This window comes from Nelumbo lutea, chromosome 5 (assembly GCF_056320005.1).
Source record: "Nelumbo lutea isolate HS-2025 chromosome 5, American lotus-T2T, whole genome shotgun sequence".
Lineage (NCBI taxonomy): Eukaryota > Viridiplantae > Streptophyta > Magnoliopsida > Proteales > Nelumbonaceae > Nelumbo > Nelumbo lutea.
Window position 1 is genome coordinate 5,605,503 of NC_142688.1, and position 72,089 is coordinate 5,677,591.

The 72,089-nt window shown below is 36.8% G+C and overlaps 2 protein-coding genes and 1 long non-coding RNA gene across 24 annotated transcripts; 1 reads left to right on the plus strand and 2 right to left on the minus strand.

The window, feature by feature from the left end:
- Nucleotides 1–1,786: 1,786 nt before the first annotated feature.
- On the minus strand, nucleotides 1,787–17,915 carry LOC148850006 (zinc ion binding protein). Of its 22 annotated transcripts, none has more exons than XR_016099012.1 (11): nucleotides 17,602–17,837; nucleotides 17,111–17,182; nucleotides 15,932–16,026; nucleotides 4,860–4,935; nucleotides 4,710–4,784; nucleotides 4,450–4,564; nucleotides 4,299–4,356; nucleotides 4,140–4,211; nucleotides 2,466–2,608; nucleotides 2,261–2,384; nucleotides 1,787–2,092 (listed from the first exon to the last, which is right to left on the minus strand). XR_016099012.1 is itself a non-coding variant. In XM_088943608.1 (11 exons), exons 1-11 carry the CDS (start codon nucleotides 17,740–17,742, stop codon nucleotides 2,017–2,019), a joined length of 1,011 nt encoding a protein of 336 aa, XP_088799734.1. In that variant the 5' UTR covers nucleotides 17,743–17,915; the 3' UTR covers nucleotides 1,787–2,016. The 22 variants fall into 22 exon arrangements, 21 of the variants coding, with proteins under 21 accessions (XP_088799734.1, XP_088799733.1, XP_088799735.1 ...); XM_088943608.1 differs by having other exon boundaries at nucleotides 2,466–2,596; nucleotides 15,932–16,002; nucleotides 17,602–17,915; XM_088943607.1 differs by having other exon boundaries at nucleotides 2,466–2,596.
- Nucleotides 17,916–23,778: 5,863 nt separating this feature from the next.
- On the minus strand, nucleotides 23,779–24,909 carry LOC148850007 (uncharacterized). Its single transcript, XR_016099886.1, has 2 exons — nucleotides 24,284–24,909; nucleotides 23,779–24,088 (listed from the first exon to the last, which is right to left on the minus strand). It is a non-coding gene; the product is annotated as an uncharacterized LOC148850007 (long non-coding RNA).
- A 25,053-nt stretch (nucleotides 24,910–49,962) lies between these two features.
- On the plus strand, nucleotides 49,963–62,348 carry LOC148850008 (homeobox protein knotted-1-like 2). The gene is made up of 5 exons (XM_088946409.1): nucleotides 49,963–51,210; nucleotides 51,331–51,453; nucleotides 51,655–51,790; nucleotides 58,820–59,070; nucleotides 61,928–62,348. The coding sequence occupies exons 1-5, from the start codon at nucleotides 50,809–50,811 to the stop codon at nucleotides 62,129–62,131; spliced, it is 1,116 nt and encodes a 371-aa protein (XP_088802535.1). The 5' UTR covers nucleotides 49,963–50,808; the 3' UTR covers nucleotides 62,132–62,348.
- Nucleotides 62,349–72,089: the final 9,741 nt, after the last annotated feature.

The window sequence follows — 72,089 nt, forward strand, 5'->3', positions numbered from 1 at the left end:
TATAAGGAAAATCTTATTCCAACATATATCCTCACTCACTCAAATCAAAGAAAGGGTCCTTGGAATGTATATACTTCTCAAAACAAATCAAGTGTTTCTTTTCTTCCAAAACCCATTGAAATTTGTATCCTTTGCATTGGTTGAACTTTTGGGTTTGGCATTTATACTCAAACCTGTACCGAGACAGATCATACTACCAGCCCAGTCCATGAAATCGATAAAATAGAAGAAAACGAAACCAAATGAGGGAGAAATTTATTTGAAAAGTAAGTTACAGAGGAAAAATTGCTTCTACAAGACTATGACAATCACCCGTATCAGAGGAGAGATCGAGTTTGAATTTGTTAGGCAGATTCTTCATTTACGAGTGAGGCCCACATCCAAACTGTGGGGAACAGTCAATAGTGTAATGGCAGTGACAGCGAAATAAAGGGAGTGCAAAAGAGTTGATCATTTAGCCCAACCCTACTTGACATTACGCACCCTGTGTATCGTCTTTTTCGTCCAGTTAACACCTATTGTCCCAATCAACAATATCGTTCAATTGATTGAGTCTCTTGGTCGAATCCCGATTTTCTCCTCACAGCATGTTGTAGCCGTGCATTAGGCTCAGTTTGGAAGGAATACAGCCTTACAAGCATCTCCTCATGAATGAAAACAATCCTAGGGAAAAGGGCAATGTTGCAAGAAGCCCTTGAAAGAGAGAACAAGGTCATCTGCCTAAGACTAGGAAGATTCCAGATTTACTCATAGAATCTTCCTCCAAACCCACCTCATAGCATGTTACAGCTGCATATGGAGAACATCTCTTGTACTTGTTTGTTTTCATTGATGTTGGATGGACACGGGACCTTTCACAATACATCAACTAAAATATGACCTTGCAGGAGAAAGTAGGATTTAAGAATAGATGATATCACAAAACTAATTGGTTCAGCACACCAACTCCACACAGCATATTGCTGCCATACATTGGAAACATCTCCCATGAATGACAACATATAAGTACGTACGGGAGATGTTCTCAATGTGTGGCTACAATGTACTGCGGGGCTGGTATGGGGAGCCAATCTGGACTCATGATATCAAAATTAACAACCTATTCCCTTGGGTGAGGTTGCGAGAGTTTGAATCTAGTCTCTACAGCCATTGCAGCCATGTATTGGGAGCAGATCTGGACTTGAGGTGAGGCAGGGTGTAATGTAGCTTGTGTTGGTACAAAATGCATAGTAACATTAACAACCTACTCTTGGGTGCTTTCCTTGGCAATAAGCAATTCAAGATTTGTAGAAAAATAAATTGAGAGTAATTTCCCCTTTTAAGCTGAATTTGAATTCTTCACACGAGTTTTTCATTTGCATGTGTAACTGAGATTGCATTGCAAACAAACCAGGCCTTGGATTCAAATTTCCTGAGTTCATATCTGCTCCCAACACTGTCCCAAGAAGCCATTAACATCACCCTATGAATGACAAGGGAGATGTTCCCATTGGGAACATAAGCCATTAACTTCCCAATGTGTGGTTGTTGGGTCAGGAGCGTTTTAGTTGGTAACATAAGAAGAGAGAGTATTGGGTCAATGGGCAATACGATAGACAAGGGTGGTCGCCCATTCCACCCAGGCCATGCTGCATGTTGCCATGTTGGTAGGTTTCGAAAGGGATAATCGAAATTCACAAACTCAAATATGTATAATAATGAGCCCACTTTAATTTGAATAGGAACAGTACATTTTACTTGATTGGATAAATTAAGCAACGAAAAAGTGTGACGTCTTTAGACAAGATTTTGCTAGCAAGAAATTAACCGAGTTGCAATTTACTTCTAGTTGAAAATTTGAAATTGGGCTCCAAACTATGTTAATGTTACCCAGACAAGGCAAGGACACAGATACTGATACAGTATATTGGATACAAAATTTACACTAAAAGTATTCAACATATCCCGGCATAATTACTGTCATAGGTCTAGGAGGTTCCACAACACAATAAACCTTATGCCATACCATATATACTACTAGTCTTTGGTGTTAACTTTGACTGCAACTGGCTCTGAACAGTATGGGCAATTCCCGAACAACACATTAAATGATCTGCACGATGAGCATCCCAAGAAAAATAAGGGACAGGATACATGGAGTACAACAGGAGCACGGCTACAAGATAGCCAACTACATGAGCCCTCACCCCAAAAAATAGAAAGATTTTGAAGCACACAAACCAATTCAAACCCAAATAGGACACACTGGAAGATAACATACTGTCGTGTTGTTGTGATGGAACGCAGCCAATCTGCAAGACACACGCTATGGAATGCCTTACAGCATTTTATATTTTCACAAGCATAGTCGGGACCACTTCCACTCCTAGCTCCAAGCTCATCATCTTTTTTCACCAGCAAACAACCATTGATAAATAAAGTATTTTAATTGGTTGAAATTTCTATAGCAGGTTTTCCAGCCTTACCAACTGGAAGATACTGAGCATAGCATATCCCACATTCAACTTGTTTATCATCCTTTTGGACATCTTGAGGTCCTGGTAGTGGCATTTCCAATGTACTTGCAAGATTTTCATTGAATGGTTTGTCCTTCATCCTACATCAAGAACTGTTTCATGATTTTGGTGGATATTAGCAGAAAAGAAGGAAAATGTATTAAACAAGGAAAATAGGAAATGCCTAAACACAAACAATCGTTTGAAGCTTCTACCAAGCTGGTAATGCCAGGCATAGATGTAGATCACAACTTCTAACTTCGTGGATAGACTAGTTCATCTATTGATCTATAAAACCTCAGGCAAGCTACAGCACTCAGTCAAACCAGCCTTTAATAAAACATCTGAAGAATGAAATAGATGTATTCATCCTCAATATTCCTTTCAGCAACAATAAATAGGAATAAAGCAAAAAACAAAGAAAAGGTTGTTTAATGTGGTCAATGGTATTTTAAAAGTGCATGTGGCTTACACCTTGAGGTATGCATCGGAAAGTACATTGAAGCTCAAATGAAGGACCCAAAAATATAACCCACATTCCTCAAACCTTGATATGCCTTGTGCGTTATGTGTGAATTTATATGTATATTTGTTCTTGTCTCCATGTTTCAAACTATCAATATGCCTGATAAAAAAAAATTGTGTACTGCACAATTCAGAGGGGCAATACACTTGGAAAAAAAAAATATCTAGCTTTTGAAAATTGAGCCAGGACATCTTTAGGAGGGGTATTACTATTCAAAAGTGGTCAGATGTCCTAGTTTTCAAGATTTAGCATATTGGTAACTCTGAAATCTGGTACAATATGCCTGATACACCCAGTATCATATTGATACTTTGAATCATTCTTGTCTCTATGCTTCAACATATTAAAAACCATATTTCCTAAATAAGCATATTTAAACCCATTCTGAGGTATAATTTAACATTCATAGATTTTTAACATTGATTAGTGGATTAAAAGAATTTGACAGCATTCTTTTTTTTTCCTGAAGTTCATGATGTTCTTATAGTCCTCGTATGTGTGAGCAGTTATTCATTTATATGCTTTTCCTATATAACAATATACTTCTCTAGTGCATATTTCTATGTTTTTCCCCATCTTAGTTTCATAATTTTCTTAGAAATTGGTTACCCATCGATAATTTCCCATGGTTCCTACTTGTAGGAACATACCTTCCTGAGATTCAGGCTCAGTTTGGTAGGAGTACAAATACAAATATGTATTGTGCAAAAATACATACAAAATACAAGGTTTTGCACTCTACAAATTTGTATTTTTGTACTCCTTCCAAACTGAGACTCAAAGTCATACTGTCCAGGTTTCAGCATTGTTGGTTTTAAACTCATAGTCATGGATTACATTCTGATTCTACATATCCAAATCAATTATAACAGATTTTTATAAATCATGGGAGTTGAGGAATTCAATGATTGAGGCAATATCAGATATTTCATAGCCTTATGTATTCCTAAAAATGATATTATCAAATAAACCAAACAGAACTGCATGCTCATGTATCTGTTAAAGGCCAGTACTTCCTATCCATAGCATTTGCATGCAAGTAAATAAACCATGCAATTATTAGCACAAGACAATTATTAAAGATTTATGAAAGACAGAAAGAGGGACTTATATTATACCATCTTTTGCTATTTCTCCTCCATTTCTTTATCATGGAATCTACCACCAAATGTGGACCCAAAAAGCGACATCTACCAAAAAAAAAAAAAATCAAGATCCCATATGAACAATTAGAAAGTGCCAGCAGCACTGTTAGTCATATCCAGGTGAATTCTTACTCTGGTAAAGACCTTGGATCCAAGGCATCTATAGACAACACTACTCTGCAATCATTTCCTATGGAAATTCAGGTATTGGATAAGGTTAACTAAGATGATTTAAAGATCAGAATAAATAAGCCAAAAATGTGCAACCACTCAGAGTCCCCACCTAGGTTGATCTTGCGAAATGATGTAGAGCGGGCAGGCTGTCTTGGATCAATAACCCAAAGAGTTCTGTCAATGTTTTCCATGGTAGACCAGAATCCTTGAAGGTTCTCCAAATGCTGGGTATAAATAATGCAGATTCAATAGTCAAACAAGAATTCATAAGCATATATGTCAGCAAATTGGCAGACTACAGCCTCCAATGAGTAGGGCAAGCAATTAAAGGATCATATATAACTTGCTTTCCAAGCTTGCTGAAAATACCTCACGAAATTGGTGCACAATATCTCTCAATCTTGAGTTTATTGACCACTTTAACTCACAGATGTAAGGCATATCCTGCAGTGTACCAAATAATAAAGATGCATGGGCTAGTAAATTTCAAGCACCTAAATATAATTAAAGAAAACCAACCGCTGCAATTGAAGGTGCACATTTAGGATAATTTTGTGGCAACTGTATTTCCATGATATGAACTCGTCCCTTATCTCTAGCATCCAAAATCAGCAAGCCTAGGAAATTAATTCAAGATTCAAGACAAGCAAGTACAAGTAAAGAAGATAAATGAAAAGTGTTAAGATGTGCCGAATAGGGGTAGTTTAGTCTTCTTCTGTTTATTAAGTAACTTGCTTATGTGGCAGTGTTATTAGAGTTACTCTGCCCCACACTTAAGTAAGGGCATTTCTGTCTTTGTAAACATTATTAGAATCTAATATAGATTAAGGGGGTCGACTGGATGGGTTAACCATCAGATTTTCGACAGACCCTTCTTCTTCTTCTTCTTCTTCTTCTTCTTCTTCTTCTTCTTCTTCCTGTTCGGACTACTGTAGCAGCAGTCGAAACATGGTATCAGAGCCATGCTCCTGACCTAAGTCAGTTGGTAAAGCACCTCAGCATTGTTCGTGACTCTTCACCTTCGTTTCTGGTCAGTCGATGGAGAGAACTGGTTCGCCCTAAGCTAGAAACATTACAGCTTGTCTCTCTGCTGCGCATAACCTTCTTCAACAAGGAAAGTGACTTCAGCAGTGAATGGTTGATTGATATTCTCAAAGGAAGGTCGGTTCTCTCTTCTTCTAGTGTTACTTATATTTCTGGGTAGAAACCCTACAAGAAGTTGTTAGTACTGAGTAGAACCTAGAGAACTAGGTTCATTGTTGCCCTAGGAAGGGCTGTGTGTGCAGTAGCCGAATGGTGTAGGGCTGTTGTAAGTTGTTTAATGGTGTTAGGGCTGCTGTAAGTGGCCAAGTGGTGTAAGGTAGAATGCAGTGACCTTGCCAAACTCCTTGTGGTTGTGTAATGCCCTCTTAAGTGTGTTAAACAAGTCTGAACTGGGTGCAGCAGATTTGGCTGCGTTGTGGTGCTTGAGTGGTTGTAAGAGGGCCTCTACTTGTGATTAGTGAATAATAAACTGATGCTTATGTGGGACGTAAGTGTGTGAAGTCAACAGTAGTGTGAATAAGAACAAGTGTGTGAAGTCAGCAGTGGTGTTTAGAGGCTGCAATAGGTGCTGAAATATCAAACTGTGAACAACATCAATCAGCTTGTAGCTGAGAAGTAAAGTTAGAGATAACGTTGAAAGAGTACAATGGCAGCAATAGGAGATGGCTACAATGATCAGAAACCTAGTGTAGTAATTTCCTCCGACTACCTAGGGGTACAAATGACCTCAATTAAGCTAAATGGGGAGAACTATGTTCCATGGGCTAAATCAGCGGAAGTTTTTCTCAAGGCAAAGAAGAAAATAAAGCATGTTAGAGATGAAAAGCCACCGGTTAACTCTCTAGGGTTTGATGATTGGGAACAAGAAGATGCTCAAATCATAACTTGACTGTGGAATAGTATGGAACCCAAAATCAGTGCCAACTTCATGTTCCTTGATATGGTTAAGGATATATGGGAGCATGCTAAGAAGCTATATTCTGGACAAGATAACACAACAAGAGTATATCAGCTGTATCAGGAGTACTTTGATTTACAACAATGAACCAAAACACTAGAAGAGTACTATGCCTGCATGAAGAATATAAGGAATGAACTCAATGTCTATCATCCCCTTACTCCAGATATTCAAGTTCAGCAACAGCAAAGGGAGCAGCTAGATGTTACAAGATTTTTAGTAGGGCTGAAGTCGGAATATGAACTAGTTAGAACTCAAATATTGGGGGGCTCTACTCTTCCTACACTTGAGGAAGTATTCTCAAGAGTAGAATCTCTTTGGGCCAGACAGAGAACCCCACACAGTATGATAGATTAGCACTTGTGACAGCTAGAGGTGGTGGACATAGTACAAGAGGGGGAGGTCATTTCAGAGGGGGCCGTGGCAATTCCATGATAGGTCGGGGTGGCCGTGGCAGAGGAAAAAATAACTCTACAAAGAAATGTACTCATTGTGGTAGGGATGGACACACAGTGAATTTCTGTTATGACCTACATGGCCCTCCCTCTAAATGGGCTAATCATGTTGTAGCAGGCGAGGTTGCTATTAGTGACAGTAAACTGGCCAACCTAACACCTCCCACATCTACATCTACTTCTGGGAGGGAGATGGTGAGTGTTCCGCGTGATGAGTATGAACGGTTCCTTCAAACTATTTCACAGCATACCACTGCCACAGGTATCGCTTGCATGTCATCTAAAACTCCTTCCTGGATTATTGACTCTGGAGCCTCAGATCATATGACCGGGACTCCAGGTGTGTTCACTTCTCTTTCTAAAACCTCCACATCACAAACTGTTACACTTGCCAATGGGTCCTCATCTCCCATCTGTGGTGTTGGTAATGTTGACTTGGCTTCTGTCCCCTTATCATCTGTTTTATACGTACCTAAGTTTCCATTCAATCTTATGTCTGTTAGTAAAATAATCAAAGCTCTTAACTGTTCTGTTACCTTTTTTCCTTCCACTTGTGTTTTTCAGGATCTCAAGACGGGGAAGAAGATTGGTGGGGGGCATGAAACTGGTATATTGTATTACCTTGACGGTGGTGGATCTTCAATTGCACTTCAAACATCCCTTACTCCTCTACAATGGCATTGCCGACTGGGACATCCATCTCTCAAGGTTCTCAAAATGTTGGTTCCATCATTGAGTCAGTTGTCAGTTTTACAATGTGAGTCATGTCAGTTTGGTAAACACCGTCGTGTGTCTTTCAGTCCAAGAGTTGAGAATTGTATGTTGAGTCATTTTTCTTTGGTTCATTCAGACGTTTGGGGTCTAATCAAAATAGAGTATTATAATGGGTACAAGTATTTTGTCTCATTTATTGATGATTGTTCAAGAATGACATGGATTTACTTAATGAAAGAAAGAAGTGAATTATTTTCCATTTTTCAAAAATTCCATGCTGAAATACGCACACAATTTGGTGTTCCAATCAAAGTTCTCCGTTCAGATAATGGTCGTGAATACTTTCTTACTGCATTTCAACAGTATTTAGAACAGTATGGCATTATTCATCAGACCTTGTGTGCTTTTACCCCTCAACAAAATGGGCTGGCTGAACGGAAGAATCGTCATCTTGAAATTGCTCGGTCTATGCTTCACCACATGCATGTTCCTAAACGGTTTTGGAGTGATGCTGTACTCACTGCATGTTTTCTCATTAATCGGATGCCCTCTTTTATTCTTCATGGTCGGTCCCCCTTCTCCATCTTGTTTCCCACTTTATCTCCGTTTCCATTAACTCCTCGTGTCTTTGGTTGTGTGCTTTGTTCATAATCTGAGTCCTGGAATAGACAAGCTAGATGCACGCTCAATTAAATGTGTCTTGCTTGGCTACTCTCGGACTCAAAAAGGGTACAAGTGTTATAATCCCATTGCCCGAAAATGCTATGTCTGCCCTGATGTCACATTTTTTTAGTCTGTCCCCTTCTTCTCCAGTCATGAAGCACCCTTGTCCTCACCCTTACCTCATCTTCCTCTTCCTGTCAGTGATTCAATTCCAGAGGTTGTTGTTGGAGTAGACTCATCTCTTCATCCAGTGCAGGTTACCACTGAACAACCACCGATCCGACAAGTGTATACACGTCGAACGACACCGGCCCCTCCTCCTGCTTCTACCTCATCTGCAGATCCTCTCATGGCTCCTATTGCTGAACCTTCAGATCTTGACCTACCCATTGCCTTACGGAAAGGTAAACGTAGTTCTACACTCCATCCCATTTCCAATTTTGTTTCATTATCTCGTCTTTCTGCCTCACATCGCCAGTTTGTTTCACTTTTGTCTTCTATTTCCCTACCTAACAGTGTTCAAGAAGCTCTTAGTTCACCTGGATGGCGGCAGGCAATGGAGGAGGAACTTTCTGCTCTTCAACATACTCAAACGTGGGAACTTACTACTCTCCCACCTGAGAAGCATGCTGTGGGCTGTAAATGGGTGTATACTGTGAAATACTTGTCAGATGGTAGTGTGGAGTGTCTGAAGGCCAGACTTGTTGCTAAAGGTTACTCACAATTGTATGGTGTGGACTACATGGAGACATTCTCTCCGGTGGCTAAAATTGGTTCCGTTCGTGTCCTAATTTCCTTGGCAGTTATGTATGATTGGAGGAGGTATATATGGAGCAACCACCTGGGTTTGTTGCTCAGGGGGAGGGTAGTAAGGTGCGCAAGCTGAAGAAAGTAATTTATGGGTTGAAGCAATCTCCACGTGCTTGGTTTGGGAAGTTCAGCGAAATGGTGAAGAGTTTTGGAATGAAGCAATGCCAGGTTGATCACTCAGTGTTCAGCTATGACTCAGAAGCTGGGAAGATTTTATTAGTGGTCTATGTGGATGATATTGTCATCACTGGTAGTGATAAATTGGGGATTGGCAAATTAAAGGTATTTCTGCAAAATCATTTTCAAACAAAGGACCTTGGAACATTAAAGTATTTCTTGGGAATAGAGGTTGTCAGGTCAAAACAAGGTGTGAATCTGTGCCAAAGGAAATATGTCCTTGATCTATTGGAAGAAACAGGACTGTTAGGTGCAAAACCGACTGAGACCCCTATGGAACCAAATGTTAAGTTGAGCAGTGATACAGGAGAAGTATTTGAAGATCCTGGAAGGTATAGACGACTAGTGGGAAAGTTGAACTATCTGACTATCACGAGACCCGACATCTCCTTTGCAGTCAGTGTGGTGAGCCAATTCATGCAAAACCCTCGTATACCTCACTGGGATGCAGTCCTTAGAATTGTGAGGTATCTAAAAGGAGCTCCAGGCTATGGCCTATTGTATAAACCAGGAGGAAAACTTGAAGTAGTTGGGTATACAGATGCAGACTGGGCAGGCTCAGTGAGTGACAGAAGATCTACTACAGGCTATTGCACATTTCTGGGAGGAAATCTTGTGACATGGAAGAGTAAAAAGCAGACGGTTGTAAGCAGAAGCAGTGCTGAAGCCGAATATAGGGCCATGGCTCACACTACCTGTGAATTAGTATGGCTGAGGAATCTCCTACAAGAAATTGGGTTTCACATGGATAAACCTATGAAATTGTACTGTGACAACCAAGCTGCACTACATATCTCATCCAATCCTATCTTTCATGAGAGAACAAAGCACATAGAGGTTGATTGCCACTTTGTGAGAGAGAAGGTTCTTGCCAAAGAGAAAAATACAGAACATGTGGGCTCCAATGACCAGTGGGCAGATTTGTTTACAAAAGCTCTAAGCTCAGGGAAAATGAACTATCTATGTAACAAGCTGGGATTATATGACATATATTCTCCAGCTTGAGGGGGAGTGTTAAGATGTGCCAAATAGGGGTAGTTTAGTCTTCTTCTGTTTATTAAGTAACTTGCTTATGTGGCAGTATTATTAGAGTTACTCTGCCCCACACTTAAGTAAGGGCATTTCTGTCTTTGTAAACATTATTAGAATCTAATATAGATTAAGGGGGTCGACTGGATGGGTTAACCATCAGATTTTCGACAAACCCTTCTTCTTCTTCTCTTCTTCTCTTCTTTTCTTCTCTTCTTCTTCTTCTCCTCTTCCTGTTCGGACTACTGTAGCAGCAGTCGAAACAAAAAGAAATCACAATATCAAGGAAAGACTATTTCACAGGTAAATGGAATATTTAATAATTTAGGAAGATTGACTTTTTTTGTTGATTTGTGGTAAAAGCTGGCCTTTTTTTTCCTTCAGTAAAATGGGCGTTTGCTTTAGTAAATGATAACCTTTGGCATCTTTATATTCAGTACTCACAATTAGTTTGATAAAGAGCATATATCCTAACCATTGGAAACTAATGTGTACTGTCCAGGAAAATTAAATTTAAAACGACAATTTGTGGGTGCATTAGGGGGGGGCGGGGAGGGGAGGGGGGAGAATAGCATCGATTGTAATATTTTATAGGTGAATGCTAGTTTCACAAGCTTGACATCACAATCCTTAAATCACAAAAAAGATACAATGTAACAATCCATAACCCCCTATATTTTTACAAAACAGAAGTTTAAGTTTTGCCCCTTAATAGCATGAGTTTTCACTTCATTCAACCCCATTTTAGTATTTTGCATGGAGGAGCCAGAACAACATAAACTATAATATTTTGCAGAATGCTATTGTCACAAGCAGTTCAGATTTTGCCCTTTTGTGATTTAAGGGCTCCTTGACAAACAAGGTCTGTAATTCTGTAGTTGGTCTATCTTATACGTTAAGGATAAACGGACATCTATCAACACCCTTAAGATTACCTTCATTATCATTGAAAGCTTTTTGGAGCTAGAAAAGAATGAAGATAAAAGTACAACATTTTTTAACTAGTATCAAACATGCTCCCATGCTAAAAGAAAAAAATGGCACAGTTTTGAAATACAGATTCATCCTGAAGAGCATGTCAATTGGTTATCAGCTGGAGGTGGCGGCGGAGAGTGTGAGAGGGTCAATGGTTGCTTAGGGAGTCAAAGTTTTTGGTTGCCACCCTGAACAACTTGTTTAGATGGATTCCATGATCAGCTAATACTCCGGTTGACTTCTCTTGCAAGAAGCCAAGAATTAAGGTGATTAGACAGAACTTTGTGGGGTGGGGGCCTAGGAGGTACAGCCTACAGAAGGGGGCCTTTTCATTAATAAAAGGGTCATTTACTAAGATACCCCCAAAGTTTCATGTAATTACTAAGACCTATCCTATAGTTTGCAAATTTAAGATACCCCCCAACACACTTTGCAAGCACTTTACTTATTGCTGGTTCTCTTAGATAGAAGTGTAAAATGACATTTTTGACCTCAATGACTGTTTAACCAAAATAATTAAAAGAAAAGAAATAACTGAAATGTCAATTTGAAATAACAGAAAATAAAACATGAAATAACATAGATAATATTAGGAAAATAATAAATTAAAATAGAAAAAAAGGAAGATAAAAATAAAATAGACAATTAAGAATATTGTTCTATTATTGTCTATTTTAGTTTTATTTTATCTGTCATCTTCTTTTATTTTTTTTTTGTTCTTTCATACTATCTTTTGTTTTAGCTTTAGAATAAAATAATGTTGAGGGAGAATTATATTTCCAAAAGGGTGATATGAGACTTTTATGGGTATTTTCGGAATAAAAAAAGCATTCCCTAATGAATATTCAAACAGTTCCTAACAGCAGATGCATTAAGTAAAACAGTTGCAAAGTAGAGGGGGTGTCTTAGAGACATGCAAACCATACGGTAAGTCTTAGTATTTAAATGAAACTATAGGGGGTGTCTTAGTAAATGACCTTTAATAGAATTCCTTTGATGAAAAATTTAAGGGCAAGTTAATAACACATTAAAAAACTATTTTCTGTAAAATCAATGACAAGGTTTGACAGTTTATGTCATGGACTGTCTCTATGATCTGGCCAATTAGAACTTAGATTAGCCACCCAGATAAAGAGGATATTAAGAAAACCCAAGAGATTTCTAGGGACTCCTAAGTATGGTTGCAAATGGACCAGATTTAAACCGAATCAAATCCAAACCCGATTCAAGTCGGATTTGGATATCTGTTTATCTATAATAGGATCAAATCGGATCTAAAATGTGATCCCTTTATTAATTGGATTGAATTTGTGTATTGCTTGATCTGATCCGTTAGGATTATATGCACATATATAAAATATTATTTTTAGTCTTAAAATTATTTATACTTAGGATTTAGACAAGGTTCAAAGTATTGATACAATACGCGTTTCGGCAGTATCGTACTGGTACTTAGAAACGCCCGATACTCTTTTTTTTTTTTTCAAAGTTTGGTTTTTTGGGAAACTAGAAACATGTTTTTTAATTAAAAGAAGTGGGGGTTCCGAAACACCTGGAAACAGGCGTTTCAGTATCGTTTTCAAAAGATACGATACGATACGCCTGATATGGGGCGTATCTTATCGATATTTCAAACCTTGGATTTAGATAAACTTATTTTTTCATTTATGGTATATATTTTTATTTCACATTTAATTAAAAATTTGGGGATTTAGGTCCCTGACGGGGAACTTGTCTCTGTTGAGGATCGGGGATGGAGGCTAAAGTTTTTCCTCGATGGGGATTAATTTAAAAGTCAAGGTCAGGGACGGGGAATATGATCCCTGCCCCATTGCCATTCCTACGTATTGGGTTTTGTTTTTTGTTTTTTTTCCTGAGAAAAGATAAGTTTCATTAAGAGCAGGGGGGGGGGGGATGTACAAAAGGGCCAAGAAGAGCCAGAAACAGAAATTACAATGGCAAAGTGTTAGCACCATACAAAAAGCCCTATCCACCCCTGATTTAGCTAAAGAATCAGCCATAACATTTGAATCCCTTGGGACCCATCTGAAGGAGCAAGAAAGATAAGCTGAAAGATCTCAGATTTCATTTAGCAAATGTACTGATCTCCAAGGCCCCACCTCCTGATTTGAGGCCCAACCAATTGCAACTCTAGAGTCACCCCTCACAACAGTGGGGGTGGTTTGGATGGATTTAGCAACCCTTAACCCCACAAGGAGCTCTGATTTCGGTTTCAGTAGCATCCACAGCACCAATGGGTCTGCTGTAAGCCCACAGGACAATACCAACAGAATTAATGATAAGGCCACCAATCCATGCCAAACATTGAAATCAGAAATACCCCTGCATCTACTATCAAATTTCAGGATAAACTCGCAATTTGGCCTAGGAATTGGCTTTGGGTGGGGCTGAGGGTCTAACCTAACTGATTGAAGGATGTTAAAAAAAAATTCCTATCCATATCCCCACTGGAAATGCTCAGATCTCCCTCTAAACTGTTTACAGGTGAGCATCCAAGAATTAAATAGATTCAGTGCTCAATAGCTCTTCAGTAGATTCTGCCCCAGATGCCAACTTGCACATGGGCCATCAAATAATGAAGTCAGGCTAATCAGCTACATTGTTAGAGGAATGCAGTGGAAGCCACAGCCATGGATCATGTCAAAAAAAAACGCCATACACTACAATCTGCCATGTGATTAATGAGAAGATAGCCAATAGACTCTCCATCCTTCATACACATCACACAAACATATGGTGACATGCATAACTGATCACTTCTTTTCCTTCGAATCATGTCACAAATATTGATGAAAGCACAAACAATTTCTTCCCACATGAAGAACAAGACTTTGTTAGGGACAGATGAGAGCCAAAGCCTTCTTGTCAGGAGGGAGGAAGTAGAGGAGCCAGCTATGAGATGGTGGAAAAAGGATTTAGTGGAAAAGGTACAATTGGGAGTAGGGGACTAGATTCTTCAATGGGGAGAAAGGAAAACTTCATTTAAAGACATCAAGAGAGAAGAAATCTCTCGGGCTTCAGAGTCAGAAAGGGCTTTCTGGATATTAAAGTTAAAGGATAATCCTTGATTCCCTCTAGACATCAATAAGGAGGCCAAGGCATCTCTATTCAGACTCCAGCTCTGCTGTTCACACGGCTGTGTATCAAGGGCTGCGTAATCAATCATGAGTGAACATGTCAGTGTTCCTTGTGGGCCCCATGTGTAGGGAACACTGGCATGTTTACTCATGATTGATTAGTAGCCTGTTATACACACTGTGCAAACAACAGTTTCTGATGCCTCTATTCAAGAGTAAACGGAACAAGATAGGGTAGATGGAAAAAGGCTGAGAACCCCACCAAAGATCAGTCCAAATTTTGATGAAATCTCCATCACCCAAGCCGAACCTCAAAAAAAGGGAAAAGAAAGAGAAAGTTTGAACAATACCTGTCCAAGCGTGAGACGCAGAGACTCTATTCTGCACCAGATTGATTCTCAACTATTTCTGTTCCCCCTTGTCTTTTTGATGAATGTAGTTTCATACTTCCATTTTTGGATAAAGTCTTCCTTGATGCAGATTGGATGGGCTTAATGACATCAGTGGTATCTCAGGCACAAAGCACCCCCAAATTGTTGTCCAAGGGAGCCTAATTTGATTCTAGACCAAAGACCAAAGAAATCCTTATCTATATACCAAGATTAAGACCCTACAACCAGCCAGCTTAGCATAAATAGATAAGAACGATAGCTGGAAAAGCATTCCTTAAGTATGTTATATTTTTACTTTTTATCATTATTGTGTCAATGGCCACAACAAAGGTTCAACTCAATCAATATCAATGGACAAATGTGTCGCATAACAAAATCAGCTGTTTGCTAACCAAGATGTACAAATTCAAGTCAGTGTAATGAATTGATTGAGAAAACTAAATGGAAATACAAAATCCTTGTAAACTGCAGCATTGTACAACTGGGATGTACACCTGAAACTAAGAAAATAGCAATCTGTTTACAAAAAATAAATAAATAAAAACAAAAAAAATGACAAAAATGACTTAAAATCAATCCTGTTGAAAGGTTTATGACAGCCAAGAAAATAACTTTCCAAATAATTTCCTTGCTAACAATTCATCTTGGCAGGTTTCCTTGTTTCATTTAAAGTAAGCCAAAAAGTGAAGAAAACTATCTCCCTGAAATTGTGAACATCCAAAATAAATCAAAGGAGCGAAGGCCTATTTCCTGGTTTTCCCAAAGCAATTCTTAAAAAGTGCTTTCTTGCTCACCTATTTATAGAAAGCTAAATGTCAAGGAGGATTTTCATCAAATGTAAAGAAGTTTGATTCAAATAGCACTGTCATTGACAGATATGATTTATGACTTTGCTTGTATTGATAGTAAATCGTATATATGTAGCACTATTTTCAAAGATGCATTAATTGCACTTCTGGGACCAAGAATGTTTGCATGACCACCTCACACTTCAAAAACATATGTTCCTTTTTTTCGCAGTTTTTGGGAGGAGGTATTCCATATCTTTATTGTTGAATGCCTTCCTTTAAACTGCTATCTCCGGACCCTATCCAAATATGGCTTGAATCCATTGAACAGCACATGCAACAAAGGTGTTTAAAATAAGCTGCACATTACAACCTTCTTTGGTATAGTGATTTACATGCAAATACAAGAAATATGTAAAATAGAAAACCCAAAATTATGTCATGATGATGAAAAGAAATTCTAAATGGAATTATAATTTCTTTCTTACAAGATACGGAAGCTAACAGAGGTTAGGTCTTCATCCAACTTTACCAGATGTTCCCATCCCACTTCTTCTACCTGTACCAATAAAATATTCCACAACTGCCACAATTGTTAGAAGCTGAATCCCATTTTATATCTGTTCATCCTGTTGCAAAGCATGTCTAAATCCACTCAGATTAATATATGTATGTGTGCATATATCAAAATTAGACGAAATTATAAAGGAAAACCTAGCTACCAGTTGCTCAAAGGCCTAAACATGATAGGATCAATGCGAAAAGGGAAATATGACTAGAAATAAAAGGATATTACCCAATGCAAGTTGCTCAACAAGTGCAGGAATGTAATAGAAACCACTTGTAGGCATTTAACAAACAACAATAGTTGTGTATGTCAAAGCCCTTAATGTCTTCATGGTTCATAAAAAAAGGATGGCAATTATAAAATGAGAAATCATGTATAGACAGATTTACCAATTGAGTACACTTAATCACAATATGCATAACTTGTCCTTCTCCCTTTCAGAATTAGAAGTATGATATTGTTGGCGATGAATTTAGAATAAAAAACAGTCCATTACCTCTGTAACTAGCATACCCAATTTAACTCGGTCTTAATCCCAACTATTTGGGGTGGGCTACATGAAATTATATGGTTGCAACTAATGCTTTTTTAACCAGAAGAAAAGCAAGAAACTGTATACTTGCTAACATCTGTAACCTTAAAACACTAGGAGGTGCATACATCAAATTTTTCCACAATGTATAAGGAAAATGTTGGGTAAAGACAAGATAAGAAGAAAAGGATAAGTGGATAACTATAAGTTAATCAATGTGCAAGCATTTCTACAAATTCAAAATAGGAGACTTTTCTAATTATTAAAATCTAGAGGCAATCGCTTGATGCAAGGGTAAAATCTTGGGGTGAGAAGTGTGAGAACACAAATTCGAGTATTGGAGCAGCCACTTCATGCAAGAAAATGCCAAAGGTTGGTCCATATCCAGTTCACCCCTCCCAAGTCCCAATTCCTTGGATAGCCAGGACAAATGTTTGGCTATAGCCACGGCCCTTCTATAAATAATAAAAAAATCATAAATGCTACATATTATTATCTAGCATTTGAAGCTTGAATGATATATTATTTCCATAAGGGCGCCAAAAAGGCCTCAAGAAAGCACTATACCTCTGAATACACTGAGCGGTAGAAAGATGAAGACTGTGCCAGTTTCCTGCATCTTGCTTGCTCATCATATTCCTACAAGTAATAGAAACACACTGTGAGAGGTAGGATATAAAATGTTTCATGAAAATCCATAACAGCTTAACCACCTGTAGCTGAAATGTTATGTAGAGATATTGTAATAGTAGGGCAGAGCATTTGTTTCCTTGATAGCTTGAAGTATGTCAAGCTCCCACTAAAGCATATCAAAATTGATCAAAATCAGAATGATCAAAATCCTGCATGTCTTACCAAGTCGGATTCCATATTTCGACGGGTCTTTTAATATCCAAATTTTAATGGAGTATTGTCACGAGATTCCTCCAAAACCCTACTACAGTTATACAGCTATACAATATTGATAATTTTCTGGTAAATTCACCAGATTCCGCCTCCTCAGAGAGAAAGAGAGACATATATGGAAATGAAGCGGGAAAGGAAACAAAGAAATTTACCCAGAAAAATAAAAAACACGAAAATGAAACTCCCACGTCTGCGCAATTTACATTTTGTCCTTTTATACCGATTCGAATTCGGATTAACACGAACACAAACTCACATTGAATCGCAGCCGTGCATTGAAAATATCTTTCCATGAATGATAAATCAAGGAATTTGGATTAACTGGATGGTTAAATCGTGAAAAATAGAGTTCGGCTTCAGTTAGGGCAAAGCCCATTCGATCAACTTTGCATTGAAAATATCTCCTAATTTGTATGTTTTATTTTAGAGAAAATGACAGTTTGGTTAGAATTTATAAAATCAAAGTGCATTTAAGATGAGTGCTAATGCGGAATTGATGCTATGAATGTTCTGCGGTGGGAATCAAAAATCTGCGTTAGGTTTATTTGTCCTTATTCATTTATTTTACGGGGAGATATTTCTAAGGTTGTAAAAAACTATTAGAATGATATGAACACAGATTTTGTTCTAATAGAAATAGATCTCATGAAAATAATGCCACACACGTGATAATGAAATCCACACTTGAATGGCTGTGAGCCCCAGTGACTCTACAGCCTGTTCTAATAGCAATTGGTTCAGCTAATCCTATCTCGAAATCAAGTAGGAGAAATGGTCTCAATGTATGGCTGTGAGTAGCAAATCCAATCTTACTAAGAATTCTATCCAAATTTCGAGTTTAGATTTGCTCTGCATAAAGCATTATTCACACCAACCTCCTAGAAATTGGAGCGCACATTTAGAACATATTCTTGTTTTAGAATTCACATCTGTGGCCCCACAGACGTTGCCCTACAACGCCCCACATGTAATCTCAGCGTGCATTGAAAACATTCTGAAGTTGTTACTGGATGATATTTTCAATACACGATTAGGATATGCTGCGGGGTGTATATGCGGATTCCTTATTTCAATTTGTAAATTACTAAATTATCATGGAAAATTTCTCAATACGTAGCTGCAATGCCCTGTGAAGTCCGTGTGAATCGCCTTCTTTGATGAATAAACTGAGAACAAATCAGTCCCTCGCCAACGTTCCACAGTACATTTTTTATGTGAGTTGATGACATTTCCCAATAATAAAATCATTATTTCTGGTATTAACATCGGGATATATTTTCAATACACGGCAAGGATATATTGTGGGACGTTGTTAGGGGCAATCTTGTGAGGGCTGATTTGAACTAAAATAAATTCAAATATTCTTTGTATCCACAATTCAGCCATATCTTGACATAGAATGAAGATTAGCTGCATTTAGTGGCAACTGGCAGGGACTGTTTAACTAATAAAAATGCCCAGGTGGATTGAACAATAAAAACCCCTTGTGTACATGATTCACAACTATTCCAATTTCACTTACCGACTCACAGCCATATCTGATCCTGTATTGGGATCTCACATCCACGGCTGAACCTGTATTGGGAACATCTCCCTATGAATAATAAATATAAGTATGGAGATGTTTTAGATGTAAGGTGTGCTCTGTGAGGAGCATATCCAGGCTCACCGTTGATGTGGGGTATCATTATTGACTGCCTATAAAAACTCTACCCAGGCCTATTCACATAATACTATCTCTGTGCATTGAGAATATCTTCTCATGCATAATAACATATATATAAGAGGATGAGATGTTCTCTACGTGTGACTGTAATATTATATCATGGACAGGTAATCCAGACACTAGACTGACAGCCCCTGAGACTGGCATCAAATCAAATGCAGTTAATCCCCATTCAATCCAAATAATGAGTGTTTGTTTAACACTTAATGCTCAGTTTGGAAGGAATATAAATACAAATATATACAATACAAATAAATATAAAATAATACAAAATACAAGGTTTTACACTCTGCATATTTGTATTTGTATTCCTTCCAAATGAAGCCTAAACAAGGTTAAGACCAGGGATCCATGCATAAGCACATCCAACCAACCAATTCCGTGTATGACCCGAGCCATTATTTTCTGATTGGTTTTTTGTGTGATAACCACTTGAAACGTGTCTCATTTCATCATCATAATAAAAAGAGATGATGATAGAGGCTTTAACTAACCAAACTAGTTATATAACATAATACCTCTTCCAAGTTCATGAGCAGACAGATGCACACACAGAACAGCAGAGTATTAATTATTATTCTGTAAATTAAGGTGGTGTTTGGTATTGATATTGGATGCCACGTAGGCACCACATCAGAAAAAGTGGTGTTTCAGAAAATGATATCTTGTTTGGTACCGTTTTTCCAAAAATGAAAAGCGTTGCTTTAAACCATGTTTTAGAAATCGAAAAAGTGTGGTATGAAGAAATGCTAAAATCAATATTTTCTCAGAAATCAGTCTATTGTTGCCAATGGTGCAATGATGTAGCATCATCTTAGACGTTGGAAAATATAAGTAGTGTTTGGCATTAATGCTGTTTTCTGAGAAAATGGCACCAAGTAGGTGCTACATCAGAAAAAAAAAAGGTGCTTTATTTGGTACAATTTTTTTCCAAGAAAAATATTGCTTAAAACCACGCCTTGGAAATTGCTTAAGACCACGCATCATCTTGGATGTTGGATAATATAACCAATGCTGAAAACGGTTCTGCAGCACTGGTACCAAACAAAACCAATGGAAAAATGATACTTACAATTTGACATGCCAAACACCCACATAGACTAATGCTGAAAACAGTTCTACAGCACTGACATCAAACAAATCAAACCAGTGCTGTTTTCCCTAAAAAAAACATACTACGTGACAACACTGTTTTCAAACAAAAAATAAGCACTGTTTTCTCATAAGATGATGTTTACAAGTAAGATATACACAGTGCTGTGTTCCAGGCACCAATGTCAAACACCTACTAAATGAAAAGAATCAAAAGAATAAGCAGTGACTGGCATTACCACCACAACGGTAAATGTAAATAATAAATGGAACAGCCAATCTCTGTGTGGCATTCAGATGAAAAGTGTCAACTCTCAACCTTTAATTAATCCCCCTAACTCTGGTTTTCTGATCAGTTCTGATTGTTTTGTCGACAATCATATTACCAGTAATTGCTCTAAATTTTGGGTGCCGACGAGGCAAAGCAGCAGATTTCCGACGATCATTTCTGGAAAGATTGCTCGATATCGCCTTGTATGCATTATTATTGCCTTTTTAAGTGAGGATGGTGAGGCCTTAAAAGAAAATCACAAAAAGTAAGGCGCAAACAAATTAAAAGAGGGGCTCCCAATCTTCCACCTTGGCTTCTTCATCGTCCCTTGAGAGTTGAGACTGTTTGGTTTGGGAGTGGGAAGGACTTTGATCACTTGTTCAAACAACACCACCAACGGCTCAACCCGTAGAAATCCAACACATCCTCCACCTAAGCTTTTACAACGCATTCGACTGTTTTGACAGTTCGGCCTGACTAGTGACTAGGTACGAGAACGAGTTACTACGACCTTGAACTTGATAGGTGGGTTGGGCCAAGCCACGAGCGGACCTGGGCTGGGACTTCTAAATCGGAAAGGATCCGATTGATGGGCCAGCTGCTAGGTGGTGGGGAGTGCGAAGAGTATGGGCTGCTGCTAACCAGGAATCGTCCACGTAGCAACGAAGTTGCACTTGCAACCCAAAAGAGTCTCGTGCCTTTCCATTCGTGTGCATGCATATTTTAGATTCAGAGCATGACCCACATCACTTCACGTGCATTTTTATCTTAAGCAGATCCACTGCTGCACAGATAACTTCGGGACCGATCCCTACAACTGTTCTAACATTTACTTGGCATTTTAGGCAAAGGCTGTTCTAATTTAATGGGCCTTCTGATCGGCCCAATTGGCTTGGACTGACTAAACTTGGGATCGACCCACTTATGGATGGCCATTATCAAGGGTTTACGTCCATATCCAGCACACTAACACTGTTTGACTGCTTATCTAGATAAGGGTATATTTGATAACAGCTGAAATGGCTCAACATAATACTAAAAACTTTGTCTTTTAGTGGTTCAAATATTCGAGGGCACAGTAATCAATTTAACTTCAGCTTCAGCCATTAAAGATTTGACAAAACAATAAGGGTCCGTTTGGTTTGCAGTCAGAATCAAAATTGGTCAAAATCCTTTGGAATCAGAATTAAAATAGGAATAGTTCATTCCTATAGTCTTTTTGACTCAGACAAAAATTGGAATGGAAATTGAAATTAGCAGGAATAGGATTTCATTCTCAATAGAGGGACAGGGAATAGCCATTTCCTTAAATAGGAAATGTCATTCTAACAAAAATGGGAATGAGATTCTGATTCCATCCAACCAAACAGATGAAATTCGAATAGCCCATCTGATTCCAAACCCCTATTTCTGCGAATTGAATTAAACGGGGCCTAAGTTGTTCAGTTTGGTCTTGTCAGCTATTATCAGACGGCCTGTAATAGATCCAGACAAATGCATCCATGAAGGCTTACACCACACACCAAAAGTGGCAAGAAAGTCAAAAACAATGCCAACTGCAACTGGAAATAAAGAGATAACCCAACACTATGTAACTGATCAAACTGCTGAAATAAGAAGAGAGAAATAGTGAGCACTGGTATCAAGACTTATGTATGAGACCTCTGCAATGGCACAAACAAGTAGAATGTAGGATTGGTTTGGAGACTTGGACTTACCCTGATCTATACATGTTATCTTAAGTTCTTAACAAAAAAAAAAAGCTCTGTTTGAGCTATTAAATGGTTCAAAACATTCAAAGGAAATGTAATATGGTCTTTCAGGTGTATAGTTGTATATTGATTTTGGTGGAACGGGCCGCGGTCAGAAAGCCCAGCCCTGTAATGGTTTAAGGCCTAAATCCAGCCTTGATTACTTTTAGCTATCAAGCTATAAGAAGAATAGGTTCAGGGACTACAATGAAAGGCATGTTGAGACTAATATTGACACAGTGGATAAATCATGGAAAACATTTATTTGGAAATCTCCCAATATCGATTACATCAACATCAAGTTTGTTGCTTCTAAAAATGGGGAGGGTCTTTGCTTAGTTGCGAGCATTGTTAGAAATCATTTCGGGAAAGTCTTAGACATCAAGGCTTATAAGCTTGGCATTGCTTCAATTAACATTGCAAAAACTTGAGCGACTTGGGAAGTCCATAATTTGGCCTTGAATTTTAGAGATTATTCTATCATTATCAAAGGTGATTCCAACCTTCTTGTCTTAAGCAGAAAATCCCAGTTCATTGGAAGATAAACACATCGTCAAGAATTGCATCAAGCTAAAGGACGAGTTTCGAAGAGGTCTGGCGTATAGGCATATCTATCAGGAAGCGAACCAGGTGGCTGATTGGCCGGTGCACACTCTATCTTCTCCAACAGAGTCCGTTAATCTTAGTTTAACTTTTCTTCCGTCCCCTCTTTTTTCTATTTGTGTTGCTGATGTTTGGGGAAGTGTTACCCGGTCATGTGTCATGTGTAGCTCCTTTTGGTTCTATTAAAAAGAAAAAGAAAAAGAATAGGTTTGGTTCAAACTGATGCCATATTCATTCATGCGAGCTCACATTTACCCTCACAGGATGCTCCCTAAAAACGCCTTTTTGGAAGACGTTTTTGGGCTGCATTCTGTAGGGGGTAGATGTGACTTCCATAGATGCGTTGGAAGATCATGGGGGCCAAAGTCCCACCCGTTCCTCTCATCACCCTCTAATTTACTCGTACCCTGTGGATTATGAAACACATTTAAGACCTTAAACAATCCAAAAAAAAATCCCCATCTTTGCAAGCTCTCAATCAAAACTTGAAATTAATGTATAATTAATTAAAAAGGGAGTTTGAATATATTGCATTCATTAATATTTGCTGCAGGTTAAATCTATATCAAAGTCAATCTACTTTTAATTAGTAATTTTTCATTGGAGGACACAACAGGGGTAGCACATCTCCTATCTCCGCTACTAATTCAGATCTCCTGAGTAAGGTAGCTCAGATGAGGTCACCAAGAAGCTAGTTAACTGAGAGCAATAAATAACAAGATGTTGATGCCACTTATTTATACTTGGAGTTAATTACTAGCAGACGGTCAGAATATAATTTAGCCGATGTCGTATGTCGTCATTTGAGGGTGCCACGTGTACATGCATCATTGGGCCTGTCATGTGCGCCTATATCAACTCCAAATACCAAAAAGAGAAAAAAAAAAAAAACAAATTTGTTCTAAATAGATTTATATATTTAGCATAAGCATACATTTATTTTCCATTGCAAATACTCATTACAAGCTTATATGCCCAAGGAGGAAAGTGACTTCAAGTAAATCCCAAGCAATTAAAAGTGGCAATGACGATCATGTTTATTCCTATTATACATTACATTCAAGCAAGATCACAAGGAGTAAAGATAACAGGCTTTTCAATGAACAGGACGAGGAGATGCACCTCATGTGGGCATTAATTAATTTCGTTGGTAGGAACATCAGTCAATCGTTTGTCGCTTCGGAAGGTGATGTTTACTGGATAAGAGTGGGAGAGAAATTAGATTATGGCAAGAAGGGACGAAAATTAGGTTTAGAAAAATAACTGTTGTTTTAGACCCATTATTTTGGGTTTGACGCAAAATGAGCTTCATGTTTCATCAGGGCACACTTTGATTCGAGCTATAGCTAATCATCTTGAAGATACAATGCTTTTAGTGATTGAATACCTACCTGGTCATTAGTATAGCGAATATTGACGACGTGGGACTTGGGAGCATGCAGCTGAGCAGCTCTCAGGCCGGTTGCATGCGACACGAGTGGTTCCCGATTTTCCATATAAGAATCCCTGCCTCCTGGCAAAGAGAAAGATCCCCCCCCACCCCCACCCCACAAAAAAAAAAAAAAGGCAACACCTACGACTCAATTCTCAAATCTCTCATTTTTTATTCAGGACAAACGGTAGAGAAGGGCATATTAGGCGCATAGCCCATATTCCTTTAGACTAGAAGGAGAACCAGATGCGTTTCGATAACTTTGACCAAAGTCAACGTCTTGATGAAGAAATGGAGGGGGACGACATGGGGCTGGGGGCTTATATCTGGACCTGCAGGGATGTTCCCGAAGAAACAGATACAGGAAACGTTTAATTTGGTAGCAGAAGAAGTGGAAGATGAACAGAAGGCAGAGCTAGGGCCTTCAAATAAAAGAGAAGGCGTCAGCCTGAGCGTGACAGGTTGTCCTTGTGAGCCAAAAACGTTAATAAGGCCTCATTTGTCATTCACTGTTTTGTCCATGAATGTGAGCAGAGGACAATCCCCGGCCACCAGTCCAATTCGGAGTCCAGACTACAGAGTCGACGTCAGATTTACAGCGAGGCCCCATATGCAGGCTGTTTCATATTTTTGTCAACAATCATTTGTGACTCTTGGGACGCTGGGGGCCTACCAGCCTAACAAAAGTAGTGAAGCAAAGGGTGGCAGTCTGACCCACAATCATATCATTTGAAAGACCTCTGTTCCATCTACTACTAATAGCTGTAGATATAGATAGGACTGTTGAAGGGTGGGGGTGGGGCCCTCTTTCTCCACGTCCACGGCACCCATCAATCAAATCACAAGTCTCGTTTTTGGCCACACCCAGGCCACATGGGTCTGTTGTGTTGAGTCACCCCCCCTCCCCTGTTACAGATTTACAGTCGGTCTTATCCCATCAGTCTGCACCATGCCATCTACTGTATTCCTCTCCTCATTACTACATTTATTTGCGTTGTAAAGTAGAAAGTTATTAATCAAAATCAAACCAAACCAAGCTTTTGATTTTGAATTGAAAGGCTGTGGACCGAACTTGTGGGTGGGGGGGGGTTTGGAGGGAGGAGAGGGATGGAGTGGGGGCGTCAACATCAAAAGCCAAGTCGAATCTTCAGGATGCGAAGGCGAAGGAGAATGCATCGGGAAACAGATCCCGCGCTGTTCGCGCGCGCTCCAAACCAAAGCCTACCACTACTACTACTCTAGTCTCGAGGAAAGCAAAGCAGACTCTGACGAGACTTTACTGGGAAGGGGGTATTGGCGTACCTTCGATTCGATTGTACTACTAAATATAGTTGTTGTTTCGCGACTGTTGATACTGTTGATGCATGCCTTGAATTGACCACACGACCCCACCTTGATGATGATGATGATGATGATGGACTTTTCCATATCTCCACCTGGGGCTAGGCTGGTGTCACTCCTACTATCCTATATCCATCCATCCCAATTCCAAATGTTAGCGATAATCCCAGACAACACCCATCTCTCTCTCGTGCATACTGCAAAGTGCAAACCATCATCCAGTGTCGACTCCAGACATACAATACCAATACGGAGAGAGATTGTGATTGAATGAATGTTTGTCTTGGCCTTGGGATCGACCGATTGATAGGCGATGTAGTGTCGTCTTGGGTGTTTGGCTCGCCTCTCCGTAAGCTGCCATGTGCTAGTGATACAAACACTACAAAAATCGTGATTGGACTAGCTTTAACCATTTCTTTTGTCTACAAAAGATGATTAGAGATTAACTGGATTTTTCGATTTTAAAATAGCGTTCACCAAATCCATTCCCCCGGCCTTTTTCTAACTTCTAGCAAGAAGTCTGTTCTGTCCATATGGCCGCTCTTATGATGAAGAGTTACTGAGATGAAATGGATTGAGACGATTTCGAACAAAAAAACAAAAAAAATTAATAATCTCTCTTGTGAGCCTGATCAGTCAGGGTTGGATCGATCCTGTAGCTCTGGGCCAAATGTGGCCCGAAACCTAGGGTTTAAGAGAGAGAGGTATCTAGTCTCTACTGTCCAGCATTAAAGATTTAATAATTCAAGCTATACAAAATCGTCAATCTGCGTTAGGCATATAATGTTGTCTGCTGAACAACCACTCTATTCTATTAGATTCCTCAACCTCCCTTTTGAGTTTTGAAAAAAACGAAAAAGAAAACTAAATAGTGGTTTCCATATTGCAATTTATGGCTTTAGACTAAGGTCTATGCCATCACGACAATTCCGATTGTGGCCAAGTTTGACAAAGTAGAATGTCTGAATCTTTTATCATATGCCGCAACAGCATAAGTGAATAGTGTTGTAGAAAAGTCATTAACAAAAATTGATAAATAAATCCGCTACACATGGCAACTTATTACCTCTTCAGGGGCTTCTTATACATAGACACCTCATCCCATCTAGTATCGTATTTATTTGTCTTTTTAACTTATTGAAAAAGTCTAGTATCGTATTTATTTGTCTTTTTAACTTATTGAAAAAGTTAATTGTGATACTGTCGCAACTGAGGTGGATAACTAGTAGATAAAAGGTTTTGTCGAATTAAGGCTATGTTTGGTTTGAAGGAAAAGGTAGGGAAAGGAAGGAAAAGAAGGAGAAACTCATACAACAAAAGGTAAGGAAAGGAAGTGAAAGACAAGTGAACTATGCCGGATTGTCACTGGGCTAATCGATGAGGCCCCGTGCGGCACTCGATGGGATCGAGAAAGCCTACAAATGCAAACAACAACAAACAAAATGCAACAAGAAGGCATACAAAGTAGACAAAAGGCAACTTGTATTGCCTCAATCAGTGGTAAGTACAAGCACATAGTACAGTGTCGAGGGGATCTCGTGCTTAACCCTTACACGCTTATGAGCTCACTCGACTACTTACCTCATCTCAAAAAGTACGTCAAGCTTTTGGGGGAGTGACATTAAGAAACATAAAAAATGTGAAAAAGCATACTATAATAATACAATAGTTCCATTGGCAATCTCCCATACAAAAGTACATGCATAGCCCACCCATGACACACACTTGGACACTGGAGTGGCTGTTATAGGCACGACGAATGGCACTTGATGGCGTGGTAGAGAGAACACTTGTTACAGTCTCCCCCACTCAATTCAGTCTTCGTCCTCAAAGACTAGCTTTTGCTTGAGGCTCCGATCTGCTGTTGATGAAGGAGGGTTCTTCAGCTGCTCTACGAAGTTTATCTCTTCCAAGGCCCGGGCATGATGATGGGTGGATGTCTTCAATGTGTTCTAGGTGGCGGGAAAACCTATGGCTAGTCTCTACGGTAAGTCCTTGTCTGGCTGCTTCAAGGTAGGATTTTGGTTGCTCTAGCTTGGTGTTTGGAAGGTTTGTGGCCAGGGCTAGGTTAAAATGATATTTTGGATTGTTAAGGTGTTGGTTCCCATTTATTTTTCCCCAATGTTGACTCACAAGGCTACTACTAGATTTTGCCTGAGGGATGATGTGAAGGCGGTCCCTAAATGGCTTGGGTGGCACTCGCTTTCCCCGTTGGTTGTGGTAGTAGATGTGGGCAAGGTTTGACACGGCCTTGGGTTTTCTGTTGAGCCCATCAGTTGCAGGCGCTTACGGCTTCTGCTGCGAAGTCGACTTCCGTTGATGTGGTTGGTGCTGACTTGGGCATTGGCATTGGCATTGGCGCTGGAAATGGAACTGTCTTGGGGGTGACTTCTTCCTGGTGACGACTTCCCAACCAGTTCCAGTGTCGATGTGAGGTACTTGATAGGGGTTCTTCCTTGTTGACATGGCGTTGTCTTCATGGTTGTTGGTTTCTTGGTACAACTGTAAGGCTGAAAGCTGCTTCCCAAATATCTGCACGGCTGATGAGACAGGAACCATGCAAGGGGAGTGTTCGTCTAAAATAAGCAAGCTGTTGATGTGTGGCATAAGTGCTGCTTCCGCCTGCTTGAGGAACTCCACTCCAAGAACAACCTGAAAATCATCCAAGGGAACCACAGATAGATTGATGGGTCCTTTCCATGGTCCAACTTGGAGTTCTACTCCACGGGCCGTGCCCTCTACTACTTTGGTCTCGGAGTTGACAGCCTTGACCCACCCCGTTTGTTTGGTGGTGGTCAAGCCGAGTCGCTTGGCCTCTGCAAGCGAAATGAAGTTGTGGGTGGCCCCAGTGTCCACCAAGGCTTGGGTCGGCCTCCCGCTGAGGGTGATGTCTACATAATTCAGCCCTTTGTGGGCTTTGGTGGGCCGCTTGGATGTGGCCTCTTTCTTGACCATGGCGTTGATGAGTTGGAAGGCGCCTACTCTTGGCGCCGCTATGGGTTTCTCCTCATCGCTCTCTTCACTATCACTGAGTTTGGTGATGAGGGCAGTTATTTTCTTTCGGGTTGGACAGTCACTCGTCCAATGCTTTCCGTTGCAAAGGTAACAAAGCGCAGGAGGAGGTCTCCTAGTGGATTGGTGGCCCTGATGGCTTGGGATTTCTTGTGGCTTCTTCCCTTGTTGGTAATTGTAGGGCTTGTCCGCAGGCACTGGCTTCTCCTTTGTAGAGGTTAATTGTTGATCTTCCCCACTCAAAGTCGTGGTACGTGGGCTGGATGGTCTTTGCACATCTTCCTTAGGTGTTTTTAGATCAACAAGCTGCTCAGCTACGGCCATGGCAGAGGCAAGGTCCTCAACCCCGCGTCATTGGAGTTCGAGCTCAGCCCATGGCTTGAGACCGTCCATGAAATTGAACAGGAGATCCTTGTCCAACATGTCAGAGATCTCCAGTGTCAAGGCCGAAAACTCCTTGACATAGTCATGTAGTGATTCTTGATGTCTGAGATTCTTCATTCTTCAGCGTGCCAGGTACTCCACATTTTTCGGGTAGAATTGACGCTTGATCTCACGTTTGAATCCCATCCAGGTGTTGATGGTGCGGGTTCCACGTTTAATGTCTTGGCAACACCTACGCCACCATAACATTGCGATATCAGTCAAATACATACCAGTTGTACGTACATGAGTTTGGTTGTCGATGATGCTAGTGACGGAGAAATATTGCTCCAATTGCCACAAGAAGTTGTCAAGCTCCCTAGCATCTTGAGCACCCGAGTAAGGTGTTGGCTCTCAGATCTTGATGTTCATAGAAGCTAGGGTGGAGGGAGTGCTAGGTGTGTTGGCCACCGCCCTCTTTAGGAGAGTCATCTCATCTCTCATCTCATCCAATTGAGCTTGAAATCTGTCTAGCAAGCCCTGTAGGTTGCTTTGGGAAGGCCCAGCTCCCGAAGTCTATATGGTGGTGTGCATGTCTCTGAAGGCACCATTGAAACGCCCTTCTAATTCCACCACTGCATTCTCAACCGTCTCAAGGTTGAGGTGGAGTTCATCAACCCGATCACGGGTTTCTCCCACTATCACCTCGCAACGTAGGAGGTGCATGTCCACGGTAGCTAGTTGGTCGACTGATTTGTTGTGCTTGCTAGCTTTAGTTGTACGGCCCTTTGGGGCTTGTGTCTTGGTAGGTTCGTCAAGTGGCGCTTCACCAGTGTCGTGGGCTTGAAGCCGCCCATGTGGTGTGTCATCGGCAATGCCACGGTTGCTCTTCATTGTGTTGATGTAGGGACGAAGACAAGGTCCAAAGTGTGTGTAGGAGCTCCTACTCTGATACCAACTGTCACGGGACTAATCGATGAGGCCCCGTGCGGTGCTCGATGGGATCGATAAAGCCTACAAATGCAAGCAACAACACACAAAATGCAACAAGAAGACACACAAATTAGACAAAAGGCAACTTGTATTGCATCAATCAGTGGTAAGCACATGCACACAGTACAGTGTCGAGGGGATCTCGTGCTTAACCTTTACACGCTTATGAGCTCACTCGACTACCTACCTCCCCTCAAAGAGTACGTTAAGCTTTTGGGGGAGTGACATTAAGAAACATCAAAAAAGTGAAAAAGCATACTATAATATCACAATAGTGCCATTGGCAATCTCCCATACAAAAGTACATGCATAGCCAACCCATGACACACACTTGGACGCTGGAGTGGCTATTATAGGCACGATGAATGGCACTTGATGGCGTGGCAGAGAGAACACTTGTTACAAGATGTTCTAGGTTAGATGATCTGTTCTAAACAAACCAATGAGAGTCCAACAACCTGCAAAGTTGAAGTTAAAGACCTCAAGGTGGTTTTCTAAGGATGAATACTCTGATACTCAAATCAATAAGTCAGAGAGGATGTCCGTAGAGGCTAAGTCGTTGAAGAGCAAGAGAACTAGAATAAAGAGAGAGGGAGAAGAAATACTTCAAATAATGTGCCCTTAAATACACAAGAGAAATGTCATGGGAGGCTGTAAAAGGTTTATCGTTTGTCACATGCCCCTCTCCGTCCAAGGTTCTCTCATCAGTGCACTTCGTAGCCATCGCCCTAATCATGCAACATTAAATTGCTTTTCTGTTGCTGACATAGTCTAACTCATGGCTAGAACCTCGACCGAAGCTCGAGAGAAAATACATAGGTTTTCTATATATTATTTTCGAAATTCTATGTAAATATTTTTGGATGATTTAATCTTTAAATGACAAGCATGAAAATACACATACAGAGAGAGAAATATAAGTACTAAAAGTTAGACCCCAATCACAGTATTGGGTATTAGGAGAGAGAGAGAGATTTTTAAGTAGTAAAAGTTAGATCCCCAATCACACAACATTGAGTAATAGGGGACTGGATGAGTTGACGACAAAATCATGAATAGCAGGTTGGGCACCCCATCACCAGTGAATACGCCAATGTTTTATAATGTGTATAGATCCGTACCTTATACCTTATGCATAGGGAATTACTTTGTGATAGGTTGTCCCGCTTGCTTTATGTGATTTTGTCTCCAGCCAGTCCCCGATCCTAAAGTAATATCCTAATCTTTATATACAAATAAAAATTTCGAATATAACAAAATCCTGAAATTTCTGGAAAGATTCTGAAATTTTTATCCAAAATAAGTTCACCTAAAACTTTTGAGATGCACATAAGGCTATTACCGTAATTATGTCATGGGAAGAGATAACCTGCCAGACAGGGTGGAGAGATCTCTTCCCAGTTCCCCCTCTAACAATCTTGCTTTTTTATTTTATTTTTTGCTACTAATTAAAGAAAATGGTTTGAAAAGATGGTCAATTATAGATTTTGGTTTCTAGCTTAATGCTTTTTTATCTGCTTTCAATCTCACTCATTCCAGAAACATCAAAAATAACTTGCAAAGTAAAAACTTTTAGAACATGTCTGCTGTCTTTTCTCCCCTTAATTTATTCTCCTACTTCATGACATTATTTCAACTTTTCTTTTATCTGTCCTCCGTTGCTATGTATGAAAAGACTCTATATTATAACTAGACTTGTTCACGGGCCAAGTTTTGGGCCTGACTTTATATTATGTCAGGTTCGGGTTTTGAGCCAGGCTCATTCAAAATTTGCCAAAAATTAAGCCCAAGTTCGGTCCATAAACAGGTCTAATTATGATAGAACAAAGGGTTTGAGGTATAAGGTGCATAAAATAAAAGAAGATGGGATTTTTAGTTCATACAACCCTTTGAACTTTAGAAACTATATATATATATTCAAAAAATCATTTTAGACTAAAAAATTGAAAGGGCCATTTTTTACTATCAGACTCTAACAGGAAGTCCACTTTTAAGGCAAAAACAAATAATGTTAGAGCCGTAGACATAGTTAATAGAGTTGTTAGATAATGAATCTCTCTCTCTCTCTCTCTCTCTCTCTCTCTCTCTCTCTCTCTCTATATATATATATATATATATATATATATATATATATATATATATTAAAATTTTAAAACAATGAAGTTTACAAATTTCTCTTTTTTTTTTTTTATTTTTTAATCTATATCATTTTCAAAACTCCCAACTTTCTCCTAAGTTATCTCTCATTTAGTAGAGAGTTTCTTTCCTAAATTATTTTTAATTCTTATTTATCTTCTCCCCCACTTTTTATCTACATCTATCTAATGAAAGTTTGAGTTAAAAATTTAAGAATTGTTTAAATATTCTAACAAAATTATATAATAACTTTAAAATATTTATTAAAAAGACAAAAACAATTATAATTGATTTAATAATATTATAATTAATAATTATATATTTTTACAAAAGTCATTACGAAATTATGTACAAACAATATAAATTATGATTTTCTGGATTATTCAATCTAAATGTTATACAAATAATAAAAATCTAACATTGAAAATGAAATATTCTATAAATACTTCAATAACTAAATATCTTAAATAAAAAAATATTAAAATTAATATTTTAAGTCAATTAATAACATATTATAAATAGTTACTCAATAACTTTCAATTATAATAAGTAGATTAAGATTTTAAATATTTAGTTAAATAAATAAATATTTTAAATAACGAAATATTTAACATAACTAGATTTTAAATACTTAAAATAACAAAATTATGTATTAATAGTACTATAATTTCTTGGATTATTAAATTCAACAAGTAATTATATTTTAAAATTTAAATAATGATATTATTTAAATAAATAAATAATATTGTAAATAAATAATTTAATTTATACCAATTAATAAATATAGAAAATAACTTTCAAAAAAATATTGTTTATTAATAATAATTTTAAAAACATAATATTTATTTATTATAAATTTATCTATACTAAAATTAATATTTATTGTATTTCAGTAATTATTTATTATTTTTGTGATAAATATATTTTCAATAATTATGTATAAATCTATTTTTCAATACCAATTAAAAATGTATATTTAAAATATAAAATATTAATATATATCTATGACCGGGTTGTTTGATTTTAGTCAATTTACAAATGGCCAAAGCAAAATTGATCCAATCCAGTCGGGTTGGGAAATTGTTGAACCAAAATCGACTAGAAATACTAGAAATCGGGTTGGTCAATTTCATTATTTTGATTTTGAATAGCAATGGGGCAGCGCAGGGGATGAGGAGCCTCTCTCCATCCCCGTCCCCACAAAAATCCCCATCCACGTCCCCGCCCCCATCCCTGCTCGCTAACAAGGGCAAAGTTATCCCTATCCCCGTCTTCTTGGGTTCCCCATCCCCACGGGGATCCCCACTCCCCATGATTCTTTATAATGTTCACCATTATGTTTTTGTTTTTTGTTCTATATAAAAGACAAAAGTAAAAATAAAATAATTAAATTTTACGACCCTATTAGAAAATATTCAAACATATACAACCATATTTTTAAAAATATTAACATATAGTTGTATGTGTACATCTATACATATATATTAGCGAGGATCCCATGGGCTAGGGATCGGGGTCCACGCGGGGTATGGAGTACTCTCCTCGTCCCCGCCAACGGGGATGAACATTTCCCCTTCTCCGTTCCTGCAAGGGGAAATCACCCCCATCCCTGCCCCATTCGGGGTAGATCCCCACAGGGATCGGGGAAATGGGGAAACTTATCATCCCTAGTTTGATAAACAACCATATCTAAAATTAATTATTGTTATTTTTGTATTATAAAAAATAATTATTAAATATAGTATATAAAATATAAGTGATTATTAATTATTATATAAAATAATTGTATACTCTTACATGTTTCCATTGTTTATCTTTAACTTAACAAATCCCGTGCATCACACGAGTCCCCACTAGTAAAATAATAAATCTTGCTTATTTGGCACTACTCAAGTTTGAAATCTATTAGTTTAAAAAAAGTCACATTAGATGTTAAAAAAATCTATTAGTTAAAAAATGAATTTTGATCTAGGATTTTATCAAATTAGAGTCTATGAATTAATAAGAATTAAGAGTAATTATAACTTAAACACTAAATTAGCTTAACTAATTGTAAATTAACAACCACTTAATTTTCTTAATTAATTTAGTTAACTTAGTAACTCAACTTGTTTAATTACATTAATTTACTTAATTAATAGTAGCTTAATTTGCTTATTTACCTTAATTAGTTTTGATTATTTAATTACTATATTTACTTAGCTTAATTTACCTAATCAATTAGTTAATTTAGTTAATTACATGGTTTTAAATAATTGCTGACCTAGGCTGCCTAACTGTTAAACCTAGGAACGTATCAAATGTCTAATTCCATTTTATACATGGTCCAGAATTTTTTAAAAAATGTTGATTTGGTCAGCAAATTTAAATTGTTCAACCCAGTGATTGGTTTTTCAGTAATCTTATTTTAATTATTTTTTATTTTTCAAAATGCCATAGGCTGATCCTTTCTCACTGGATGATCAAATTGCAGAGCCAAAAGTTGGTGGCCAAAGTGGTTTCATTTTCATGTCAATTTTATCTATTAAGATCAATTAGCTTTGTTTATTTAATTTACTTAATGAACTTAATTTTCTTAATTATTTTAATTTATATATTCAATTACTTAATTTACTAAATTATTTAATTAGTGTAACTTATTTAATTTGCTTAATTAGCTTTATTAAATTTTAGGGGTCTAAATTGGCCTTTTTCATATTTGAGAGAAGTGCCGCATAAACATGCTTTATTATTTTACTCGTCTAAGGGATCTGTCAATGACGTCTCTAACATCATAAATTTTTGCCTTAAAGTGTTTTTTTTTTTTTTTTATCATAATTTGGGGGTGAAAATGGCCCATGTTTCAAATCTTTTGAGTCATTTGTAGACTTTTAGAGGGGAAAATTTATGACATGGAAAAAGTATGGTATTGGAAGAGTTTTGATCAATCAAAATCCAACCATGAATTTTGATAAATAACACCTAATTGGCTACTGCATTTATGGTTCCAGTTGAATGGTTAGAAGTTTTTCAGATATCATATCTTTTCCATATTATAGTGGAACCCTTTTAAACGATTAATGAGCTAAAAACCACATGCATGGGCTTTTAGAGGGGTAAGGTTTTTATGTTCTTTTTTTTTTTTTTGATAAAATTTAAGGTTATTGTTTCTTTAGCAGGAGCAAATTTTGGGGTTAAACAAAGTATGTGTTTGGTTATGTTTATGTTTATTGAATAAACATTTATAGTTTATTTGCTGGTAAAACCAAGAAATACAATAATTACAACCATTTATGACAATTAAGTGCCACATCATCGTAACAATGAATAAATGCCTGGCCATTTGTGGAAGCTTTAAAAAATAACTTCCACAAATGGCTGGCATGCACAAAAAACCAAAAATCACTTTTACATTTTCGATACATGCCAAAGAGCAAGAGAGAGAAAATGCTGAGATGGCGTCTATGTGGCATCGCCAATAAACGTAAACAGAACCAAACACCCTGAAAATGAAAGAAAAATAATTAAACAAGATTGCTAGGTTATCTCTTTTAGAAGTGTTTCGAGTCAGGTTGAGGGTCAATCAAAATTGACCAAGCATGAGTGAAAACCGATCCAAACATGAAGAATTAGTTTGGATTGATTCAAAACAGCCCCTAAACTGGTGTTGTTACAGCAAGATAGCAACTTGATGACCGGTAAATTCCCTCCAACTCAGAATTCATAACTTCATCGTACAAGTTGGGTCAGTGTCAAGGGGGAAGATGTCAAATTCACGGGGGATAATATGTATAGGTGGAGTGAATCATAAATACATCGATAAAAATAGTTTCCCTATTCTTGAGGTGGACTGAACCATAAAAATCCCTAATATCAGTGTATGACTATAGTCAGATTGGTTGGATTTTGATTGATTTACGCATAAGGCATGACTGAAGCCAACCCAGTACCTTGGATTATCATAGTTTCAGAAATAAACTTGGCCAATATTATTTGAAAACTAACCAACTCGAATCGAATTGAGTCGGTTTGGTTGATTTAATCAGTCTCATGAACAGCTCTAATCTCTTCCAACGGAGTCCAAATCTGCTATCCACATGACCCTACAGTGGTACATTAGAAACATCACCCCATAAATAACAACCTATAATTGGTGATATGTTCCCATGTACAGCGGTAATGTCATGTAAAGTGTGAGTAGCAAATTCTAAACTCATTCCATTGACACTTTTACTACAATATCGAATGGCTGATTTGTCTAATTACAATTGGTGGACCAAAAATTGGCCTGAATTAGTCAAGTAGGACTGTAGGAGGGATACGAATGAAATGTCATATGGATGATGTGTTTACACAACAGACAGGTGGTTGATCCCCCAATCCACAAAACACTATACAATTGACCAATAATTGGAATTATAAACGTGGATGAATCAAATCAATTGTCATTTATCAAAATTCGTTCGTGTGTTTTGATTGGTCAACGAGATAAGCTTTTCACGAGCTGTTCAAGCTTGGTTTGACACGGTTTCAATTGAATTCGAGCTTAATAGAGCTTGGCTCGTGAGGCTCATGAACCGAGCTTGAATAAATAAATAAATAAATATACATATATATAATTATTATAATTCTTAATTTTTAAATATCAAATAAAAAATTATTTTTTATATATAATTTTTTTATTTTTATAAAATATTTTTCTTCAAATCAAGCTCGAGCTTATTAGTTTTCGACTCAAGCCGAGCTTGAGCTCATTATTCCAGCCCGAGCTCGAGCTCGAGCCTCATACTATTCGGCTTGGCTTGACTCGAAACCACTCCTACCTGTATCATAGATTTTCCCTGATGATTATTGACAATCAAAATTGGCTTTAATTTAAGGGGTTTTTATTGTACTGTTCAGTTTCACCCCTAGAAATCTTAGATGTACTGTACTGTACAAGTGGAATGAATCATAACCATGGATCGATGCCAAATCCACAGGCAAGATGCGATGCGAATTATAACAAGGCTATAATTTTATATTTCTAAGGGGGAGTGCAATCTACTTATCTCTTAATTTTAATTGCTTATGAGTGGTACGTTCAAATCAATGTTTTCAACCCATCATTGATCAGGTTGTTCGAATCGTTCAAACTGTTACTCGGCTAGAATTTTGGGTTTGATTCGGTCAAGACATGTTAGGCGGTCAAAATTGTTAATTTAGTCAAGAATCGTTCTATCCGACCAGCTCGACTATTGGCTTGTTTGACCTAGTGACTGGGTCGCTGGTTGCATACTCAATGCATACAAACTTTCAGAGGCCATAACTTTACATGCCAATGTCCAATTGGAGTGATTTGTTTTTTGATTTTGGGTAACTTTTCTAAAAACTGAATTAAAAAACACAAATTAAATATAAAATAATACATATAACATATTCTAATTTAATTTAAAAAATAAATTATTAAAAAAATAAAATTTAACAATTTAAATAAAGAAAACAAAAAATACGATTATCTTTTCAACTATTTATATTTACAAAAATAAAATATAAATAAATAACAGATATATAGAAAAAGAGAGAGAAGACCGGATAGGGAGTGATCCGATTTGGGATCGGATCAAATTATTTGATCCAAAGTGAAATATCCGAATCCGACAAAATAGGATTGGAGTTTGGATCATCCGAGCCATTTGCACCCGTAATGCCCCATGGCCACTTTAATCATCTTTGCTTCAGATGTGATTGTGAAGGATTGGCTAGAGTCGGGATATGTTCCCCACAACACGTCTCAAGTGCAGCTAATCCCGGATCCAATAACCCGAAAATGGTTGTAAAAGTAAAACCCATCATATTCCTTTACTTGTGGACGACGACTTAGTGAGGAATGTGGTAGGACCTCTCTCCTCTCCCAAATCCAAATGATCATCAGGCAGGTAGGTGAATAATTTAATCATGCCATACCACACCATTAGTGGGTGAATGTTGTACCAGATCATTATCCGTATATTTTTCGCCAATCAAGTTCCAGCATAAAAGGAGATTTTAGATTTTAGAGCCGAATCTCATCATTACAAGCAGCGACAAAGACAATTAACTTGAAACTTTATATAGAATCTGTCGAGGGAAGTGGATGAATTGTGGGAGAAGCAGCCAGTATGGAATTGTTCAGTGAGCTTGCTCATGATTCAAATGTCTCAATTTATTATTGGAACACTCGTCCATGTTTCCTACTTTCTTTTCCGAATATACATAAATAATTAAATATTACAATTTGAATCTACAATTGCGTTTGTCATTTTGAGAGAGAGAGAGAGAGAGGAGATAAGACATAAGAGGCTGTGTAGTGGATGAATCATATTATCATTAGAACTTGATTTAGATTCTCTGTTTACTTAAGCATGTTAACAAGTTCATGAACGTATAAAAAGATACACAACACTACTATATAACATATTATTGTAAACCACTTTTATTTAATACAGTGATTAATCCCAAAAAAGGATATTAAAGGGAAACAAAGGTCAGTCTTGTAATGAAAAGGCTCCTGATTGGAAATTTTAAAAGTTAGACAAAGGCAATCATATGCATTTTGACTATGTAAGTCCTTAATTTCCAACACATGAATAATAATAATAATAATAATAATAATAATAATAATAATAATCCCCTTTAGGCTATGTTTGCTTTGATAGAATATAAGAGCATCAAAATCGCTAGATTGCATTTCGTTGCAGTGAAATTTTATCTGTATCAGTGTAAATGTATGTGAGTGCAAATCAAAATATGTAAATTTTGATTTAATTACTTTTGTTTTATGTTTTATTTTATTCTATTTCATTTATGGGGACATTTCTTTTGCAATAATAGGGGTCTGGAATCAGAATTGAAATGGGTCATTCCAATTCCAACTGTTTGATTGAGTGGAATCTGAATCTCATTCTAATTCTTGGTGAAATGGCATTCCCTCATTTTGAGGGATTGGTCATTCTCTCCTTTTTTGGGAATGAACTCTCATTCCAGCTGGTTTTAGTTTTAATTCCAATTTTTATTTGAACTAAACAGATTATGGAAATAAACCATTCTAATTCCAATTCCCATTCTAATTCCAAATGTGATAATGAAACAAAATAAAATAAATTTTAAAATAAAAATAAATCAGACTTTGCATCTAAATCATTTTCAGCAACATTATTTGGCTTGAAGAATGGTGAATGGCTACCAAGAAAAGAGAGAAAGTTTCTAAATCTTATGTACGTATTTTTGTTTCTCCTCTAAAGTCTAAACTAATACGATTAAGATGGCTGATACATTTGCTACCAGAATGAGTTTATTTTGGGCTGGGCTTAGGCTTAAATCAGCGTCAGTTAGACATGTTCAAGGATCGGGTTCGGTTTAGGTGGGGGCTAAACCAAACCTTAACGGCTTAACAAATTTAAACTTAACCCAGATATAAATTTCTTTGCTCCCTGGCTCCAGTTCCATCCCTAAAGTGTAATTTGGGCGGGTCGAGCCCGAGCTTGAATTGATTCAACCCGGTATTTTATATGGGTTGGTTTAGATTTTTTATCTTTGGGCTGGGCTCGGGTTTAAAAAGTCAGGTTTCTTTATATTTTTGGTCCGGGCTCAGGCCTAGCTCTTAAGTAGCCCGAATCCGATCCAATTATACACATTTATATATATTTGCATACATACACATATGTATATATAATTTTAGAGTGAATTCATTGACCAACCTAGCTCGGGCCTGACCTCGGACTTAGACCCTAAGCCCAAATTGGGTCAGGCCCGGGTTAATTATAAACCAGACCCAACTCGTACGACTTGCACCCCTAGAATAATGCAATTGAGGTAACGTGACCCGAAGTGTGTATTTCTTCGTAGTTATTTGATTTTTTTTTTCTTTTTGCTTATTTATTTATTTATTTATTTATTCATGCGTTACAAAATGAAGTGGTGGTGGGCGTGGGGCCCGGGGTACCCTGGTGGCAGCGGGATTTAATTCCAAGCCTCTATTATAGTTATTTGAAAATGGTTAGATAGTCCTGATAAAAAAGAAAAAAAAACGGGGGGGAAATTATAGGAAACTATCTTCAACTGGGCCTGAGTTTTCACTTGCAACAGGAGTTATCCTGTACTTTATTCCAGCACTCACGTCCAAGTCCATCAGTAATTAATGTTATGGTGATGGTAAATTTACCAAAACGCCCAATCATGGTTTGATTAGTAAGAGAATAAAATTGTAAAATAAATTTAATTTTTGCTCTCTTCATCAATAATAGAAAAAGATCTATTATTAGATTAGGTCAAGTGCTTTATTAAAAGCTCAAGTGCTTTATTAAAAGAAAAAAAGAAAAAAAATAAATTGTTATTAGATTAGGTCTGGGAATAAGTTTTTATTCTTTAACAGAAGGGATCTTGTCAGCAAAGATGGGTTTCGGCATTTTTTTGTTTTTCCTAGATCTTCCCTTCGCCGAAGAACACACAGCAGAAGCTATCTCTGAAAGGGCAAAACAGTCTCAAAAATGATACAAAAGGTGCCTCCGAAAATTTGAAATATTTAAATACACCCATGAACATAGCATCACAACAATCGAATCTGTTCGCTACTTAACTGATGAAATGCTAACAACAAAATATTCATAGTGGATAAAGAAAAAATGAAAAAACTTTTACATCAGACATGAGGTGAGGTAGAATTATCAAGATAAGAGATAAATGAGTATATCTCCAACCAGTAAAAAAGAGGGATAAATACAGAAGTGATTCATTATAATTTTAACCATCCGGAATCATAACAGTCGGAACGTTAATGAAATAGAACTAATTAGAACTTTAAAAGTCTAGAGCATAACCATCAAAACTAGGACCAACTAGAAGTTTAACCACCCGAAAAAAGTAACCATCGGAACTGTTATCACCGAAAGTGGAACTAACTAGAACTTTAATCACCTGGAACTGAGACTACCGAAACTGTTATAATCGAAAGTGGAATCAACTGGAACTTCAAAGTAGTGATTAAGGCCACCGAGTTAATCAAGAAGAAGAGAGAGGAGTGAGGGAAAGAGAGAAAGGAAGGGAAGAGATGGAAAGAAGAGAAGAACCCAATGAAAACCTCGAGATAGAGACTCTCTTAGAGAATAGAAAGAGGGAATATCTGGAAACCCAAAAACGGAGACTCTCTCGGAGAAGAGAGAGAGAGAGAGAAAACTTCGAGAAAAAACCCATAGACGAAGATGGCAGAAAAACTTACCATAAATTAATTGGCATCCTAAAATGGGGTAACTAATCAGGTGGATTTTTGTTAAAGTTCTAGGGGTTTTATTGGTTAAAGTCTTTTCCGGTATCATTCGCATCAAAGATTTTCCATATTACAAGGTCTAATAGCAAGTGTGTATAGGGGTGGCAAATGGGTGGGTTCGGTTGAGTTGGGTGTGGGTTGAGTTCCAACCCACCCATATTGACCCACTAACCCATCTACCTCCCATGTTAGTGGGTCAAAGACCCATCCTAACCCATCCATTTGACCCTCTAATTCAAAGTAGAACCTTAACTTTTTTATTTTTTTCTGCTTTAATTGCATAAAAATATAGAACTATATATCTCAATTAAAAATAAAAGTTCCAAATTTTTCAAATAAAAAAATAAAAAAATTATAAAATTACAAAAGAATGTATGTATATTTCATGTAAAAAATCCGAAATTGCAAAAAATAAATACAGAAAAGTTGTAAGAAAATTCAGAAAGTGCAAAATTTTGAAGAGAATTACTGAAAAATATATTTTAACTTAAAACATGAATAATGAAAAACAAGTTCAAATTTTTTTTTCAAATATAAAATACATAAAAACAAATAAATTGAAAAACAAATACTGAAAATTATATAAATTGAAAGCATAATAAAAAATTCAGAAAATAAAAAAAATTATTTTTAAATTATAGAAACTGCAGAAATTGAAAAAATAAAAAGTCAGAAAATAAAATTTTAGAAAACACAAAAAATTATAGAAAAACAAAGAAATTGCAAATAAATAACACAAAATATAAAAAAAAAATGTATAGACTATAGTAAATAGAAAATGCAAAAAAAAAATATAAAAAACAATGGAAATTAAGCAAAACTCTAAAAATGAAAAAAATACAAGAAATTTGAAAAAGACAAAAAAATAGATAAATATAAAGATATGGGATAAAAACAGAAATTGTAAAAGTACATAAAATGATAAAATTCAAAAATTATGTATCATAGCAAAAAAGTAAAAAATTGCAGACAAACTAATAAAATGATAACATTTTTCAAAAATAAATTCAAACAAAAATCGGACATTGCATCCACCCAATATTGAACCAAAATTTCAAAAAATATTTTAAAGCTAAAAATTTACAAAAATATTTTCGCAAATGTGTAGAAGACTTCAGGGATTTACACTCAAGATTCAAGTTGCAATAATTTACGAGAGATTGCAAATATTTTAAAATACAAAAAGTCGCTGAAATTTCTGATCATAGTCTTCATTCTTTCAAATCTTGGAACCGAAGGTTTGAGTTGGCAAGAGAGGGAGAGTGGTGGTGCGATGTCGAACTTTAAAGGTTGATTTGAGCGACAGAGAGAGGGTGGCGTGTCGTCCACCTTCCGTAGATCTGAAAATGAAGTGAGAGAGGGGGAGGTGTGGTGTGGTGGCGATATAAGCGAGAAAGGGGTGGTGTGGCAAACACCTTTGGTAGATTTAAGTGACGTGAGAGAGAGGTTCTAACTCGGTTAGGGTTGGATTCGAGCCGTGCCGAGCCGAGCCAAATACTATTAGGTTTGAGCTTGGTTTGAGACTATTCTACAAGGTTTGAGCTTGGTTCGAGCTAGAACCTTGAGCTCGAGCTCGATTTTGAGAATAAATATTTTATAAAACTAAAATATTTTTTATTTGATATTTAAAAAATTAAGAATTATAATATTTTTATTATATATATATAGAGCTCGAGCTCAGCTCGTTTAATAATTGAGCCAATGAATTGGGCTCGAACTCGAACAGCTCATGAAAAACTCGACCACCCCTAGGTGCTACCTTTTGTATATGTGCAACTTTTGAGAGAAGAAAAAGAAAGAGAGACACTGGAGTGGTCGGAAGAGACAAAGATGGCTGATCGGAGAGAGAGAGAGAGAGAGAGAGAGAGAGTTTTAGGAGAATAAAAACAACCTAAGAGGGGTCAAGGGTAACCTGACCCTTATGAGTCATTCGACCCATCTTAACCCATTGTTGAATTGAGTGGGTATGGGTGGATGGGTTGGTTGGGGTCAAAGTTGCCTGCCCGAAGTGTGTGTGTGGTAAAAGTTGACATATCTTATATATTGTTCTTTAATTTTGTGATGTAATCATATGATTGTTCGCATTTGCCTCTTTGGAGATAATTAACAAGATGCTCTTTGTCGTAGTTCTTTTTATCTGGCTACGTGGCTTGGGATAGACAGCGGGATAGCCGATCCCCTAAATTCTTAATCTCGTCCCAATTAGGGGTGATAATTTGTATTTTCGTATTGTTAAAGCTCAATTTGAAAGGAATACAAAATATAAATATATACAATACAAATATATACAAAATAATACAAAGTTGAAAGTTTTGCATTTGTACTCCTTTCAAAGGGAGCCTAAGGTAAGAAAATTGGATATATAGTACAACAGACGATGATACGTTTCATTAATTGTATCAAATTTTTAAACACAAATACGACCTATTTATTACATATTACAATATGACATGATCCATATAATACAAATTAATGTGATTAACCCGTTTAACTCTTTACTAAATGATACATATAATCCGAATTAATACGAAATCAACAAAATTAAGTAATAAATAGATATAAATAATAAAATAAGCAATAATTTACTATCTGACAAATTCATAAAATCTATTCAATGTCATATTTAACTATCATAATATTATTTCATTCAAATATATACTTGGAAACATGAATGCGATTTTCATTTGAATACGATTAAAGTAAGCCCGAATCTATAAACTTTTTTTTGACTTTTGGTACATTCAGGAATGACTAGGAGTCTCCACTACAACAAGTATGAGACTTTACGAACCAACTAGCTGCCACGTTGCAAAGGCGGTAATAGCCATGAAGTCAAAAACAATATCTCAATGGGTCCCATTGCTTAATATATATAAGTATATAACAATGTAAATGACAAGAGAAAACAAGTAATTGGGATGTAGGTTGGTTTAAAAAAACCCTAAAGTATGACGATAAGAGAATGATCTGGATTAGATTAATTGGGTAGTAGCATACAGATGAGGTAAATGGACCTAACCAAGCCACACTGATCATTCTTTTGTTTGTACCTTGTCCGAAATTAATTGAGATTAATAAGGTAAATGAATGCTGCTTAATTTTACAACCCCAGATTAGAGCTAACACTTGGATCCAATTAGGCTACTTTTTTTTTTTTTTTTCCATTTTATATACTGCAACAAATTTGATATAGAATGTAGGCATATTCCATTTCCATATCCATCAACACCATGAACAAGACCAAGACCAAGTGCAGACCTTTGAGCACATTGATTATTTATAGGATTGTTGAAGTACCTAATGATGGCAGTCTGCAGCGGACAGGAATCTTCTAGGATTCTGATCCCAATCAGACCGTCTACAGTGCTTCACACACTAGATTGCTTTTGAACCTAAAAATTGCCACATGGGTCATCTCATAACCATTCGATGCATGTGTATGTTTTTAGATGCTGGGTATATGCATATATATACAAACAAAAACAATGACACAATGTCACAACATTAGAATTCAACAATTTTCTTGCGACGGGACTGGTCCTTAAAAAAGAAAAGTGTGTTGGGGTACGGTTTTGAATCTCATATTTTTTTTTCAGCACTTGCCACAAACATAAACACATAAAGGACTGTGATGATCCATTCACATCTATTACTGGTACTCACTGGCTGCAGTGATTCTGCAATCATGTTTGTTTTGTTTTAGGGAGTGATTCACTGATTCTTCTTTCCCTCTTTCTTACTCCTCCGCTGTTGAGGTTCTCATGCTCTTTCGCATTAAATTATTTGTTTGAGAATTAAGCATTAATATCACTTAAGATTTTAGGTTTATGTATGACCAAATAGTCTATTCTTTTATCTTTTTCACCCTCTTTTTAATTAATTAAATTTCAGGTTCCTTGACAATTTTTTTTTCTAAACAGCTTAATTAATATGACTTGAGATTCCAATAGAAAGGTCATTGTTATTATCTATATCCTTGGTGTAAGTCAAATTGTACTCTATCGGTGCCCTAAAGTGAAAAGTGCCAAAATTTGGAATCTACCAGTTTTAACCCTGGAAGGACAGCCTCCTGTGTCCATGTAATTAGGGCACCACCTCTGCTACACTTCCACTTCTGTTCATTTTCTTGGCAAATACACCATATCCATCAATCACACCCTTTAAGGGAAGGAAACTCTTGAATATATATGGCCAATAGGCCAATTAATTTCTCATGGTCCTTATTTTGAGGTTAGCAGCCCTGTTTGGGATTTGTCATTTCCGTGCTGCTTGTTGATGTGATGAGGATTGCCTCTTCACGCATTGTAGCTTTGTATTCACGGTTTTCTTTTTCAATGACCAGAAAAGGGAAAATTATTCTCTCTCTCTCTCTCTCTCTCTGTCTTTAATTAAATTCCAATTTCTACCCACTGCTATAGCATTAGTCATAAGGTTTATTTGAAATATTCGATAAATGAAAGCTTTTCTTTTCTAATTAAGTTTGATAATTGGTTTGGATTAGCTACAATTTCATCTCTTCGCATTAGCTAGTGAAATAAGATAGCTATTTATTTAGGCACCGTTTGGTGTGTTTTCTTGTGCAGTCTGTTCCATTTATGGTAGATCTAGCTACCAATAGCTGATGCACCTAAAAGATGCAAGAAATCCAAATCAGATGATTTTTTTGGAAAGTTTTAAATAAAGCTTTTGCATTTTTTTTCACGAAAAGAAATGCCTTAACTAAATGAATTTCCGACTGTTCACATCTTAATGCAAAGGTTCGAATGTATTTTTTGACTGTCAAAACTACTATAAGATAAAAATTGCCAAATGCCCCACAGAACCGCAGATGACGTTTTTGTGAGCCTGTACCGACAACCTAGACTCTACACTAAATACATATGGGGATTGGGGAGGGGAAGTGATTTCCATATGCTACACATTTTAGTTTCCTCGTATTAATCTACTGGATCAAAGAATATCTCGTCGGTGTCACTTGAGTCTGAAGTCAAAAGGGTCTCACATGTTTCACTTGCTGTGTATATGCAAAATAAGTAAATAATCCTATGTGAGGTTTTGTTTGGATAAGCTTTTGCTTTTGATTTTGATGCTTTGGGCTGTGAAAAACAAGATTGATCAAAAAAAGTGTTTGGGTGTTCGGAGAAAGTTGACTTTAAAAACATTATAGTGTAAAGCAAAAACACTTTTGAGCCCCAAAGCAAAAGTTGGGTCTTCAAAAGAACAAATCCTAAAACATATCCAAACACAATCTAATTAATCCACTAAAAAGACAAAACAATAAGTAAAGCAATTCAGCCACCAGACGGCCCCTTAAAGATCTTAAAGGGAATTGATGCCATAGATGTCGAGGGGATTAAGAGAAGATGGAAACAAATAGCATTACACTTGTGATTGGATTAATTACTTAATTAGTGGTATGAAAAGATTTGGAAATCAACAGAAAGGTGGTGGAGGTCTCTCTCTATATATATATAAGTAATTAGGTATAAAAGGAGGGATGATTCAGGTACAAGCACTCGCATAGATAAACTGAAAATTAAGAAATAGAAATGTAGATTGTAGTTCTGCATCATAAAATAAACGGGAAACCGACATTGCATATGATATCCTAACACTTTATTTAGCATTTCGCATGGAAAGAGGAGAAAGTCTAATAATACACGCTCCACATTGCCACTTCATCTTACGTTTTAAAAAGAGGAAAGATTTTTTTTTTTTTCTTTTTGGCGTAGAAAAAAGAGAAAAGAAAATTTATTGCGAGACCCACCACCCAAAGCAAAGTTTTGGCCTTACAGCATATAAAAGCAACGGAAGAAAAGGGTAAAAATAAACTAATGAATCGACGAATGGAGGACAACAATGCCTGGTTTTCTGAATGGCTACTTGGATTCCAGATGATGTTACAGACTTCTAATACTGTAAATTAATTCCTAGAGGCTAGAGGGGTGTGTGTGTGTGTGTTAGGTGTTATGGGAGATCATGGACCATAGGATAGTTCGACGCTTCGGTTGCGAGATCCGATTGATGAATGAGATAAGTAATGTGAGACTTTCTGAGAGTCAAGTTTGACTTGCTGTGGGACGTTGTGGGGGAACGGATTTACTCTCCAGATATATACTCGGGTTTTCATCTATTGTCTATTGATTTGCGCCATTGTTATCACAATAACAAAGTTGTGATAGTAATTAAGAGTGTTGATGAAATTGATCTCAAAATATTGTCGTACGTACAGGCTCTGGTTTTCCTTGTTCAAGGCTTAAACACAGTTAATGGCCCTAGCCCCTACCCCCCCTAGATACAGTGGAACGAGAGAACATAGGATACATTGCTGTAGAAGTGTAGCTAGGCAACCCCATATAGGTTTTGTTGACTGACCCATATGGGATATGGCTGGGACTGTGATAGGCTTTGTTGAGTTGATCTGTACAACAAGGCCACAAGTCGAGTGCAGCACTTTCTTTTCTTCTCTTACTATTAAGCTACCTACTGTCGATCGGGGATCGATCCCCGCCCTTTGGTAAAAGTATATATGTGCAGAGAACACACAGTAATTCATTTCTTATCTGATGAGTGTCCGACCCAGGCCCAGACGAAGACCCACGTCAGGAGAGGACTGAGGAGAAGGAATGGAGTTGGAGCGCATAGGGAAGAGACGAACGACCCAGCGGTGTGACATTCGCCACTGGACGAGGGGGGATTCAGGGATTCAGTATCGTCTCGTGGTTCACCTGTCTTGTGGAAACGAAACGTCCAATCCATCTTTAAAAGGGAAGGACGGTCGTGGGTTCCACTAAAGAGGGGAGCGCGGGAGTCCCGGGAGTATTAAGAGTGATGGTCGATGGGTCCCCTTCCTCCCTCTGTGCAAGAGAGAAGAGACCACTGATGAGAGACCTTGAGAAAGAGTGTGGAGTGGAGGCAGCTGCACAGTCTCAGTCACACACACTCTGCCTCTCTTTCATTGTCAATTTGGGGGATGGTGGTCTCATCTGGTCGACGCCGCCAGCTCCTCCTCGTCCAGATCCCAGAGAGGACCAGCCCACACCCACACACCTCTGCTCTCTCTCTCTCTCTCTCTCCATCTCTCTCCACGTGATGATACACCTGCAACTGGCTCGAAAATACCTACAAAACAGAACCCTTTCTACTGTTTACCGTTTGAAAAGATATTCGTACACCTCTGCCCATGTCTCTCCCTCACTCTTTCATTATGAATCGGAGTCGGAGGTAGCCTGGCCCTTTAGTTTGTCACGTTGATTCATTTGACGGTTTTATTTATTTATTTTTATTTTAAGGAGATTAGTGGGACGCGCAGTGAAGTCAAGTTCCTACAGTAGTCTGTCTGATGGGTATATGCAGTAACCAACTATGCATGCATGCCAGATTATATGCAGTAATCATGGTTATTGGAATATGTACTCCCGCCCTGCCTCTCCTCAAAATCTTTTAAAGATGCATTCAATGTCACCCAGAAAACAGTTAAAAAGAGAAAGTAAAACTCTAACTAGTATGAGTACAACAAAACTCTTTATCGATCAAACTTTAATCGAGTAATAACCTACCTCCAAAATGTTGTTTAAGCAACGTACTCGTCGGTTGCAGGGGAAAGACGATGGCATTCCTGATGCTTCCTCAGTCCTCTCATTGTTTGACTGATTACTTTACTAATTTATGGCTTTCCACGATGGAAAGTTAACGAGGAAACCGGAATTACTCGAAAGTACTGTTGAAATATTAAAGCTGTTTCCCGGCAGCAAATTCATTTTCAACTACGGTGGATTTACACAACAGTGATCAACCACTGCCAAAGGCGTTGGTCTACGTCATCGGCGGTGGCTGTGGTTTTCCAAACTACCAGCTGTTAAATATGGTAGGTGGTGAGTAATTGGATTGGGGGAGCTGTTGATCATTCGTGTCCATCTCTCTCTCTATACTCTATATCTATGTAATACTGTTTCTTTACGTGTATTTAACTATTTATTTATCTCACTCTCACACATGATACAAGTGGAGACTATATATATCCCAGTTTTTTTCCTCAAGTCTTCTACCTTTGTTTGGTAACTTGGATTCTGAAACGCATCATTGGAAAGTTAAATCGATCGTAGTGGGACCTCACCCAAAAAGGAAGTTTTAATATAAGAGAAATAATGGGGCTCTCGGAACAAATTGATTTCTGGAAGTGATTGGAGCACATTCATTTTTTTTTTCTCAGAATTAAGAACAAACACAATCCCCATATATCCATATCTTGACTTCTGACGTCATTCTGAAATCTGAACGATGGTGTTTGATTTTTCTATTTCATGCATCCTTGTAAAATATATTTATATACTGGATTGGTTGTTTAAACGTCTAATGGAATGTAGCAACAGATCAGAAGGCTGCTCCTGGATTGGGTCCCGTTTGTTTTGCATGAATAGTAGTAGTACGTCGTATAATTTATAAATCCCGGCCGTTTAATTTGCAATCAACACCATGAGAGGAATAGTACTTACAGAAATAAATAAATACTGGGGGTGGGGAAGCTTTTTGGACTTTGGCGAATCGCTGGAGCCCTTTTTTATCACCTACAGAAGCATACTATATACATAATGCCTAAAAGAGCATTTCATAACAATAATTAGTACGATGGAGTGAGAAATTTGGGAAAAGAAAGTGAAAATTAAAGGCGTGAGGCGAGAGGCGTCGTTGAAAGAGATGGAGGAAAGAAATATATATTTATATAATCTATTTCTACATATATAAAAATCTCCCATCGCCTCATCAACCATACCCTTTATTATTGGTCCTGTGGTTGTTTGCATTTCTATTCAAAAAAAAAAAGAAATTAAAACAGAAGGGAAAAAGAACTTCCTCCTAAGTTCTAAGAACGTCTTGTCACCCAACCAGAGAGCAGAGACGGTGCCGTTGCCCGTCGCCGGCCGGCCTAAGGAGGCGCATCTTCACTTATTATGAGGTCCATCATGTGACGTACCACATGGTATGCGTTACCACCGCTACTATGCTGAGCCTCCGGTGCAACGCCACCCATGACCATGAGAGCCAGCTTAAGATGAGAGAGGATATTTCACCTCCACTGTTAATTCCTCTCAGAAGGGAAGAAATTCAAGGTTCTGGATCCGTAATGCTGAGGAAAACCCTTCGATTCGAGCTGAAAATGGGTACCCACATGCCATTGCCATTGTTTCGAGGCTTTGGACTGTGTTTTTTAGTAGTAGAACACTAGTAGTCCCCAAGATCTTTTCTTAGTTTCTTAGTTTCTTTGTTTCTTCCTCTCTCTCTCTCTCTCTCTCTCTCTCTCTCTCTTTATCACTTTCTGTTTAGGGATTGGGACCTTTGGGTTTTTAGTTTTCTTCGACTGAGTTTCTTCTTAGAAAATGGAGTACAATCAACTGAGCGAGAACAACAGTACAAGAGGGAGTTTCATGTATACTACACCTGTTCTTGCACCCAATTTTTCCATATATGGAAGAACCAGTAGTAGCTCTAATGTGACCCATCAGCAGACCCAACTTCCAGTCAACACCTTTCATGTTCAATCAGGAGAGTGTTATCCTTCCGAAGCCCCTCCGGGTCCGATCGTCAAAACCGAGGCGAGCTCCTCCCAACACATTCAAGAATTTCAGTACCCATTAGTCAGAGGTGGGCATCAAACTATGCAGCATCATCAGCAAGGAGGAGTGAATGGAAGCTCAAACGAGGTGGACACCATTAAGGCCAAGATCGCTGCCCATCCCCAGTACTCTAACCTTTTGGAAGCTTACATGGAATGCCAAAAGGTACCCCCGGCCCTAATGAATTATATAAGATGAAAGTTATTATAAGGAAAATATTAAAAGAAAATTTCATTGGAAATATGTGGGCTTTGTCCCTCTTATATGTTTATATGTGTAAAACAGATTGGAGCTCCACCTGAAGTAGTCGCTCGACTCACGGCGGTTCGCCGAGACTTTGAGACGCAGCAGCGATCAACAGTCACTTGCAGGGGTGCTTCTACAGATCCTGAACTGGATCAATTCATGGTACTTGTCTCTTTTTCTCTTTCGTCTTCGTTTCTCTTTACATAACCTCAAATGGATTGATTGAATTTGAAGCAGCAGCTGCTGCTTCTTTTTTCTTCTCTCGCTCGCTCGTTCCCGCTCTCGCCTTTTCTATTGAAGTTACTTTGCTTACTTTGGGGATAATTTGCTTAATTAAAATTTGTGATTAATGTGAAACCATAGGAAGCATACTACGACATGCTAGTGAAATATCGAGAGGAGCTAACCAGGCCTTTGCAAGAGGCTATGGAGTTCATGCGGAGGATTGAAGCTCAGCTTAATACGCTAAGTCATGGACCCGTACGGATCTTCTCTGCAGGTACTCTTCGAGTCTTTTATCTTCTTCCCCTGGAGACCTAATATACGTCAAACCAGTATAGATCGAAAAGAAGCCGAATTAGAGGGAGAGATCAGCTCAGGTAGCCACAACGTGGAGAAGAAACGGAAAGAGAGAGCAGCTGGTTCGTGATGGAAAATGGGGTCTTGTCATAGAGTAGGTTTTGCCTATCCCAAGCAAAGTCATGTACAGTTGCACTCGAACCGTACGGATACAAGTCTGAGAGCCGCAGAGCAGTCACTGGGAGTCAGTATTTCTCTCATTACTACCCTCGTGTCCAGCGAAGAAATTGAAATTTGACCCGGTTAACGTGTGATAACAGAAAAAAGAAGCCCAACAGCCAGTTGCAACTGATCAAAGAGCATACGAATACTGAGTCTGAGTGAGGTGTGAGAGAGAGAGAGAGAGAGGACGAGCTAGATCGCCTGTCGCGAGGGGTAGAGTAGAGTAAAAACGATTTCGTTCTTTCTTCTGCTTTCAAGTTTCAAAAATCCTTACACAAGAGAAATCATGGACAAACTGCTCTAAGTCTAACAATATCGGAAAAAAAAAAAAAGATGAAAACAGTACACGTTCGCCTCTCGTGGATTGGTTGGTGCGGAGTTTGACACACCTCCCTTATTCGAGTTATATGCACAGACAAACGCATATACATAATGTAACCATTTCTACTCCTATGGTTAGGGGTAGTTTATGCCTTGAGAAAGCTGGCATCTTGATTCGTGATTGTCGTCATTTTCGGGCTTATTCTTTTTCTCGTTTTTTTATTTAAATTAAGCTTGTTTTTAGATTATTATAAACGAAGAACATCGGGTGCTGTTCTTATCAGTGCTTGCCTCATGCAGCTGCTGGTACGATTATGTCAAGATTCCTTCCAAAGTAATTCCCTCTGGTTCTCTCTTCTTTATTTTCTAATAATTAATCATGCTACCATATTCCTCATGTCTTCTTGATCCCTTAACCAAATAGATTTAGGGAATGTCGGAATTGTTCATTGTCTTTTTATTATTACTAGAAAAGTAGGTTAGATTGATTATGGTGAAAGTAATATATCTGCCTATTGTCTGCAATCGGGAGCCTGTACTTCAAAAAATATTCACTAGAAAGAAAGATGTTTTGAGCTGTATTTAGCTCCCTACCTTGGATTTACTACTTTTGATGCAGTTAGCCATACAGCCCAACAGAAGTAGATAGTTAGTAGACTCTGTCTAGACTAAAGATAAAGGCTTAGTTTTTTTTTTTTTTTTTTTTTCTTTAGTTTATGATAATGAGATAGTTCGATTATTCTTACCAAATAAAACGTGTAACTCAGATATTCTAGCTGGGAGACATTGACCTTCATTTCTCATGATTTTTCTTTTTTAATCATCAAGATGACAATCAGATGTATATGGCTGTAGATGATCATATCGAAATGGATATAACTAGATCCAATTTGATCTTTCAATATTTGGAGTTGAATTGAATCTTATACATCACATTCATATTGGACTTGGAATATTGTATTCAGAAATTGAATACCTTTACTAAATTAAACTGAAAATGATCAGAATGGTAGTAGCTGTTAACTTTAAATGCTATATCAATTTGACTTCAGGTTGTAGAAAAAGTGTATTTGGTTAAGCAGATTTAACTTCAAATGGAAACATCACATTTGGAACTTCCCGAAAATAGCCCGAAACGGGCTTCCCTTGTCTTTTCGGGGCTGCAGTTTTTTTGGTGGATAGATATTTTTCCGGCCAAACAGGAAAAGACAAAAACGTGGGCTTTCGGACTTGTAAAAAGTCAACAGCCCACCTAATTTTATGTAGATAAAAGCATATATATGCCCAAGACTCAAAGGTGGTCTAAGAAACACTTTCAGCTGACTTGATGTTCGTGTTTTTATCATTATCGAGTAATTGTTGGTGTCTTAGGTTCATCATTTCTCTTGATTCATAATTTTGAAGGATCAACACCAATGTTTTGAAATGTGGTGGCATGATGTGAGGCACTAGAGTCTACTGATATAATGAGGTGTAAGTGGTGAGATGTGAGGCTTAAGCCTCATGAAATCTCATTATTTCAAAATAAACATGAAGTAAAAAAAAAAAAAAAGAACTGTTTGAAATGATTCTACATTTGTAAGAGGTGAATATGGATGAATTAGCCATCAAATAAATAAAGACAAAGTAGTATAGCCTTCTCACAAATTCTTCAAGATTTTTAGGAAGCTCTTGATACAAATTAGAGTTAAAACAAACCTGGAAATATTATAAATGATATCTAACTAATTTTATGATGAGTGTCATAGAATCTGTCCTATCCAAAGATACCACTTGTGAATCATACACGTTTTGAGAGAGTTAATAGTTTACTGTCCAATGTTGGTCAATTATAGATTTGGGTTTTAGAAGTCTTTTCTGAATTTGGATTTCTCTCATATCTTAAGTTATTGTTTTATTTGTTACAAATGGTTGTTATTTAAACATTCTTTGGTGATTATTAATGTGTAAGCAACCATTTTATCAATGATTATTGCAGTGGTAAAATATCAGGCCCAAAAGCATGAGTGCATGATTTTAAGTCTGAGAGCAGTCACCTTATGCAAAAATGCTGAAGGTTAATAAGTCCATATCCAGTCTACCCTTACCAAGCTAGGATGAAATAAATTGGGTAATGGTCCTTTGGAGTTACTAAGTGGAGCTATATTCTTTCTATTCATATGGTTTGAAACCATAAATGCGGTTAAAGACATTATTAATGATATGTATGGCAATTATAGGAATTTATGTTTGAAATAGATTTATATATGTAAAATACTGAATTTATGAATTATAACTTTATATAATTACATATATAATCCATGTATATATGTATGCCTATTTTTATATATTATGTATGTCATAAAATTTAGTTGGGCTTGGATCTTAATCAGATCGACTGTGGTCAAATTCAAATGCAGTCCAATTATGTAAACGGATCATTCAAATCTAATACCGGACCAGATGTTGGACTTTCAGACTCTGTTGACAGCCCTACTCACTTCATATTTAGTTTCAGGCTGAGTGTTGTTCCTGTCATATTCTATCATCTTCTTCATCCTTTGTTTGTGTTTTAACTTCCTTTTCATCCCCCCACCTCCATTTGGCCTTGAGAAAGCTTATGATTTTCTCTTAGGTATTACTGTCTTTAAATTCATGCTTCCTTCTTCATTGAAGGTGAGACCACCTAAAGGGGAAAATACACAAGAATAAAAGAATAACTTACAGCATAAGATTTTGCAACTTGAGCAATTTGAGAGCACCTAAAATGCAGAAGAATGAGGTTTTGAGGTTATGGTTCATAATGGTAAGAGCACCTAAAATCATTATCAAAGAGAATTTTTTATTGGCCAACCATGTCCAAATGATTTTCCCCCAATTAACAGCCTTTTGCAGAGGTTAGATGTTGAATAAATATATTTGAGAGTTCACAGTCAGATTCAAGAAATGGATACCACACCCACCAGAGGCTGTTGTGAACTTTTATTGAGTTAAATAATAACTATTTCTTCATTGCCGAAAAAGGAATGGATAATTTATGGGGCCAAGGAATGGGGTGCATTTGACTGTAATTCTTGATCAAATGAAGATAAGTACCTAGTAAAGCAATGCATATCTATCAGTTGATGTAGGTGGATCTCAGCCAGAAAAAATATCACCAAATAGGAAACCAAGAAGAGGACATTGTTGATGATAATCATAGGGATTACCATGAAAAAAAATGTAGAAATGAAGACTTACCAACCATAGAGGTTATCTCTTATCCTATTGAAACGAGTAACTCATTCCAAAGTACTTGACAATTTTTATTGTTATTGTTATCAGCATCATCATCACCATAAATACATATATTTGTATGTAATGCCTATGTATGCATATATACACATATTTGTATTGCAATGGTTTTTAGTGTAATCTCTCCCTCTCTCTCTCATACTTACATATTATTTTTATGTGGTTTGATTTGAGTACATCCCATTTTTTACCCCTGATTATAAAGATAAGAATCAGTATATTTGTTTTTTGTCTTCTAAACCATGTACATTTGACTAATTATTAAAGCTGTGCACCGTTAATGAAAAAATGGAGTATGCCCCTGCCACTCTCCTCTTTCTATTTTTGTTCTTTGTATTTTTAACATGTCATTTGATGTCATGGGTCAAATGGAAGAAGAGGTGTGGATCCTTTTTTTTAGCTAATTTAATTTAGATGTGTGAACCATAGGTGGATATTTCAATTCAGGCAAAATACATGAACTGTTATTTGAAGGATACCCTGATTCATGTGAATTGGAAAGTTGGAATTCACACTTGAAATTCCAATTCCTACTGCCTCCCCTTGCAAGGTCATAGATAGTTATTGAATTTCTTGGTGGTCAAGTTACTTTATCAAGTAGGGGATGGCTTTCTATTTGTATGTTAGCCTTACAAATTACATAAGGCATGTATGATGATGATGATGATCTGCTTTTCTCTTAATATCTATAGCAGCTATTATTGTTTATATTCTTGGTTGATGGATGGTGCTGAACAGTTTGGTTTATCAAAATAGAAATGTAGAAATAGTTTCCTGTATTCTTTTTATGCCATTGACTGGTGTGAAATTAGCCTATCTTTCAAAGGAGGTGACTTTTGTTGTCCATTTTCTGTACTAATTATTATTTGTTTTCTCTAGTATGCATTCATTTGTTCTGTTTTCAACATCTTCATATTTGAATTTATCTAGTTCTGGAAACCATGGTTGGGTGTTCATTATTCTAAATTCTTTCTTTCTGTAATCAGATATGTTAGTATCCATTTCTATAGTAGCCTTAAGGGCACGTCCACAATCACCCCAAAAAAAGTTACTGTACTTGTGCAAATCCAAGTGCACAAAGCACTCTTTTACCCAAAGTTGTGGTTGTTCTATCATGGAACAAGAAAAATCTGTGTCGAGTTTTCCTTTCATTGATATTTCTTGGAGTCCACTAATTAATCATAGTTTTAAAAACAAGCCTTCTTAGCTTCCTACTTCGTGGAAGCCTCCCAAATTTGAAAGCATTGTCAGCATTAGCTGGAAGGGTATTGAAATCTCCCTTGTCACTGTTGATTCTTCCTTTAGCTCGTGCCTCTTCTGCTTCCGCTTCGAACCTTTTAAACGCCTCCCTAGCGAACTTTTCTCTGCCCCAAAAGACCAGACCCACTGAGTTCGCCACTTGGACGTCTCTCTCTACACAAGAGTCCACTGACCCAAGGCCTTCCACTTCTGGACTCCTAGATGGCTCCACCCCTTGTCCTACAAGATTAGACTCTACCTGAACACCCGCGGTCGGAGTACCTTCCTCTAAAATAGGCTCAGACCTAGGGGTGTGGAATGGGGGTCTTTCTCCATCGTCTTCGACGGCTTAGACAGTCAGCTCAGACCTGCTAACACAGTCAGCATCAGCTCAGGAACTCTCTGAATCAAACCCTCTCAGTGTCTGAACCACATAATTCAAACGCCTCTCAACTGTTCTCTTACACATCAGCTTCAAACCTGCTTTTTACAAGCCAATTTCCACACATGAGCCAGTAACAGAGATGTATTTACAGTTGTAAGTGCAGAAAATGTTAGTGGGCATAACAATGACTCTATTAGCTTCATCAGATCTTTTGTTTTTGCCCCAACTTCATTCCAGGTGGAGATGGAGAGGGGGCACCTAAAAATTGCAGGAATGTTCCATTGCACTATAATTGACTACTAATCCTGGAAATTAAAATACTGTATTCAGACACTGAAGTCACTTCTGATGGGGTAACAAATTAGATAATGTTGAAACAGTTTATAAAGGTGATGAATTTATTGGTTCTGAAGAGGTAACATATCTTGGTTGCAATGGATCTATGGTTCTTTTTACTACCATGAAACAATGAGTTGCTCTAGATACATATTTTGACCACACTGTTTCAAATGCCAAAAATTTAGACCAAATTATAAGTTCTATATTTACAAGCATTATATGCAAGTTCATGGGCAGTCAAGTTAGAGGTTCTACTTACATACTTTATACATATATTATCAAAATAGTTTAATAGATTCACAACAGTTTCTATGAGATGCGTCACTTGCCAATCCTCCCTCCTCCACATTGTTGATACTATTCACAACACCTAAGGCATCAGAAAGGAGAGTCACAGTAGAGTTATTCCATGAGCGAGCTTTAGTGAGACCGTGGATCACCACCCACCATTCAGCTTGGGAGCTGGAAGAGGCCCTGATGCTTCTGCTTTCTGTCCACAAAACTGTTTGATCACATGTTAATATTATAAAACCTGTACCCGTGGTACCCATTGCTGGATCATATGAGCCATCTAAATAAACGTATATGTTTGGTGTTTGTAGAGGCCTCATTGTTCTTTCTTCTCTTTGATGGGGACTGTTCATAGGGTAGATAAAGGTGTTTGCTCTTTCAAGTAGGCGTGCAGGGTCTCAAACAAGTTGATTGTGGATTTTTGCGTTTATCATGTCCCAGATGAGTCTGAGCAAGTTGGCTATGTAGAAGCGTTGTATATCTGGATCCACACTATTGATTTTAGTTTTGCTCCCATTTTGTGACGAATTGGCTCAACTGCATGTTTTGAATTTCATCTGGGTTAAGTCCTATTTGAGATTCTATATACAAACTGCTCTTACATTTTTTGGCCCCATATTACTCAAGATTATCTTGGTTTCTTAGGCTGTATTTTGGGGGCCTTTTTGTTTCTTGGTTATCTGACTGTTTGACTGTCTATACCATCATATTCATCATGCCAGAGTGGTTGGTTTTGCCCCTTCATGCTTCTATGGTACATGATTTCCTCATAAATTTTATGCAATTTATATAACAGACCTGTTACCAATTCTTTTTTATTTTAAGTTTGTGATTAGTTGGACATTATGTTTTTTAAAGTTATCAACACAATTTAAAGATGATTATCCACTAGGTAATTTCCATCTTATTACTTATGTTATTAAACTTTTACCCATACAGACAAGTATGAGGAAGTTGGTTCATCTGAAGAGGATCAAGAAAATAGTGGTGGAGAAATGGAACTCCCTGATATTGATCCACGTGCTGAGGACAGGGAACTTAAGAATCACCTGCTGAAGAAGTATAGTGGCTACCTAAGTAGTCTCAAGCAAGAGCTTTCCAAGAAAAAGAAGAAAGGGAAACTGCCAAAAGAAGCTAGACAGAAATTACTCAATTGGTGGGAGCTGCACTACAAATGGCCGTACCCATCGGTATGTAACTGAGTTGTTCTTTCTTTCCAATTACTAATATCCTTTGACAATTTCTTGCTGTTAGAATGGTCAAGTCACTATCTGATTAAATTTTCTGGAAAGCAAATTACATTTTAAATTGTCCAAATAATTTGGGAGATAGTTCTTGTAATAGGGTCTTTAGGGGAAGAAATCTAATTGGCCCAGAATCCATCCAAATGGTAGCTTATTTTGGGGTTTAAACAGAACATTCCAAGACATGGTGGGGCATAGGACTGAGCCATAGTGCTGGAATGAAAGCATGGATGACCTAGAGATTTCTTTAATTAATAGACCATCTCAAATTTGGGTTGATAAAAAATAGTCATTAGTTGTAAAGAAGATAAATGGAGAAGAAGAAGAAGAGAATATTAAATAATTTATCAGAGTAAACAGCTGAATAACTACAATAATGATATAGCATCAGAGGAAATTGCTTATGTCCAGGGAAGATCCCTAAGCTCCATGCTAAATTCACTATTCTCAAATCATTGCATTAGGTTTTTTGAGGTTTCCTAGTTCATAAACATCTGAGAATAACCACAGTAATAATATAGCAAAAATACTCCTGTGCAAACAATATATGGGCAAGCCCCTGGCTCTGCATAGCTTCTCCTTGTTTTTCTTGTTACTCACCCTTCCACTGGGATTGAAATTGCCTGAACTAGTTCTAAACATTTTTATGCTGGAAGTGACTCATGTGTTCTGTCGAGTTTATGCATGGAGAGGTATTTGAAATAATATTGATATTTTATAGATATACACTTGTTCCATACAAAATAGATCGGGACTGTATATACCACAAATTGGGCTTAAAGTGGTTAACAGAGAGTTGATTGCATTTGGAAGTGACAGCTGATAAGTTTCTTTACCTTCACTGCAAAAGCAAGTTACAGTAATATGCTAACCCACTTAAGTGATTTTTTTTTTTTTATGTAGCTTTAACCCATCAATTGGAAAAATCTGAATTATAAAAGCGGGAGGGAGTTGAGAGAGACATTGGGAAATGGAGAAACCTGACCATGGTGGGAACCGTGGGATTTGACCACTTCAACTATGAAGTCTGGAGAAACAAAACATAGAAACTAGTAATCCACATACAAGCATTCATGTATGATATCTATAAATTGGTGTGAGCAGGGACATTTTCCACAAACAAAAAGTTGTCTCATTTTGCCCCTCTGAAGCAAATTTACTGCTATTATGGAAGGGTTCTTTAGAGGGACTTGAACTTTTCTTGCTTGTTGTTCCCGATGACTAAAGGTTCTGCTGTATCCTAGGAATGGATTTGCATACAATCTAAAAGCAAATTCAGTTCATTGAGTGGTGGGTGCAAATATTTGTTCAATGACAATGTCTTAGATGCCCGTCAGAGCTTTGAGCTAAAAATGAACTGGTTACCTCAAAGCATTTTTTTTGTACCATCTTGTCCATTTTGGTAATTATAAAATCTTACACACACACACACACACACACATATATATATATATATATATATATATATATATATATATTTTGCAACTTTGAATATAGACTTAGATTTAAATTTTAAATTTTATAATAGTTAATTTTATTAACTTATTGCAGGCAAGCCTTTGGGCAGATGAAAATGCTCTCACTACCCTATAAAAATCCAGCCAAGGCCTTCTCTGGCCCAAGATCCCTATCACTTGGTAGATATTAAAAGATTGCAACAGGCCATAGGTTTCTAAAACTTATTAGTTCACCATGACATAGAAAGTTCTTTATCAATCTGAGTTTTGAAGGGTCTGATATTACAATAGGCGAGTAGGCTTCTTCAAATAACTTCCCCCCCCCCTTTTTTTTTTTCCTTTTTCCTTGGAGATGATGGTCGTTGTGGTGTTTAATCCTTCCCAAAATTTTTGGGAAGCTGTTTTGTAAAATGGCCTTTACCCAATGCCAGATCCATTCCCAGCAATCCGGGTTACTGGGAAGCTATTTTGCACAGAAAGGCTGAACTCATATCTGCATTTTCACACTCGCCGGCCTGAGATGTTACCATGGCACAAAGCAATAGCCCTAAGAGGAGGCTGTTTTGCAACATGGAACCTAAGGAGGTTAAAAGACAGTGGTGCCAACTGCCAAGCACGAGGGTTGGTCAAATCTGTATTTGCATATGGATATGGTACTTTGCAGTTTGCACTGTTTATATTGTTCAAACACTGCATGTCATGCGGATGGCCCAGTTGTCAAGATGGTCACTTAGGCACCTCTCCAATCCAAATAGGTAGCGCAGGACAAATCCACAGAACAATCAGACTCGCCGTGGTATAGCTGGTGGGCCCCTGTATTCAAAGTCCAGGCTTAACCTATGCTGTTGTTTAACATTCCCTTCGAGAGATTATTCTTTTCCCCTTTTGCCTATGATCTGATCCTATAGTCTGGATTGGCTGGCCACAAGATTGTTTTAGATTGTGGAAACAAGTATGAGTAGTCTAGCAAGATTACCCTGCCTATGATCTGATCCCATATAAATGCACTTACTTGAGTAACCCTTTCTTGAGAAACATTTACAAGGGTTAGTGCATTTAATCATGTTCTTTTATTTTCAGGTAAATAATATAATGACCATTTTAGTCATAAAAATGTCATTATCAAAAGGAACATTTTTGTCTCATCCAAGTTTTGGTGATTTTGTCAAGAGGAAAAGTTTCCTAATCCCCACATAAATCTAAAAAAATAACATAGTTTATTTGGTGAATCCCATTGACCAACTTTCTCCCTCAAAATCCCCAAAATAAGCATCCCCTATGAAAAGTTTTTTCCTATTAGTTTGTTGTATTTTCCTAATTGAGGACTTGACTTGGCACTTGTACAGGAGACAGAGAAGGTGGCTTTGGCAGAGTCAACTGGTTTAGACCAGAAACAAATTAACAACTGGTTCATAAACCAGCGGAAACGACACTGGAAACCTTCTGAAGATATGCAATTTGTTGTTATGGATGGGCTACATCCTCAGAATGCCGCTCTTTACATGGAAGGTCACTATATGAGTGATGGCTCTTATCGTCTTGGCCCGTGATCAAGGATCACAAAGTGAAGGAGTTACTCAACTCCTGTGCGATTCACACGAGAGTACGGTGTGGGTTGTTTATTACCGTCTGGCCATGATTTGATTATATTGCAGCATTTTGGTCATGGTCAGGTTCATGCTCTTGCATGCCAAGTATTTGTTTATTGTTGCCACAATTGTTATCATTGCCTTGTTAATATTATGTATATGGTATGAGTTGACGTGATATGGGTAGGATGGGTTTTCAATGGTTCCATTAATTACGTTGAATTCAAGCTTTCTGCCTGTTCAGTAACCCTTTGTCATCGATCGATATCTGAAGCTCCACCGTTCTCGCGGGATGCTTTTAGTCTGTATTATGTTTAATATTTATAAGCTCTTCTTATTAAGACATCCAGAAAGGTCGACCCATGTAGATACCATTAGCTCTTGGTTGATGAAGGCGTAATTTTCAGTCTTGTGTTCTCATTTCTCAAGGTTAATGCATCGGCGGCGACGCCCATTGTTTTCAATTTGATCGTTCCACTGCAATTGGTGACAATTGATCGGTCGTTGCTTCGAAATTTATTACATCTGCCTTTTAGTGCCTTGTGCATACACAAGACCAGCGGAAAAGTGAAGCTTTTTCTTAACGGATGGCTTATTGGCTATTGCATCTCCACCACCGGTGACTGAGGTTTTCCTTACTTAAAAGAGAGAGGGCTTGCATTTTAGGCTGGTTTTGTTTGATTCCCGTACAAATTAAGTAAAATAAAAACAAAATATTAAAAGCAATAATAAAAGTAAAATAAAACCTGAAGCAAAATAAAGTAAAACCTAAAACAAAATTAAACCAGAATTTGGGTGCATAACTTGTAAAACTCAGCTTTATGAAAAATTCTTAGAGCATTTTGTTTAGGCTCAGTTTGGAAGAAATATAAATATAAATATGTAGAATGCAGAACTTTGTATTTTATATTATTTTGTATGTATTTATATTATAAATACATACTTATGTTTAAGGGTTTTCTGGCTCCTTATTCTATGGTTTATGGATTCTATGTTGGGGTCAAGTTCTAACTCTTATCATATTTTATATTACAAAAAAAAAAAAAAAAAAAAAAAAACATTATTCGATACATCTGTTGAACCGGTTGGTCAAACTATTGATCGACCTACGACCCATTCCATGGGTTTTGGGTTTTTTCATCATTTTACTTTTTTTTTTATTTGAAAATTTCTACAAATGATGATATCACGGGCTAGCCCATCACCCAGATGGTTGCATTGACAAGAGGAAAAAGCAATTGAACCGTTGGACCAGGCTTTTAAATACTGTGTGTGGATAACTGGATACACGGGTACAAGTGTACAATTCCTCCACCCTTTCTTTAAAAAGATAACTAAAATTAAAAATAGAAAAATACAAGAAAAGGGGTCAAAGTAGCAAAAACTTATGTGGATTCTATTGGATTGAAGGTTATATGGAAGCTTGCAATTTTAGATTTGAGGTTATGTTTAGTTTGAAAGAAAGGGAAAATCTATGATGGGGAAAAGAAAAGGTTAGGGAAAGGTGGGAAAACGTGTATAAGGTAAGGCCATGTTTGGTTTGTTGATGTGTATAAGGTTGAGCTTCATTCTTTCAATTCTTATTCATTTTGAGCATAAGCCTCATTCATTTTAAAATGAAAAATGAGTCCATTGCTTAAAAATAGAGCTAACTTGCAACATGAAAAAATAAGGGTGCATCATATTCATCATTTTCATTGAAAAAAAAAAAAAAAAAAACTCTGCTTGTGGTCATAAACCGCCGGCCTATATCTCAAACCGCTAGTATAGGTATTTACTACCGGATGACCAGCAATCTGTTGTTCTGCTAGATATTGACCGCCGGTCATCCATTGATAAAAATCTGTATCAAAGGTTTTTAAGACCTAAGCTGGTGGTCATAGACTGCCGGCACAAAGCTTCTTCGGAAAATGAAAATAAACAGTATGAGGCATGATTTTATGATGTTTTAGTATATTTTATGACCTTTTAATATATTATCTTTATTGAATATATTATTATCAATTTGATGAAATTGTTAAATATTTTGTACTTCTTAATGTTATCAATTTTATAAATTTTAGATTCCATTTCTATTTTAAAGTTTTAAACTCTTTTCTTTCTTTGCAAAACTGTCTGCCTTTTTAATTCAACAAATTAATTTCTATTCATTAAATAGGTGCTAATTGCTTCCATAGAAAATGAATGGAGATAAAATTTATAATCAAAACAGGTTCAAAATTTATTCTCATTCTTGTCATAAAAAAAAAATCTTTTTTTTGAAAAAAAAAATCAAATTCATAGCAACATTTTCTCATTTTACCCCAATTTTGTCCATTTTAGAATTTCATTATTAAAAAGAATTAACAAAAATGAGAGTTGAATCAAAATAACCCAAAATTGCTGCACTTATCTGTAATTGAACACTACCTGTCACAGATTCAATGCAAGCACTGATCATGTTAACTTGAGAAGTATAATTAAGGGAGCATTACAAAGTGAACTCCCAAAAAAGATGCGAGGCTACTTTTGGACTGTAACGCTGTTTTGTTATTCATCATTGAAAGGAGTAAACGTCCAGAAATATTCTATACTTCTATTCTATCGGAGCTTGATGGCTTTTTTTGAGCGCTTTCCGTGTTGCTTCCCACCCCAAAAGCTACAGAAGAACAGTAGTTTTAGTGAGTTTAGCTTTTGCTTCTTTTTTTTTTTTTTTATACTCTGCATTTATTAACTTTTTACTGTTGATCGAGGAGCTATCAGCCCACATCCCCATTTTATAGACAGGGCATGTCCTAAACACAAAAAAGAAGGAAAGCAGACCAAATTAAAGGATGTTGAGACACTCATTTAAAGCACTCTAAGGATCCAATGCACAAGGAATAAACAAAAGAAGCAGCAGCTATTAGCAGCTAGGAGGAATGTCTTTGAATTAGAAGAAGCCAAGAAAGACTAGAGTCCTGGCAAGGAGACTTGGAGTTGCCAAGCTCTTTGGATGTCAAGACTGAGCATCAGAATATGGATAGCTTTTGAATTCACTGTGCATGTTTGATCATGATCAACAGTCGAGATTCATTCATCTATTACCACCACTTTCTTTTTAATTTGGTTCCAGGTCCACTTCTTGGCCAACCCCTTGGATTTTTGGATATCCGACCAATAGTAGCCTTGTCCATGGCATAGTTTTAAAAGGTAGGGGTGTTCACATTTAAGTTAACCGAACCATTGGCCTATTTTTTAAACTGAAACTAAAATCAAATCAAAGCCGAGGTTAATCGATTGACCAATTTGGTTAACTGCCGGTTTAGTTTATCGGTTTTTTGTTTTTTGTTTTATATTTATAGTAAATAGTAAATTATATATTATAATATATAATACATACTTATTAATTTATAATATGTAGAAAATATAAAAATATATAATATAACTATACATAAAATATATAGAAATATATGTATACTAGTCAGTTCGATTAACTACTGATTTTCTGTATTGGTTAACCAAACCAGAATTTTTGGTTCAGCTTTTCGGTTTTTCTTGCTCACCCCTATGAAATGGTGTTGAGGGAGGCAGAACCAAAACGTCTAGTCTTAGGTGCCTTGCCCCTATACTAAGAAGCTACCACCTCTTTTCTACAGAAGCTTGTGCCTCACCACCTTGTGCTTCAAATTGGTGAGGTGTAAGCCTTGTATAAAAAGCATTAAAACCAAAAAAAGAAAATTATAAATTTGTCAATAATATTTTTAAAATTAAAAAAATGATTATTTAGTTGTTTATAAATGAAATAAATGAAACTATACTAAAAAAATTCACATAATACTTCTTTTAAACTAAAAATATGTTATTTGTTTTTCTCTTACTAAATGTACATTTAGAATAGGGTTTCTTTCTTTTTTTCAAATCTAATTACTATGTATAAAAATGCCCTTGTACAAACAAATTTTGCTTCTCTTGGACCCCGGTACCTTATTGAGAAAAGATCTAAAAACTATATAAATAAAGTAAAGCTATTTTTATTTAATAAAAATATTATAAATGTAAGATAAATTTTAAAAATGTATCACATTAAAGTGAACATAATTTAATAAAAAATGTATAAAAATTAACTAGGAAAAGAAAAAATATATAAGGAATTATATATATATATATATATATATATATATATATGATTAATTTAAGTAAACTAAATAAGTAGTCAATTTTATTTAGGTAAACTATTACCATAAAACATATGATTAATTTCAATACCAAAAATGAATATAAATATAAATATTGCTATAAAATAAATAAATCATACCCTTAATGCATAAAATATTTCAAATAAATAAATATATATATATATATATGTATATATATACTTATGTACATACACTATATTCATATACATAAAAATTAAAAAAAATATATTTATATTTTGAAGCTTATGCCTCAAACCACCTCTCTTCCATCTTTAATTTTTTAAAAAATTATACACTATGTTAAAGACATGACACAGGAATAAGGATGCAAATTTTTTGGGTTAGGATTAGAATTTTGTCAAAATTTTAATGGGCCCAACCCGAAACAATATAAACTGTTAACTCGAACCAAGCCAGACTTGCACCCTACACAGGAAGTGACTTGGGTTACTACTGATATGATACCTGTTGATTGGTTATAAGTCTTTACGATACCATGTCTTTACTATCGAATCCTTTGAAAAACTAGTAAGAGGGATTTTATTTCTTTTATGTGGTGCACATAGACATAGTGGACAATCTAATTCCTCCCATCTAAAAGTAATAATGGGCCGGGAGGACGCAGGAATTAGGAATTACATATAATAAGTATCATAGCCCACGTTTAAGCCCAAGCCCGGATCCAATTACCAATTAATTCTACGGTTCTACCCTGAGTTCCTGACATGAGAAGATGGGGAAGAGGGAAAACGTTGGGAGATTTCTGAATTCTGACCCTTGAAAATTGGTCCCGGGTCCGAATGGGGGCTTTTAGGAGAACGTATCTTTCGCTGTCATGTCTTTCTGATCATAGTTGAATGGTCCAACCCTTCCATTGCACAGTTACACGGGAATCAAGGAGTGGGGAATGATCAGATTGCACGTGAGGTCCAGTGAATTTACCACAAACAGTAACCACCTCAGTTACTAAATCATCTATACATTTTGGGGTGTTTCATGTTTGTCTGTTTGACAACATAGTTGATTTTGTGAGGAACATCTCAGCGTGCATTAGGAATATCTTCGAAAGTTGTCGGGGAGATGTTCCCACGGTTGGGATACGTTGTAGGGCACTCTCTGTAGACAACAGATGTGAATTCTGATTTTATTTTAGAAAATAAAACAGCTGCTATATCAGAAAAAATAAACAAATTGTGGAAACCTTCACTGAAAGAATCTACTTGCAACTATGTCATAAATAAAGTTCAAGTGAGGTGATTTCAATTATCAAACTTCAAAAAAAGTTTCAGTACTAGTTAGAAAGTTGAGGGAAAATTTTAGCAATTTACCGAAAAAAAGATGTGCCACATCAGTAATCAATCATATTATCAAACACCCGTCATTTGCTGTTATGACCGTTGATTTTATTTTCAAAAGCCAAACCCAACATGTTATCAAATACCCCTTATTATTTGCTGACCTGACAAAGTAATATAGCATCTCTGGATAGTGTTAGACCAATTAACTAGCAAGACTCAGTAATCAAATAATATGTATAGGACTTATTGAAGAAATAGTTAATAGACTACTAAAAATGCCTTTAATAACGTAAACATGGTTTGTAAGCTCCATAAGAAAACAGCTATAACAGGCAAGAGGGGTCTGTCACTGAAGCTCTCCAAAGAAGAGGCTTTCCGTACATTCAACCACCAGTCGGGGGATCTCCTCTATAATCGTCTATAAAGCTAGCCCATATATAAGGTGCTCGCTATATATATCTCCGAGCTCATTTATCTGGCAACCCTGGGACAGTGGGCCATTGTGGATTGGGAGATTTTCTGCTCATGGCTCTCTGCTTATTTCATCTAGAACCCACCGGCCAACCCATTCTATATTACACCACACATTGTTTCAACGTAACGCACGACACATTCAACGAGTTTTGGCCGTAGGACCAGCTTTTCGTATCCAGCTTTAAGGGTCCCGTTTGGGAAGGCTAAATTGAAGATTCACCAAACCTTGTTAGGGCTGCTTTAAAGTGTTTTGAACAAGTAATTCAAAAGGCCTGTTTAGGAGGGATTCATCATTGATTGATCTGCATTGACTGAGTCGCATCCAACAAGTTATCAAAATTAGCTTTACCTAAAAGTTAATTTCCACAGCTCAAGGTAAGCATTTTTGGGCTTTTCAATCTATGACCATGGTCTCACAGTTTTCTGAGTAGAAAGTAGAAACTATGTAACTTGAACCACAAGAGGTCACAGTGGTGAAATCCCTCCCAAACGGGCACAAAAAAACTATATAAAGTGGGCAGCACTAGTCCTCCAAATGACCGACTGACGGGGGATTAGGACTGCCCAGTTTTTTAACCAAATTCATGGATTAATTGTCCGTATGGACCAGCCTGGCACGATGGTCCGGACCATGCTGGGCCTGAGGTACCAGGTCCATGAGCCGGCACAGTATGCAGTATGGCATGGCACGGTCTGCGGGCCCGTAGCGGGTTACACTTGGCCAGCCCGATGAATTAGTCATTAGGGGTCCCCAATATCTAGTTTTAGCTTTTTAAGGTTTTTTTTTTTTACAGAAATAGCCCCCAACAGCTATAAACAACTATATAGGGAGGGTATTTATGTATTATGGTTTTGGGAGGGAAGAAAGAATGACATAGATGCCCCCAACAACTATATAACAGTTAGTTTGGGGGGCATTTTGGGTAAAGTAATAAATAACTTTACAATAATTAAAATACCCCTCTTAACAACTAGTTTTTAGGGTATTTTGGGTGATTAAATTATTTTCAATTTCTATAAATAGCATTATCCTCCACCATTCTCATCACACCAATTCTACAATTCTCTTAATTTCTTCTCTAATTCTCATACTCTCTCAAGTCTCTTATTTGGGAGGCTTGGACTCCTGGAGTTGAAAGGCTTCAACTGTTGAAATCAAGTTGGGATTCCGAACTAGCAATCCAGGTAAGTGCAATTAAATAATTTTTATTTTTTTAGAATTAAAAAAAAATGGTTGGCTCCTCCTGAACCAATTCCCCAACATGCTCAATGTCGATGAGATTTAGTCACAGCATGGTAGTGTTAGCACTGATATAGATGCTATGATATTGACGGAACCTCCACCCCTAGTACTGATAATAAGGAAAATAAAAAATGTCACTAAGTTGATTAGCCCTGTTTGAGAAATATTTAAAGTAGAGGAGGTTCAGGGAAGGAAAAAAGAGTTATTTGCCAAAATGTAGGAAATACTTCAGCTATTGTAGCAAGGGTGGTACCGACCATTTGGGCAGATGCTCACCCATGAGAAAGAAGAAGAAGAAGAAGAAGAAGACGAAGGGAGAAACAAGATGGGTGGGGGGTTTTGGTACTTTCTCAAGAAAAAATGAAGCAAGAATTAGCAAAATACATTGTACATGCTAAACAACCATTTTTGTTAGCTGGAGATACTAAACTTGAAAAATGGTTATGTAATTTTGTAAATCCACAATTAAAAAAATATTCTAAGAATACTATTAGACCATATGCTTTAAAAAATTTTTATTCATATAAACAAAATTTAATTTATATGTTATCAAATCTTAATTCTAAAGTTGTAATTACTTCTGATATTTGGGCTTCTAAATTTAACATAAGTTATATTTGTGTTACCAATCATTTTATTGATAAAAATTGGCTTTTAAAATAAAAGAATTTTAAGTTTTGTTAGGCTTGAATGGCCACATATTGGCCCAACAATTGCTGCAAGTATTTTAAATACTTTACATACTTATGGAATTGACAATAAATTATTTTCTATTAGTTTTGATAATGGTAGTAATAATGATTCAACAATAAATATTTTAAAATCTCAATTAAAACCATGTTTAAATGTTAAATTATTTCATACCAGATGTGCATGTCACATATTAAATTTATGTATTCAAGATGCTTTAAATATTATTTCTACTCATATTTTTTAAAATTAGAATTTGTATTATATATTAAAAGTTCTAAGAAAGAAAACATGAATTTAAATATTTATGTCAAAATTATGGTTTAAAATATAAACATTTTATAATATATGTTAAACATAAATGGAATTCTACCTATTCTATGTTAGAAAGTTGTATTTCTCACAAACAAATTCTTAGTTATTTTTATAATGCAAAAATGCCTACTAATATTATATTTGAGGAAGACTGGGAAATGGCAATTTGTATAAGAGATTTTTTAAAACATTTTTATGATGCAATTAATGATTTTTTGGGTATTTATTATCCAACTAGTTGTAATTTATCTTATCAATTAATGATGATTAATGAATGTTTTTCAAAATATAGAAAGAAACCACAATGTAAAAGTACTGTTGAAATAATGGCAAATAAGTTTAAAAAATACTAGGAGAACATTTCTCCTCTTTATTGTTTATACCTATAATATTAGAGCCTAGAATTAGGAAAGATAGTTTAGATATTTTAATTGAAACATGTTGTGAGAATATGAATATTGAAATTGGAAATAAAATAGAAGAAATTAATAGTTTATATGATTTTGAAGCAATATGGAATAATAAAAATTCTACAACTTGTACAGTTGCATCTTCCACTTCTAAACTTGAGTCTGGCAGTGGAAGAGAAAAACTTTTTTATTTAATAAGTAGGAGGCTAAAATCCACTACCTCGACAATAAGTTCATTTACTAAACTTAATTTTTATTTACAAGCATTTTTTTTTTACTTTAGGTGATTCTTCCTTCACCTCGAAGGGAACAAATACTTTTGATATTTTAGCTCAATGGAGTGATCATACAAAAAGATTATTCAGTTCTCATCACCATGACACATGATCTACTAACCCCTCTAGTGTTTACGATTCCATCGGGGTCTTGTTTTAGTGCAAGTACTAGAGTGTTGGACAACAAGAGAAGTTGTATGAATGATTAAAGTTTAGAAATATGCATCTGCTTTAAAGATTGGTTGGATGCTAAAGATAGATTACAAGACAAAGGATAGCATGACACTACACCTGATGTTTCACTTGAAGAAGATGATCAAAGTCAAGAAAAATAGGAGAAAATGATGAAGTCAATATTTTTTGTATACTCAATAGTTGTGTAGCATTTTTCAAATTATTATAAATTTTGTTTTAATTTTATTTAATTTATTTGATATTTTATAATAATGCAATTTTTTATTTTCAATTTGTAACTACATTGTATTTTTTATATTTTATTAATATTCCATTTTCCAATTTTCATATTTCATTCACCCAACCATTATATGCTTTGTATCATTCAAATTTAAATGAAATAAAATTCCTATTTTTTTTCTAATTTGTTATTCATTTTGAGTCTCTTTGACTTCTTATTTGGATAAGTTTTTTTTCATTTCTTTTTTAGATTTCTTATTTTTCAAATAGTTCCCAAAGAAAAGTTAAATATTTTAGTTTTACTTAACAAAGAAAAAAAATGACAAAAAAACAAAAAAAAACCAGTCTGACCCGATTCAACCCACGCCCAAAGCCTGGCTTGTGGCCCAGCTTGGCACAACCCAAGCCCATGACACGACCTGTAGCCTGCCCGACCCAAGCCCATGGTGTGGGCCTGTGCCGTGGATTGTGCCTGGCCAACCCCCCAAACTATCCCTCGGGAGAGCGGCACGGCCCAAGATGGCCCACGGGCTGCAGGCCCGTTTTACAGCTCTACACTCTAGCTCATAAAGTTTCAGGTTGCAGTTTCTTTTGGGAATAGTAAGGCCCTAGCCTTTTCTCAAGGCCTGGAGCTGGCGAATTA

Bases quoted from the DNA above. Each gene is read 5' to 3' on its own strand.
- LOC148850006 (XM_088943600.1), bottom strand. From the start codon at position 17,742: ATGGAAAGATATTTTCAATGCACGGCTGCGATTCAATGTGAGTTTGTG. The intron at 4,357-4,449 runs GTGGGGACTCTG...GAATTTCCATAG, and splicing joins ATTTCGCAAGATCAACCTAG to GAAATGATTGCAGAGTAGTG. The intron at 2,385-2,465 runs GTAAGGCTGGAA...TGGTGAAAAAAG, and splicing joins TGCTCAGTATCTTCCAGTTG to ATGATGAGCTTGGAGCTAGG.
- LOC148850008 (XM_088946409.1), top strand. From the start codon at position 50,809: ATGGAGTACAATCAACTGAGCGAGAACAACAGTACAAGAGGGAGTTTC. The intron at 51,211-51,330 runs GTACCCCCGGCC...TGTGTAAAACAG, and splicing joins CTTACATGGAATGCCAAAAG to ATTGGAGCTCCACCTGAAGT. The intron at 51,791-58,819 runs GTACTCTTCGAG...TTACCCATACAG, and splicing joins CGTACGGATCTTCTCTGCAG to ACAAGTATGAGGAAGTTGGT.